The sequence below is a fragment of the Rhinolophus ferrumequinum genome, chromosome 2 (genome assembly GCF_004115265.2).
Source record: "Rhinolophus ferrumequinum isolate MPI-CBG mRhiFer1 chromosome 2, mRhiFer1_v1.p, whole genome shotgun sequence".
In the NCBI taxonomy this organism is placed as follows: Eukaryota; Metazoa; Chordata; class Mammalia; order Chiroptera; family Rhinolophidae; genus Rhinolophus; species Rhinolophus ferrumequinum.
The window spans coordinates 104,431,973-104,504,061 of record NC_046285.1 but is presented as its reverse complement, the minus strand read 5'-3'; the positions used below and the strand labels follow the sequence as shown (position 1 = coordinate 104,504,061).

Genomic DNA, 72,089 nt, shown 5'->3' with positions numbered 1-72,089 from the left:
AGAGGTCCACATGAATATGGAGGCAGAGATCGGAGTTATGTGTCTACAAGCCAAGGAAACTCAAGGATTGCCAGAAGCACAAAACACTAGGAGAGAGGCATGGAACAAATTCTCCCTCAGTATCTCTGGAAGAAACCAACCCTATTAACACCTTGATTTTGGATTTTGGCCTTCAGAATTGTGAGACAATAAATTTCTGTTGTTTTAAGCCACCTACTTTGTGATAATTTGTATGAAAGCCGTAAGAAACTCATACACCATCTAAACCCTCCAGCTCTTTCTCTCAAAAGCAAATGTCCTAAAGATAGCAGTCTCCCAAGAGATGGAGCCTGAATCCCTGAGTCACCCACTGGATGGAAAGCTGCCCAGGAGAGCTGCAAATACTCATCAGACTTTCTAGGAGTGAGAAATGCATTTTTTGTATAAGTCATTGAGAAGTGGAATTGTTTGCTACAGCTAGCATTAATTACCCTGAGTAATGTAACTATTATTATTAAGAGGTCTAAAGTCATAATCTAGATGAGACAGAAGGGAAGAGTCACCTGAATAGTAGGAAAGATGAAAAGAAGACGAGTCAAACAATTCTACCCCTTCATCCTCAATGTTATATTAAGTTCTGGATCTTTCTCATGGATAGGGTCCAGGATGGAATGACCTACACAAAGTCCTGCTATTCCCACATTATTCCTAAAACCTACTGTAGTTACTGTTGGCTCAGAGACTAAGTCAGACCACTTTTTACAAAACAGAGCTGTTTTGTAAAGTCCACAAACCTCATGGAGAGACACTGACCTAATTTCCTGGGGAGACCTCACATTGAGAATGAGTGTGGTCCCAGGTCAGAGGAAGCCAAGAGGCAAACCCCAGGACTGATTCCACACAGTTTAAAGCAAGTTGAAGATGATAAATCTTCTGGAAGATGATAGCTTGTCATATTGCCCATGAAGAAAACTGGGAAATCATAGCTTGGGGCTTAGATATTGGAGGAAAAGAGAAGAAATGAGACTCAGGAAACTGTGCAACTGGTCTCATCCCAAACTGAACTGATTTTAACTGGAATAGCTTTTCATAAATAGCACAGGTGCTGGGAAACAGGCTGGGCTCTGTGCAGGCCACAGGCTCAAGACTGCAGGCAGGACCGCTGAGGGCTTGTGTCCTCCAGAGAAGTATTGTCATGAGGTGTCTGGGAGGCCCCTGGGAAGCAATTACCCCTCAGGCTGAGAGCCTTGAAGTAACTAAGACTGGACCAAACACAAGGAGTTTTTCTCGGGGAGCAAGGGCCCTTTTGAGAATGGTCGGGAGGATAAGGGAGCCCAGGGAGCATCAACAAACAAGTGGACAAGCAGAAGAAGCAGAGAGAGTGAGCAGCAGGTAACATCAGGGGTGGGGAGGGATAGGCGTATTTATGTGTAGAGAACACCATCCCTGTTTAACTTGAGATACAGGAGCAGACCCAAGACGTCCTGCATATCCCAGAGACCTGAGCACCAGGTCATAACAAATCAATGAAGACAACTGTGTCTCTAAAGTGACCTGAAATTCATGTTCTGCTAACCTGAAACAGCAGAGGGCAGGTTTGTATGTGGTTCCCAAGGAGTCAAAAGGAAGGGCTTCATGGCTGAAGTTCCTTGGTCAAGCAGGTGAGGCTGATGCAGAAACGTGTGGTCCTTTTATGGACATTGTAATGTTCATTCTTGGAATATCCTTTCTCCTCCTTTCCACCTCGCCAGTCCTAGAAGCTTCTCACTTCCCAGTCTGACCATGGAGACCTCTCCATTTCTCCAGGACTCCCTTGTTTTTTCATGAACATCAGCTCCACACCCTGCACTGCTCTCTCACGCTCTTATTTGCCTTGTCATGTACTTGGGTATTACATCTCCCATTGGAATAAGCCTTCCAGGGGAACTAGAGGCCATGTCTCTCTCATTTTTGTGTCTACAGGACTTGGCCAGAGCCCGGCAAAGAGCAGATTGGTTACACTATCCTACTCCACCTTCCTTCAACCTACAGGCAAGATTTTCTTTCAAGAAAGGGCAGAAAACAACACTTGATGGATGAAAACTAAGTCAATTCTTGCCAAATTTAATCTTAAGAGGCTGATTTCTTAATAAAGGGAGGTTGTGAAAAATATGATGTAAACAAAACATATGGTCCATATGGTCCAGAATTCTTGGAACCTGGAGTTTAGCTAAAAACACCCACACATCTCCCTTGCCATATGTCTTGGGTTAGGTTCCCCCAAAGCAAACTTTGAGGCCAGGATTTGAATGTAAATGGTTTATGTGGGAGATCATTTAAGGAAGCAAGGGAAGGGGAGTGAGGACGTGCCATGGGAATGGAGCAAAGCTAAGAAAGAGTGCATCATCAAGCAGGTTACGGTGTGTACCCACAGGGCTGACCCCTGTAGGGAACTCTGGGAGGCAAGACAGAACCTAAGGAGGGCAGAACAACCGGGGAGAAGGGACACGTCCTGATACCAGGAGTTGCTGTCACGGCCCTGGAAGCGCTTCATCCAGACTCTCACACGTGACACAGGCCTCTTGTGAAAGCCACCATTATTTGGGGTGATGATTAAAGCAGCAGTTTAAATCCTTACTGCCACACCTCCTGCCCTCCCCTCTTTTGAAATTTGGACTAAAATGGTTGTGGAGTGACCCGTTATTTGTTTGCTCTGCTCTTCCTTCCACTTTCATGCCCAGGGCATTTTAGCAAAAGGTGGTGCCACCTGGCCCGGAAGAGGCCTCTCGAAGCCTGACTGGGGAAAGGCTCAGCCTCAGATCTCTGATGGAAATTGGGAAAGGGGCTGCATCAGCCCTGTTTGTGCGTTAAGCTTCCTTAAGAGACACATGGCCCTGAAGGACCCTGGGCTGGAGCCTGGCTGTGTGGCCATGGACAGGCCCTTCCATTTCTCTGAGCTTTGCTTTAGTTGTTGATAAAATGCAGGGGTGTATGAGATCCCTACAGCGGCTTGCCGCACTGAATGCTCTTTGATTTATCAACAAGAAGGCACGGGACAGAAAAGCCCGTGAGTGGAGCATCTCGCCTGAGGAGCAAGGAAGATGGGCTAGTTGCCTTCAAGCCCCATCAGCACTGAGCAGCAGTGAGCTGTCACTCCCAGTTGCCCTCCAAGCTGGCTGGGAGAAGCCCCTGGGGCCGCAGGTGGGGGGGTGAGAGTACCCAGGAACGGAGAGCTGGATTAAGAGCCCGGCAGCTGACAAGGGAGCAGATGAGAAAATGCCTGTGTTCTCTAAACAATAATACAAACGGAGCCTGTTTAAACTGGAGCCACAGCTGCCATCCCAGAGGAACCGCCCGCCGGGCTCCCTCCTCCAACCTCCCGAATGCTAAAACAGGGCAAAACAACCTTTGCCCTGGGCCTGAGCAACCTGTGTCCCTGGGGACCGTTTGCAAAGATAAGAAGAAAGCAGGTGTGATGACTGCTGGACTGATGACCACGGACTGGAAACGACAAACAGTGTTTAGAATGAGCATCACTGTGTGATGTCATCTGCACTATAGAACCGCCTTCCGTCTGGGGATGGAATCGTTCCCCTTCCCTCTCTCGCAGACAGACACCCCTCGCCTTTGTCTCCTCATCGGCACAGTATTTGGGTTTCTGCCTGAATTAATGGTTCCCAAATAGCTCTTCTTATTGATCTCAAATAAATGTGTGCTGCCTCTCACTTTGACAGGCTTCTTTGTTTTTAGGTCACAGTCCATTCAGACCCAGACCATCACAACAGCCACACCCACTCAGCCACCACAGCGCCCTGGAGGTCCCTCACCATTGCTTGCCCGCCTAAGAGGGTATCAAATTAATATCTCACTTCCTGCTGTGCCCCCCCCACCCTTCATCTCCACCAGGAGGGTGACAAAGATGCTCGTCTTCCTTCGCCCGGAGCTTAACTGCAGTGGTAGGACGGGGATGCCGCAGGAATGTTACACATGCTGCAGAGACGGACTCGCTCCCTCCCGCTCACGGCGCTGCAGTGACAAAGCCTTTCCCACCGCCGCTGTGTTATTGGCTTGGCTGCAGAGGCTGCTGGCTGGGTTGCAATCAAATCACACAAAAGAGCCTGTGCTCCACCTAAACCACTTGAAACGCTACAGTGACAGCGTTGCTGGCCCCAGGCCAGCCTCCAAGGCAGGACAGCTCATGGTGTGGGGCTTGCCCATGGTCGGGCAGTCACTGCAGCTGCAGAGGCCGTGAAGCTGCCAGCTGGCTTCAGCCTCAACACCTCCCTGTGGGAGGGGGTCCCCGTGAAACTGTGGGTGTGACGATGTTTTCATCTTCCATCCCTGCACACCTGACCTGGCGGCCCAGTCATCTGCCAGGCATGTCAATGGCTTCATCACTGGGCCACGATTTGGGACCCCAACCGATTTCTACTTGAGCCTTCTTATGTGTCTGCCCTGTCCTTATAGAGAGGGATAGTGTGCGCCACCCCCCACCTCCCCCCATTAAGGCCTCTCCATTAGCGAGGGTGCTAATAGTAACACATGCGTAACCGTGAAGTTTTAAGACCATACCAAGTGTGAAGGCACAAGAGACATGGCCCAGAAAATCCCACTTAGTTTCCTATGGCTGCTGTAACAAACTGCCACATAAGTAGCTTAAAATAAAACGAATGTACTGTTAGCGTTCTGAAGGTCTGAGTGCAAAATGAGTTTTAAGGAGTAAAACCAAGGTGTTGACAGGGCTGAGTTTTGTCATGCCATTTCTTCTGTATACAACATCTTTGGCTCCAGGGGAAAAGTGTTCCCTGCCTTTCCCAGCTTCTAGATGCCTCCTGTATTCTGTGGCTCACAGCCCCTTTCTCCAAGGACATCACTCTAACCTCTACTTTCGTGGTCATATCTTTTTCTGACACTGTCCTCCTGCCTTCCTCTTATAAGGACCCTGACATCACATTGGGCCCACCCCAGACAACCAACGTAATCGCCCCATTTCAAGGTCCTTAACTTTGTCCCCTCTGCAAAGTCCCCGGTGCCATGTAAGGAAACAGTCACAGGTTCAGGGGATTCGGAACGGGACACCTTCGGGGCCATTAGTCTATCTACCACCACCACTGTTGGAACTCAGAAGCAAGAGGACCCCATCAGGCCTTGAAGGGATGAGGGAGACCCTAGGGGGGTCACTGAAGACTGTAGAATGTTAACGGTGCTCTACGTGGATAAGAAATAGTGTCAGTTACAAGATACATTGGCATTCAATGCGTCATACTGGGTGACATAAGTGTCAAAAACTGTGGGCTCTCAAGTCAGACCCAGCTGAGAAATTAGACTTCATTCCTCACTAGCTGCATGAACTTGAGTTGTTCCTTATCCTCTCTGAGCCTTAGTTTCCTCATCTGGAAAATAGGAATAAAGTACCTACTTTATGGGGATAGTTAAGATTAAATGAAATAATAGACATAAAGTGCTCAGCCTGACACACAGAAAGGGCTCCATTCCCTCACTACCATTCAGGGGGACATATTATACCCACTCTACAGAGGGGGAGATTGAGGTCAGAGGAAGTTATGGTTCTCGCACAGAACACTGATTCTAATAACTTAGTCAGGGCCAAGCGACTCTGCTGCCCACAGGTCCAGGGTGGTCTGCTCCCCCAGGGAGGGTGTGGAGAGGAGGGGTGTTCCATACGGGAGACATGGCATGAAAAAACGGTGATGGTCAGGATCCTGGATTTGCAGTATTCGGTCACCTATTGTCCTCGAGGTCACCACAATCTTGGGGACTTTTAGGAGGGAGGTGGCCTAGAATTGTACCTGTGCCTTGGAACCCATCTGTCCTGGACTCCATCATATGTCTATCCATGAAAAAGGAGATGGCAGGAAAATCCACCACACAGCTGGCTTTCTAAGACCTTCTTTAGAAAAGAAAATGAAAAACTGAAGAGTCCAAGGCTGACTTTGAACTCTGACCAAATCAGGGCCTTTCTGGGCTGCTTACTGAATGAAAATATGGAATTTCTTTATGTCCCTGTGCCCTCAAATCTGTTGGGGGACGCACTTTCCGTAGAGTGCACGCAACAAACGTGGGCACGGATGTATTCGTTCATTCTCGCAGCAAGTGTGTACCGAGCAACTAAACTGCCCATTAAATGGATGTCCCAGACCTCGTGGAGCTGAGTGAAGGAGACAAGTATTAGTCAAAGAATCACATGAATGTGTGTGAAATTAAAGCTGTAACAAGTGCTATGGAGAATAGGACCTACTGTGTGTGGGGGTGGTGGTGGCAGAAACTGCGATGTGTTCACCAAAAGCTGTCTCGTCAGCATCCTGGGCACACAGGGAGTCTACATTGCCAGCTTCCCTTGACAATCGGTGTGGGCACATGCCTGCCTTCCAGCCAGTGGAACTGACCTCAGTCACTTCTGGGTCCAGCCCATCACAAACCTTTGATGTCATCCCACACGCGGACAATGGCCATGACTCAGAACACCAGTGTCAGGCCCCGCTGTGGGTCAGAAATACACTTGTGTTGGGTGCAGCCTCCAGGACGTGGGGGGTTCACATTTCACAGTAGTTAGCTTCATCTCAACTGCTCCGGGAAGTACCACGGCAGCTCAGAACTGGAGGATGATAGGAGTTAACCAGACGCCAAGGCAGAGGGGCAGACTCCAAAGAGCTGATGTGGCAGGGAGGCGAGCACATCCAAAGAGTGAAAAGATCCAGGGCGTGAGGAATGAGGCCACCAATCAGGGGTCACAGACCACAAGAGCACGGGGAAGTCATGGAAGGGTTCCCAGTTTGGGGCAGGAAGGCGTGGAAAAGATGACACGATCAGATTCACATTCTGAAAAGGTTACTCTGACTGCCACAGAGGAATGGACTAGAAAGAGGAAAGTGGTTGAAAGTGGAAACATCAGAGGGCTGACTGCGGGAATGATTCAGGAGTGGGATGGTCTGTCCTTATTTTTAGCTCCGTGGAGGCTTTTGGACCAGTCAATACTTAGAGAGTCGGCCACAAGCTCTCCTGTCTCAAGCTGGACACTCCAAGTGTGGCTTCCATATCATACTGATTGATTAGGGGACAGGGACACGGGTGGCCGTGGCTGCACCAGGGGGAAACATGCAGTCAGCGTGATATTTTCGAAGTTGATGAGGTTTACATGCGACACAGCAGGGAGACGAGGACATCTCCCATCTAATTGAATGCTGTGTGATTGCGCCTGCGTCAAGGTGTTTCTGTGCAGTAACGCACTCGACAGGTCCAACGCTCTGCCTGGGCGTAGACAAGACTATCATCTAACGGAAGTGCATTTCACAGATGGGCTAGGAAATGGTTCTTCCATTGTGGGGGCTTTAAGAAAGACCCCAACTGAAGCTCGGGAGCGCTAACAGAGAAACGCTTCTCCATCCTTCATGAGCAGTCATGACTCATGTGATGGCATCTTTTAAGACACTCAGGTGTCGGAGAGCTGGTAGCACGGATGCATAGAGATAATGAGAATGACTCGCCTTGGGGGGCCAAAATCTCCATGTTTAGATTGGCTTTGCAGGGCAAGGAGCAGAGAGAGAACAAGTCCAGCAGTTCCACTTTTGACATTTCCCTAGTCGTTTTATCCATAAAGCCTGATAGGACCCTGTCTTAACCCATCATGATTCCCGCTCTGTGGACCCTTACCTACCACCTAGGGAGGTCACATAAAACAGAGCAGGTTTTCACTCACTCTTCCGTTTTAGTCAATTAAGCATCTGTTAGCAACAGACCAAACTACATCCAAAAGGAGTCCACTGTCACAGCCACAAGGAAAACAGCCAGCATTAAAGCAGCAACAAAGAGCCAGGCAGTGGATGCAAATCCAAGCTGTGTAGCAAATCAGCTGGGCAGTGGATAGAGTCCAATGTGTTGTTTAGCCTGGTCACATTACCGTAAGTGACATTGGGAGAACTGGGAGCCCTGCTTCTGCAAAGGTGGATATTATGGGCTGAATGTCTGTGTCCCCCAAAATCCACATGGTGAAGCCCTGACCCCAGTGTGATGGTACAAGGATGTGAGGCCTTTGGGGGATACTTGGGTTTAGATGAGTCATGAAGGTGGACCCCTCATGATGGAATTGGGGCCCTTGAAAGAAGAGACACCAGAGCTCTTTCCACTTGTAAGGACACAGCAAGAAGGAGGCCATCTGTAAACCGAGAGGAGAGCCCTCATGGGGAACCAAATTTGCTGACACCTTGGTCTCACACTTCCATCCTGCAGAACTGTGAGAAATACATGTCTATTGTTTAAGCCACCCAGTCTATGGTGTTTTGTTAGAGCAGCCCAAGCTGACCAAGACACTGAGCAGTGCAGGCTGGCCAAGGGACCCCACCTCAATGATCTGTGCTTTGAATTAGAATCAAGTGAAATCTCCTACGCATGCCATTAAGATGAAGCTTTGTCTTAAACACAAATCCTAAATAAACTCTAGCCCTGAACTCTTTCTCTACAATCTTCTCTTACAATCATACTAATTCATCTAGGTTAATCTTCAGGATATATAAAATTTGTTCATTCAAAGGTACAAAAAAAGGACTGCAAGGCTTGAGAATAGATGACCCTTTGAAGTTAAAATCGGTCAACCCAAAATAGGTGACCTTTGAAAATGATGACCTCATGAGAAGGCCTGTCGCTGTCACTTGAGACTGAAACAATCCCTAAGCCTCCCTCAAAACACAAGGACGGACTATAAGGGAGACAAGACAAGAACGAACAAAGGAACTAAAAAGAGTGGAAGAGAAGAGAAAATTTGTGTTATTTGCAGATGATATTCCTGTCTATCTGGGAATCCTAAAGAATCCACCAAAAAATGATCAGATCATACATAGTTCAGTAAAATATTAGTTACAGAGTTAAATACACAGATATCAGTAGTTTTCCTAGATAATAGCAAAACCAACTAGAGAATGTTTTGGGGAAAGATTCTATTTAGAAGGACAAGAAAAACCATGAAATACCTAGAAATAGAACAAAAAGACCTATATGAAGAAAATTATACAACTTGACTGAAAGTCATAAAATGCTATAAAGACAAAAATATCAAGACATCAATTCTGTCCCCACTGTGCCCCAATTTATTGATAAATTGAATATAATTCTGCCTGCCCGTGGCATTCTGCTCCTTTCTGGGAGCCTTGGATATTCTATTCTTGGATGTCTGTGAGACCTGAATAATTCTCTCTTTTAGCTTGTGTGAGCCGGCTTCTGCTCCTTGCAACCATATGAATAAGTGAACCTCAGCTGTCTTCTCTCTCCTCTGGGCCCATATACCTTGACTCTCAAATCTTCTCATGCACCCTCCTTCATTTCTCTCCAAATTGGCTTTTGCAGCTTCCTACAAAAGAATAAAATAAAATTGGTTTGCTTTTTTTAAAAAATAGCTGGAATACAGCTTTAACCTGCCACAATACCAGCTTTGGCCCCAATTGAACAACTTCTTGCCATTTCCTGGCTCATTTCCCATGACCGTCAGTTCAGACTCACAAACAACGGACTCTAATTGGCTGAGTCCACCTCCCGGGACAGGCGCCCACCACTGACCCAGCTGGCTGGACCCCAGAGAAGCCAAGTCCCATGGAACTTCCGGTTGGATTGAGTCAGAAAGAAGGGTATTGGTGATAGAGGCAATGACTGGCTCTTTACCACATGGATCTGCCATTATTAATGGCTTCTAGTTATTAGACACCTGAGATAGGCACTCAGTTGTATTTAATCTAATTTTAAATTCCTAACATTTTTCTATCTACCTTGCCAAGTAGATTTCGTCATCTCCTTGATGGTAAGGAAACTGCCTGTTCTAGGTAGGTAAATTCTCTACAGTCACTTGGCCAACTGACCTGTAAGTCACAGGTGAATCCAGTACCAAGTCTCAAGTTGGGGTCCTGCTGCCCAAGTTGGGGTGGCACAGCCACGCCCCCCAGGCTGGGAGGTGGTAATAAATTGTGCCTCTGGTTCTGCAAATCTGAGCACCTCCTGCTCTTGGGCTTTGCCCACATACTCCTCTACCAACCAGCCACCCACCCTGCTTACCTGGTAACGCCCACCATCTCTCCATCAGTCACTCAGGTGGCTGTTCCTCAGGAATACCTGAGTGGTTCTCCAAGCCCGGATGAGCTGCCTTCCCTCTGTTCTGCCACAGCACCATTCTCTTCCCATTTTACCATCTGTTTGTATGAGCCTCTTCCCCACCAGCTTGCCACTACGTGAGGAGGGTCAGCCACAGCACCAAGTACATGTGCATAGTAGGATTACAGTAAATGTGTGTGAAAGAAAATTGAATTAGTGATGCTCCAACTTGCTGACACCCTGTGCAGCCCCACTCGGGCACACTCTGGGACATCCCCCGCCCCCCTGCCTTCTAGGATAAACACTGTAGCCCACGGGAATGCAAAGGCCCTCCAAAGCCTGGAGCCATGAAACACTTCTCCTTCCTCTGGCTCTACAAGGCTGCAGACAACGTTCCCAATGCCCATGCTGAGGGCACAGCTGGAGTCTTCCCCTTGCTGTGAGCGGGAGTTTGACACTCTCGGGAATCCACATGAGAAGCAAAACCTGAACTTCATCCTATGGCTCGGAGGAAGTCAGGTGTGCCCTTGTGCTGTGATTGGGATGAGAGACGTGCACCAGAACCCTTGAGGGGCTCCCCGAACTTCACAGGCCTCACCCCACTCTCCGCCTTCTGCACCAGTGGGCCATTGCCATGGAGGAAGGGCTTCCTGGCCCCTTGGAACATTGGAGAAGAACCATCCCCTAGGATTTCCTGCTTTGCATGGAGAGTCCCCCCTAGGGAGAACAATCTCACTGTAAAACCAGATCTGCTTCCAGGTGGGTCACAGCTAGGAGAGACCTGTATCAGCCATCAGAGCCCAGGAAGGGACACCTGCTTCCTTTATGAGAAACATTCGGAGGATGAGGGAACAGTGAGGGTGCTAGGAGGACAGAGGGATTTCATCTGAATTGTGCAAGCACTAGTTTTGTTCCCAACTTTCCTTCCATGAGTACTGAAGGGACTTCCCAAAAAAGACTACGTCACCATCCTTCGAATTTCTGTGGCATTTGTACCCACTCCCTATCTCAGGAGGCTTTCTATGGAGTGTCCCCTCAACCTGCTCTCCTCTTTTCAATGGGGACCTCAGGCCGACTGGAGCCCCGAGGAGCCCTGGCTGGTTCCTAATTCCAAAGCTATTCTAGTTAGTGCTTCTTTAATTAGAAACCAGTCAGAGGAAGCCCCGAGCTTCTCCCCCGCCCCTACCATCCCCTAACAGAGACTTGTCCAGGAGAAACCTCCTTACACAAAACAGTAAATACATCTTCAGGTGGATTTTTTGAAACAGTGAATCCTCCCAACCGTGCCAGTCCTGGTCCGTCTGTACCTCTGTGACCGCAGACGGGGCTCTGCCAGGGGAGAGGCATCACCCCCACCCCCTCTCATCAGCTTGCACGCTGGTTGCTTCCACCATACTTTACACCTGCACCCCCAGGCACACGTGTGTGAGCACACACACACACACACAGCACTGTCTCTCCTCTTTCCACCATCCTTCACACTCCTCCTGGATCCTTGGTTAAGGAGCTTGCAAAGGAAAGAAATCGTTTGCCCACAGTGGATCACTGTGCTGTCGTGAAGCACCTTGGGGGGCTGAGGTCGAAAGCAACTTCCACACAGATCCTCCCATGGCGAAGCTCAAACAGCAGTCAGACTTGGGGGCTAGGGACTCCTGCCACCTGGGGCCCAAAGGCAGGCACCTCCCTACACGACGGACCTCCCCTCACTGACTACGGAGCCCTTTGTGGTGAGCTGTGCAAAGCAATTTGCCTGTGAGGTATGCAGGGCAAGAGATAAGGTGAGAACGAAGCCAAACAGCTTCTCCAAACTGCAGGTCGAGGGACATAACCCTAACATGCAGCAAATCACAGTGGGCAGAGCTTGGCGAAGCAGAGGAGATGGGACAACCACCATCCCCTCGTGCCCGGCAGGTAAGTGGCCGAATGGCCGTCAATGGTGGCAGTGTCCCCTTCGAAGTTCTGAAAGTCACCTGCTGGGTTAACCCAGGTGACACATGCCAAACACAGATGTGTCACCCTCCCCACTGTGCTCCTGGGGAGTCAGAATTCCCCAGTGAAACTTCTGAATGTTTGGCATCCCAGGCCCCAGAGCTCTATTCCCATGACAGAAGAAAATGTATTGCGATCGCCGGTCAGTCGGCAGTTAGTGCTCTCCAAATGGGAATGGGTCTCTCATTCTCAGTAGAAAAACTCCTACCAGAGACGCCCTGTTTCAGCTCTAAACTTAAGGAAAGGAGAAAACAGCCATGGGCGTGAGATGTCTCCAACACTGGGGACTTTCCAGACCAATACAAAGGGAGAGACGAAGGCAGACACTTTAGTCACGCATCTCAACTCCATTTTATTACATCAAGGAGAGTAGCTGCAGGAGGAATGATACTGGGGATGAACACAGAGATTAAGCCACTCACAACTGCATTGTCTACACTTTCCTAAGAGGGTATAAATATCACGGGTCTCTGTACATGCATTGTGGGACTGCTGTGTGTGCAGAGTGTGCAGATGATTGCTCTCTACGGTGTTTTCTCTAATTTCTTGACAGATGGTGGTTGAACTTGGTGTCTTCTGGCAGACTAGGAAGGGGCTCTCCCGCTAGGACTGGGACCCCGCCTTCTTCTTCTGGAATTTTCTGAACTGAGACTGAATGGCCACCGCCGCACGTTCTGTCTCTGGTGCATCCATGTCAATGTCAAATTCTTCTTGAACTTTCTTCTGCCCATCTGTAGCAAGAAAAACACAGACATAAGGCCATCACTGAGCTGAAAGCAAGCAGGAAGGCAGACAGTGGCTCTGGCGCTGGAGGAGCAAAGCCTCCGGACCAGCATGTGGCGTGCACTCACCACCCACAGCACGACACCCAGTGTGCAAACTGAAGTCCAGCGGTGTGTGTCCTGACCCTCATCAGAACCACCCTCTTCTGGTCGCCTGCACCTTTCGCCTGCAGTTGTGACGAAACTCAAGGACATGGTCTCAACATCTCGGATAGTTTCTGTACTTGATTCTCTGTTTCTCATGGCCAAATTCTACACAGAGTGTTAAACATATTTGCTGCACTGTTACTTTGTCCTGGTTTCGCATGTAGATACAATTCAAATAGTGCCACAGGTGTGGACCCAGGGTAGCTGACACTTGCCACAGCTCTGAGTTAGTGACTGAGCTTCTGTGTATACTTCTACTGCCAGTGACAGTGGCTTATTGAACCAGGGCTCCTGTTTTTTATCATTGTCACAAACGAATGACACCGTTTGACCTTCACAGTGAGGCTGAACTTCCACCAGTCTTACATTTTGTGCCCACGAGGCAGGCTTAGGAATTCGTTGGCTCAGGCAGAAGGATTTAACTAATTCACACTGTAATGATGGTTGAAAACACGCTATAAGCCAAGTTGAAGTGAAAACACAAGCTGATTATCCCTTCGTGCCTTGCACCTTACTAAGCGCTGGCCAACTTTGAGCCAAAACTGAAAAACAAACAAATAAATAAAATCCTCTAGTTACAGAAGGGAGAATATTTAAAACTCCTCAGTCCAGTGAAAGCTAATCATAGGAACCAACAAAGACATCTTACAGAAAAAAAAACCGACTCAGGGACCCACGGCAGACTCAGGCTGCCCTGTTGAATAGCCACAGTGAGAAAGGTTCCGAGAGCAAGAGCGTGACGGTGACCTGCGTGCCTGGGCAGGGGCCAGACAGACTGCTTTTCTAAAAGGCTGTCTGGTGGTTCTAAGAGGCAGTCTGAGTTGAGATCCAGCTACTTTGTCTACAGATGAAGTGACAAATAGGCCCTCAAGTTAGCTCAAGGCAGAGCTGGAGACAAGACCCACCACTAGGTACCTGGGCCAAGAGACTCACTGCCACCTGGGTTTGCACCTGGAGCCCAGGAGTGTGAGGGACACATCCTGTGTGGGGACAGGGAAATTAGGAACATTACGGCAGGAGAGAAAGCCCCAGCCGGGGAAGAGGGACAGGGCTCTATTCCTGACTTTGTCACCAGGCAGTCTGAGTACATCACTAAGCTAAATGTGGTCCATTCATTCACTTCCTCTCTCAGTGACTTTGGACAGAAAAGTTCAGGCAGCATGAAGGGTGGAAAATACTGGGATGGTTGAGAAGTGAGGCAGGTGGTTCTCTCCTGCTTGCTCATTTTTTTTGTCTCTTAGGTAAGTAGTTAGATACATAGATGATAGATAGATAGATAGATAGATAGATAGATAGATAGATAGATAGATAGATAGATAGATGAGATAATAGACAGAGGGATGACAGGAATTCTTATCTATCTACTATATATATATGAATCAGCCCTCATTTCAGATCAATCTGGTTGCATGACTTTGCCTCTGCAGACCCTGGAGTAGCCTCCTCTCAATTTTCCTGGAGATTAAGCAGGTCCTCCTGAAGCCCTGAAATCTCACCTCTGTCTGGGAGGCGAGGACGCCAGCTTTGTGAGACTTGCTGGACTGATCGCTCCGTGACCTAAATCAGTAGAATTGTTTTCCTCTATCCCAGATGTGCTGCCAATGCCCGTAACAGCAGAGATTTTGAATGCATCCATGTCCAGGGCCTGTCTGGGGCCATCTATTGTAACCCGTGAGTGCCGCGGTGTTGAGAGACTAAGTGGGACGCCTCTTCACTGCATCAGGGCGCCATTCACACTTTAATCGACATCGCAGGCCAGGGGCCCTGTCTTCAGAGAATCTCCTAAGAGGTAGGACCATGGGGAGGGGTAGGAGGTTCCTGAAGTTCAAGCCAATACTTTAAAAATGTTTCGGGACCATTAGCACAGGAGCCTGACACTGGACAGCGAGTGTCTAGCGAACCTGAAATGTACATGGCTGCCACTCCTGTGCTCACAGCGATAAATCCCTTTGTACCAATAACATCTGCATAAGTGACGCCTCCAGAACTAAGAACTGTCATTTTTCATAGGATGACTTAGCGTCCCCAATCCTTTCCCTCCCAGAGGACTCCTTGCATCTACTGTATTGTGATCATAAAGGGGACAAATTAGTTCTGATTCAAAAAGAGATGAGAGATTTCTCTTCTAGTTTTAAATGCTGCTGCAACCTGAGATTTTTGAAGGGCCTGATTCATCTTTCCCCATTTAAAATAACAAGAAATAAAACAGCAATATTATTTTTTGACAAATGATAAATGAAAATGCAGAAAAATTCTGTATATTTAGGGGCTATGTAATGAGACAGCAAAGACAGGACATAAAAATAAATTTCATAATTATATCTTAAACTAATACCTTTAGTCAAAGATGATTTATAGATTCCTCCTCCCTTTGAAAAATATTACAGTGTTTAAAAGATAAGCCACTAATATTTCAGGAATTGTTACTTTGCGTTCGCTTTGTTGAGTCGAGCATTCCCTGGGGAAGGTCTGCCATTGTTACTCCTTCTGACCCGCCCAGGGATGTGCAAAGCAGAAGAGGGGGAGCCGGCTTGTGGTGGAGAAGGGACAACTAATTAGATTTGGTGGCACAGGGTTCAGTGCAAATGAGGTAAGGGCCTGGAGATGGCTCCCTGTGGTCCTGGGAGCTGGAAAAGCACAGCTCCGAGCACCCCAGACTCAGCAGAAGAGAAGGAACGAGCAAGAAGGGCATCCAGAGGGACCACAGCCAGGTACTGGCCCGCAGAGTCACTCTGCAGAGCCTCGGGCCCTGCAGAAATCCACGTCGCCGGCCAAGGCTTCCTGCTGTCACCTTGGTGACAGCAACAACAGTGGATGCAGGCTGGCCCCCTGACAGCCTCCCCTCCCATCACTCCAGGCCAGAGACAGGGTGCCCCTTGGAAGCACCAGTGATGCTTTCTGCTTCTGAGACCCGGAGAGGGGACCCCGGCCATGTCTTCTGGGAACAGGAAGGGTGCTGGGAGGGTGTTCTTTCTACAGGGCGTGCCCCCAGCCCTGCACCCCACATCTGGTTCTTCATGGGGCAGTCTACCTTCCTCTATTTCTTCCTCTCCTCCCTGGTCTATGGTCCATCGCCCCACTGAAGTGTGAGGTCCATGAGGGGAGGACATGATCTACCTGGTTCCAGCAGCTATGCAGAGCCTGGCACAGATAGGCATTCAATTAGTGACCATTGATTGCAAGTGAGTTCATTAATTCATGTGACAGGCAGCTGTCCAGTGCAGTCACCCTCCTTGGTAACCGCTTCACCTCCATGTGGGACAGGTTCCTCACCTCCACATCTACCACCTGGCCTCTGGACGGTGCCTTGGCAGAGCCTCCGTGGGGCCAGCTGAGGGGCACCGATCATGGACGACAAGGTGAAGAAGATGGTAGGTTCCTTCCCTACGTGGAAAATGTGGCCACATTGGAATGACATACGAAGGTATTGTTTAATGGGGGAGAGCGCAGGCAGTGGTCAGGGCCTGGGGGGCCAGCAGGCGGCATGGGTGTCAGGAGGTGGACACCTTCAGATACACAGCCTGAGAAACCCCCATAATGTGGGCGCTCAGGCCAGGGAGCTCTGGGTGGGCTTTCAACCCCTCCATACAAATCGGAGCCTGAAACCAGCACCGGGCAGGACACACACGAAAGGCAGGCCTGGAATCCGGCAGCCAGCGCCCCCCAGACGCCTCTGGGATGAGTCTGGCTCCCTCCCACACCTCTGATCCTCCCCCTCCTGATGAGGCAGGCGGCAGAAGCGGGGCTGTGGGTCCAGGTGAGCATGGATTTGGGGGTATCTCTGCCTGCTCTGTGACCCTCGGGATGGTGCATAGCTTCTCTAGGTCTCAGGTTGCTCATCTTGAAAATTAAGTGAAATCCTTTTTGAAAAACCTGCTCCACCCAGGCACAGGGTTATGTGCGGGTCAAGGCCATTTATAAATTAAACTACAGGCCCAGTGGTGTTGGGCAGGACATGTGGGAGCTGCAGAGCAGGTGAGGGGCACGTGGGCAGTCCCAGAGTGCCCCAGGCCTGGGGCCCACACCTGCTCAGTGCTGACACTCACGGAGGTTTGCCCCTAAGCCAGAGGGGAAGGGAGCACTGTCCAGCAGGGCCGGCCATGTGGCCATCAAACACAGCCATGGAAGGACACCGAGGGGTCAGGCCTCCCCAGCCTCGCCCTCACGGGAGGGCAGGGGTGTTTGCTGGGCTTGCAATAGGATGCCCTCCACTAAGGAGCACAAGGCATAATGACTCTACCTGCAGACCAGGGCAGCACACCACTTACAGGTCCTGTGAATATAAACCCGGGACATGCAAGAAGAGTGCCCCCCGTCTCCGTAGCTAGGAGGCGCTGAGAGCCAGCAGCCTCTGCCCAGCTTCTCCATAGGAGGGATGGTACACCTAAGCGAGCAGCGCTGGGAAACACGTACCACTGCCATTTCCGGACTGCTGTGCAGCCATTCTCCTCACCCTTCTCCTTGAGGCTTCATAAAGCTGTCTGCAGCTTGTATCTGCACTGGTGGGCTCTACCTAACATTTGTATTTAGGATTCCGCTGCCTGCAGTGGGCAGAACGCAAAGGCACTCTGTTCCCAACTGTGGCTTTTTGTCAGTCTGAGCAAACAAGCAGTATTTCAGGAGAACACTTTGTCAACGGTCCAGTAACACACAGTCGTTATTATTTGTATCCCTCTGGGGTTCTAGAATTTAATCATTTCTGTGTGTCCCTCTGTGAAGAAATTCTGAAGCTGAGCGGGAGAATGGTCAAGAGATGATTCATACCAATTAGCTGCTTTAATGTAAACAGGTAGCAACTGCCAGCTCCTCGGGAGAACGAGAGGAAACCCGACTTCCTGAGCACATGGCTCAGGAGCTGTGGGAAGGACCCCCTGAGTGCATTGTCCTGCATGCCTGGCTGGGCCAGGACCTGCCACCAGCCCTTCAGAGTCACTTAGACTCTGCCAGGTCCATTACCTGCGAGACCTTGTCTCAAAGACAGGAGGCAGTCTGAGGAACTGAGAATCAAAATCTATCAGGCTGACATTGTCCACCTCCCCCATTATCCATCTATCACATGTCCATCTACCTTCTCTCCCCACTTCTCTCTCGCAAAACAAAGAGCACAGCTGCAAAGCGGTTCCAAGCAATTAGACTTTTCTCCCTGGATAGAAACTTCATCAAACAACCAACACACAGCGCAGAGCTCTGCCGATGGCGCAGGCAGAATGAAGAAATGATGCTCCCGGAGGATCCAGTACTCCCACTGCCATGTCCTCCCACCAGGAAGGAACCCTGTCCCGTTCAGATTTACATTTTGCACTACTATAGATATTTCCTATGCTATTTTCCTGAATAACTGTCTTTTCCTCATAGAAACGGAGACAGGAAGTAGCCCTGCTGGTTTGTATTTTATTATGTCATAAGAGAAATGTTCAGGCAGTCCTTCTTAAAGATGTCATTGTAATAAGAGCCACCCTTTCTGAGCATTAAATAGATCCTCCTTCACAGACTTAAGTGGATTTTCTTTTACAGATCATTTGATGGCAAATGTAAAAGAAAGAATCATAAATATAAAAGGGAAGAACTACTACCAGCTGAAGACAATCCCAAATGAACATCACGAGTCTCTGACATGGTCATGAAAATCCATCAAATGGGAAAATGGTTTGACACACTGAAATCCCATTTGTGTGTATCTATTCCGACAAACACGGAATCTGGCACAAGAACAGTGATTACGAAATCAGTCCCACAGCCTATCATCCAGTTCTTACTGAGTAGCTGTGTTAGTCAGCAGGGCTGCCATTGCAAAGTACCTCAGGCTGGAGAACTTAAACAGCAGACACTTAGTCTCTGTCTGGCAGCTGGAAGTTCGAGACCGACATGTCAGTCGGTTTGGTTTCTCCTGAGGCCTCTCTCCTTGGTTTGCAGACGGCCGCCTTCTTGCTGTGTTCTCACATAGTCTGGTGTGTCCTCCTCTTCTCATAAGGACGCCAATCTTCATGACCTCGTTTTAACTGAATCACCTCTTTAAAGGTCCTGTGACCAAACACAGCCACATTCTGAGGGACTGGGGGGTTCAGGGTTTCAGCATATGAATTTGGGGTGACACAGTTCACCCCATAACAGCACCTAACCTAACTTGGGAACTCTGCAGATTTTAAAGTAGCTTTGTATCCTTTGTCTTGTCTGGCTGCTGCAACCGTTTATGAGAGCCGCAAGAAACGTCCATTGTCCCTGTTTTACAAAGGTGCAGAGATGACAACGTACATCACCCAAGATGTGCTGGTGAGGGCTGGCCAAGGGCTGATCCGGGATCCAGGACTTACTCCAAACCTTGTTTTTCGTCTGCAGTGCTGCATTTCTTTCAGCTCCTTAAACATAGGCCAAGATGATAACCTTCTGTGTGGACCAGTTCATGTGGTTCTGGGGGCAAAAAATCTCTTAAATGGTCCAAGTCTAAACACATCATACAGCCAAGCAGTTTGAAAAACTCTGCTTGTTTACAAGGTGGTCCCGGAGAACTGATACCGAGTGCCATCATTGGCGAATGGCCTGGAATGCCTCCTATGGGCCTCTCACTGTGCTAAGTGTTGGGGAGAGCAGAAAGCAAACCCAAGCCCCTGTCCTGCTGGGGAAAATGGAAAATAAAAAGGGACATGCAGAATAAGTGATGGAATTTCAGAAATTCCAAAAATAAAGCAAAGTGATGAGAAGCAGAGTGTGTGTGTGTGTGTTAAGGTAGTCAGGTAAGGCCTCAGGGAAGAAGACTGTGTGGGAAGAGAAGGCCTGTCCCCAAAGCCAGCCTGCGCCCTGCCTGCCCAGGGGAGGGGCTGCAGAAGCCCGACAATGAGAAACAACACTTTTTGAATAATTAGTCTTCACGTTTTGAAAAATTATTCTTGATTCATGCATTCACAATCTACGTGGCTGACGTCAAGTAATTAGCATAAATTCTTTAGAAATGAACAGGCATGCAGTCATCCGGAGCAAAACAGAGGTATTAATGGATCCTGAACATACGATGAAAAAAGTTTGAAACACGCATCATTCCAAAATATATCATATTAACCACCACGCTTGATCAAAGGAACTCAGATATATTTGTTTCTGAGTTTCCGATGATGTAAAATTATTGCCTAGAGGTACTGGCACTAAGTTATAAACATAGGGACTGGCATGCATGTGCACACGTACACACATAGCGGCTTTCGTTTACATATTCATAACTCTCCATATTTTAGGATTTATTTTATAGAAACAAATTACCTCCTGAGGCCTAATCCTGTAGATCAGAAATTTGCACATCAGCAGTAAATTGGGATATAATTGTCCTGAGTAGGAGTCTGCCTGATTAGGAGATGCAGCACAGAGCATACTATAAAAGGACCTACATTTTAGCTCTCCGTAAAGAAATAACAGTGATTTAACTTAAGTATGCCTTGCAAATGGGGTGCTCTAACGCCAAGGTTCTCGGAATGTCCTACTTTCTTTCAAAGTGTAATATTAACTTGAAAGAAATTAACATCTGTCAGTTGTATCGCCCTTGCCTTAAGCTAATTGACACAGCACTCGGGTTCCCCACCTCTTAGCTGGGGGGGTCCCCCTTGTCCTGCACCAGGGTCACCTATCAGCCAAGGAGAGCCCGTGTGGCTTCCTTCATAAGGACCCAAACCCAGGCCCATGAGGAAGGGAAAACAAAGAGACAAGTAAGGATTGGAATTTTTATCCCTTAAGCCTCAAATTGGATCAAAATATACTCAGAGAACAAGGCATTCAGTGTTAGAGAAAAGGTTAATCCTTCCCGAGAAAAGAAAATAATAAAACAAATTTATAGACCTAGTTTATAACAATGCTGGCATAGAGCATCCATTTTATGAAATGCCAATAAAAAAATAATAAAAAACAAAGACAACCTGTTCTTTTAAGAAGCTGGAAATTAAGCCTAAAGAGGACACAGTATCCTCAGCCAGTGGTTCCTGAGCTCAAATAGTCCCTCTGTCGCTGGGCAGAGGGTGGGTTCCAGCCAGCCAGCATGGGAGCTCCAGCTCCCAGAAATGTCTCCTTCCTGCCCACTGGTTGGGATTTATTGAACGGGGGCTGCTGGTGCAGAGAATTGCAATTTTCCAGGGCTTGGCTAAGCAGGGGAGATTAAAGAGCAGGGTCAGGCATTAGCAGCAGCAGGCAAGGGGGCTTTCTGCATCTAAACTGTTCTCACATCAAATAAAAACACAATTCCCACTTCTGCTACCTTTCCATTTACCAAGTTCACACCTTCTTTGGTACTTGCAGCTTTTCCTGAAAGAGTGAAATTCTCTTTTGTCCTAAAATAGAGGCACTCTGACCCCCCCAGACTCCCCCGCTCACACCAGGCTGTGGTTAATGCAAAGCCCGGTTTGCTGGGCTCAAGGCGATAGCTGACTGCCAGCTCCTCTGGGTCTGTGCTGCCCATACTGGGCTCCTCTGGTCCCTTACTCGATGCTCCTTGCTTTTATAACATGGCTCCCCCGCTGTGGCATTTACATTACAAGTGTGCGTGAATCTTTAGGAATCCATGGAAGAAATGAGCACGGATGAATCAGATTTTTTCCCCAAATACATTAAGAGAACAAAAAAAGACAATGGCTTTATTAATGACTTTCCATCCTTGGTGTAAGACTTCCAACCTATGATCCAATATGGTTGCTTGAGCACCAGCCCATGTTTTTTCTATTGAAAAGGCAAAATTGGTTCCTAGTTGTATTAGTCAGCTCAGGCCGCCATACCAAAGTCCCACGGGCTGGGTGACTTAAACAACAGAAATTTATTTCCACACAGTTCTGGGGGCTGGAAGCCCAAGATCAAGGTGTCAATAGGATTGGTTCCTTCTGAGACCTCTGTCCTCGACTTGTAGAGGGGTGTCTTCTTTCTGTGTCTTCACGTGGTCATCTGTGTGTGTGTGTCTATGTCCTAATCTCTTCTTCTAATAAAGACACCGGTCATATTAGCTCAGAGCCCAGCTTAAGGGCCTCATTTTAACTTAATCACCTCTTTAAAATCACCAAATAAAGACACATTCTGAAATATTGGGGGGAGGGGGATTAGGGCTTCAAGACATGTATTTTAGGGGGTGGACACGATTCAGTCTAGAACAATACACAAAAGGCCTACATTTTCTAGGGAAAAAAATAAAGACAGGCGATGAGGTATGAGGAGAAACAGCTTCACTTGGAAAGGCTCAAATTCAAGTTCCAACTGCTCAAGTTCGCTCAGAGATGCCTTTCCGAGGTTCAAACCTCCCCCTGGGTTTGCAGTGGGGATGATAATGAATCCAGGTTTGTTCCTCAAGGTGTTTACAGGGATGAGGAGAGAACGTGCACTTTCCTTTTCCCTCTCACTTTGAAAGGCCTTATTATTTTTAGGTTAACAACTACATGGTTTTTCTTCTGTCCAATTTCTGATATGATGCCATTTCTTTATAGCACTTACTACTTTAAAAATCTCAGTGTTTTACAGAAATATTTCCTGCATATTCGGAACCCTTGCCAACCATCACTCTCAGGCTTTCCTGCTGGGCCTTACCCATCCTCTCCTTGTAAGGTATCAGCGGCTCCTTCCACACGCTGACCCATCCAGCTTTTGAAAGTCTGAAACTTTCCGAGTGCTTGAAAACACAGGACACGAGTGTGAGCAAAGGGAGTCTCCCCGGAAGGCATTTCCCTCATCAAGTTGAAACCCACTCCCTTCACTCTGCTCCAGGCCCATTTCTTCCTTCCTGCCAAAGCTTCAGAATAGTTTTTCTTCTTTTTTAAATATATTCCCTGATTTTACCATTTCAGAGGATGGAACCTTCTCGGACTCATGATTCCCCTTGCTTCTAAACTTCAAAATACCAATTTTAAAGGATTAAACTCTGAAAATTTCACTGCCATAGAGAATTGCACAGAGTTCCCCAGTTTTCAACAGAAAGAAAAGTCAAGTGCCATCACAATTCACAATGCAATCACAGGACATCTTCAAGTCATCTCAAAGGAGCATTGGCTCATTTTATTAATATAAAAACCTGACTTGAGCACGTTGAGTTTCTAACTCACCTCAGTCCCTCATGCTGGAGGCTTTGGCTTTCAAGGGGAAAGGCAGGAGCTGGGGAAAATGGAAGGTACTCCAGGACTCGGTGAGGGAGGAGGAGAAAGACTGATAAGAGGAAAGGCCAGACAAGCCCGAGGGTTCTTGTGGGAGGATTAGTCAAGCTTCGTGAATGACAAGAAACACAAACAACAGTGTGGATTGAAAAAGTCATTGCGTGCACCCCAGAAAGGGAGAGCGAAGGAGCTGTTTTCAGACTTTGGGATTGCCCCTTTGCTCTCTGTGAGCTGCCAGATTGAAGATACCTTTCGTTTCTCCAGCAGAGCGCCTGCCCTCCCAGCCAGCGCTGGCAGGCGGCTCTGCATTCTTCCTGGACCCCAGCCGGCAGCTAAGCTGAGGGGCTGCACTGTCTCACCAGACACATTCCCATCTCTCAGAGCGATGCTTGAAAGGGGGTCTGAGAAACAAAACGAGAGCCGGGTCCGCACCAGGTCCAGCTGCAGCCAGGCTGATTCATGCTCGTTACTGTTCACAATCTCTAACTCCAGACTGCCACCCACCTTGGTTCCCCACCCGGTCACACATCTTGTGCTTCACTTCGCTCTCTACTCTTGCCATGTGTGACAAGAAAAAGAGGAGCAGAAATAGATGAGACTACATACATCCCCGACTTCCCATATGTTGAAATTCTCTTCATGCATTCTGAACGTGGTCAAGCGTTCCGTGTCAGAATGTCCTAGGGACACAGATGGGTCCTGCACAGAGGTGTGTGCCTCTGTTCGTAAACGTGTATTTGTGTGTAAACAAAGATTACACATTGGGTCTAGGACCTGCCGGCCTGTGGATTTAAACTCCACACACCCTGGTTTCCTGACACACAGCCTTGGTCTTGTACATCCCTTTCCGCATGTTTAAGGCAAAGACACATCACTTCTATTTGTGTGTCGTTTTGTTTTGCTTTGTTTGTTTTTTGTGTTTTTAATAACACCGCCTTAAGAGCTCATGACCAAGCACTTACTGATTTGTTGGGAACTGCTTTTTAGAGGTGAGTAATTTTAAGCTTTGAACTTTGCTATCCTCCTTGTCAGGAGGATGGGTTTACATATTTATGAAGAGAGAATAAGATCTAATGTGCAAGAAGGAATAAAGTTAGGTGGTTTCTGGACCAGGTCGCTGAACCATAGAGTGCTCCAGACTTAGCAGGGCTAGCTGACAGCAGAGTGTTGGTTTTAGTTTTTGCATTATTTAATACTGATGTTCTGACGGATTCCAAGAAGAAACGGAATAAGAATTGCTTTCCGAGGTAGTAGAAAAGTTGTGAAGCCCCAGAAGAACTCAGATGGGGGCTGTGCGTGGTCTGACGAGCCACTGTTTAACCAGTGTCTTTTATGTGACACGGTGACCGGAGAGCAAGGTGCCTGCCCTTTGTATAGGCCATCAAAGCCCCCCTATCCAGAAGTTCTTACAGACCGAAAATAAAGCAGAGTATTGTTATTTCAAGAATTCCAAAAACAGACATTTCCAGTGGCAGGCAACATGATCCCAAATTACTCAGTTGTGAAATCGTTTTTAAAAAATCATCATTTTTCAAAGGACCAACATTGAAATATCATCCCTTAAAGCATTCTATCAACAGAGGGAGTAGAAGCATTTCTGTCTAGATCAAAAATTTAAGAAATGACAAAGTATCCATTTTTGGTGGCAGTAGCTCAAGGGAGCATTAATAGAGGCTGATGTCAAGAAACTGATGGGGAAACCAATTTAGACAGAACATTAGAAAAATAAAATGTCTAACATCAGTCTATTAGAGAATGGAAGCGTTCCCCCAAAAGGTCGCATCTGACCTTTTGCTAAAGTCACGTTCAGTTGAGCTGAAGAAATATACACCAGGGATTATATTTTGCCAGGTTTGAATAGTCAGGATGACCTACTAGGCTACTTTCAGCCCAGATCTGTAATTGGCAAGATTTTATGGTTTAGTTCAGCTTTGAGATGTGTGAACAGAGTAAGACTGAACATTTGATATGAAGGTAGCTCCAAATGTCTTCTAAGTTCCAATTCTAGCCTTCTGCAAACTAATCAGGCTCATAATTTCAAAATTATCGTTCAACTCTTCTGTGCAGTGCCGTAATTTCAGGCGTCAACGGGCTGGGTTTAGAAAATTCAGGTGAGATATTTCAAGAAGCAGCTGTAACGCCACATTTAATTACCATGGGGCTGGAGAGGGTACATATCGGCACCTCATGCACAACTGCAATAAATGTGTGGCACCAGGTGGCATGGCCCAGGCCCACAAGTGAAATGGTTATAAAGTTTCAAAAGAGACTTGGAATACCTTTTGATTGCAACACTGGCATAACCATTTAATCTCATGGGTAAGCAGAGGATACAGGGTGCTGATAGCAGGCCCTTTATGGGTGCAGGTGTGTCTGTTTCAGCCCTGGGAGCAAACCCACCTTTTTTGTGTTCCTGCAGTGAGTTGACTGGTGCCTACGCCTGTCCTCACCTGGAGACCAGTACCTGGCCAGGCAGCCTCACTGCAAAACTGAATTTGCAGCACGGAAACGTCCAGGGAAATGAGCTCCCTTCTATGTTTGGAAGTCACTAGTCAGAAAAGCAGTTTGACCAGATAAAAGCCTCAATCTTCCCATTTTCACCCATGTTGTTGAAATGCTTATATGACCGTGTTTCCCCAAAAATAAGACCTAGCCGGACAATCAGCTATAATGCATCTTTTGGAGCAAAAATTAATATAAGACCTGGTCTTATTTTATTATAAGACAGGGTCATATAATATAATATAATGTAATATAATATAATATAATATAATATAATATAATATAATATAATATAATATAATATAAGTATAATACTGGGTCTTGTATTAATTTTTGCTCCAAAAGACGCATTACAGCTGATTGTCCAGCTAGGCCTTATTTTCGGGGAAACATGGTAGTTGTTATCACATGTTCACAGTCAGTGACAGTCCTATTCAGATTCTGTCCATTGTACCTTCTTTCCCCTCCACTAAGAAAGAGCACTGGATTTCTCCTTTGGACTCACAGGTCATATTCCCTCAATGCGGGCAGAAAATAAAATCAAAAGAAGTCAAACATCCTATAGGGTGTTGGGACAGATACAGCCACAGAATTATCCAGTGTCAAAATGACACGAAAGACAACATCATCCCAAATGAGGACAATTGGGACCTAAAGATATTAAAGGATTCACCGTGGGTTAACCGCAGGCCAATGGCCGAACCACAAGACAACAGGGACAAGAAACTCCGGGGACTCACCCTTCCCCCACCCTTCACAGCACACTGAGAATCAGACGTGGTTTCTGATCTGACCAGCCAAGCAGGCTCAGAGGCCCTGCAATCAGGGGGATGGCTAAAAGTAAAGATCCTAAAAGCCATCTACTAAAATACCGAAATGTGGCTGGAGAGGAGGTGGCATGGGGACAACTAACCCAGGGCTACACTCAGCAAAAATTTGGTGCTAACTATCTATTTTCTTCCAAAATGCCTAGGAAACGATTATTGAGTGTGACTACCTGGAGGAATATTTAGAGCACTTTTCGTGGCCAGAAAAGGCATTATAACCTACAACAGGCATCTCCCTGGGCCATTTACAAAGCACACTACAAAAACACCTTTTTTTATGGACTGTTGGGAAATTGAATTTTGGTTAAGTGCACATCAATTCAGACAGCCAACAGGACTATGTTTGCAGTGAAACTCGGAAACCCTAAAATCTAAGAAAGGTCGGCAGCAGGAAGACTCACTGTCTCATCGTAATTAGCGCAACTACTAGTGACTCGGGGGGAAGTGAGTTCTGCCGCGTGCAAAGGTTGGTCCTTCCTTTCGCACTGGGGTCCGTGAGCTAACTGTGAAGGTGGAGTGTGAAGGGGCGGTTATGCCTCTCACATCAGCCTCTGGCCGTGAAAGCATCTCTACCATCGGAGCAGACTGTGCTTTCTAAATGAATGCCGGAGCACCATTCAATTTTCAATTATCTTCAGGGTCTGAGACAGTGGAATGGTAGAGAGAGAAGAACATGCTTTAGACATATGGAAGAAGTCACTTGCCAAGCACACAAATAGCAGCAAGCTTTCATTTCACATAATTGTAAATCACCGGAAGGGGTGTTCTCCTAAACGTTGTGAAGGAGGCCATATCACCTTCTTCCCAGACCCCCTCCACTGCCTCCCACCTGGGTCTATGGAATCAATACATATTTCAGCTGGTCAAAGGTCAACTCAATTCCGGATCCCAACAGGAAAAAGGAAAGTGGCAGCTGGAACAGGACGACTGTGGCCAGTACCCAGAAGCCGCCCCCGCAGAAAGCTGGGAAGGAGCACCTACTGTTTAGTTAGGTTTTGGGGAGCGGGGGAGGGGTTCATCATCAAGGGAAATAATTCTTAAATGTCTTATCAATTCAAATCTAGTTATATGCACGTAATTAGCCTTCTCACTCATGACAAGCAGCAATTTCTGTAAAAAATAATAATAATAAGTACTCCACATTAATGCTGAAAAAAGCGAAATTTATAAATAATTACATTCTAAATTCAATGGTCCCAAATACTGGCTATGCTTCTTCCCTTTTGAACTTTCAATGTACGGCTTACGTTAGAGGGGCTCAAATCCTCATTTCTTTCTGGAGTATCCTCACTGAGGTGTTTGAGACAACAGTTCCCCTGGCTGTGTGATGAACGAAAGGAATGAAGATTTGGGTTCTGCTTCGCACTTAATTAAAAGAAGGAGATGATATTTCTCATAGTTTTTAAGCAGCTGATCTTGCAGTCACAAGTTTGAAGTTTAACTCAAAGCTCTAAATGAAAGCAAATCCACTCCCTGATGCCTCTCCTGGAGAGTGAAGGAAATTCTAGCGTCTTCTAGCTGAACCCCTGGCTGGGGACAGCTCGGAGCTACCTCCATCCCAGGTTAACGCCCAAGCCCCAGGCCAGGCAGCTGCTATTCCAGGTCTCTCAGGACACCTACAGTCTCTGGTGGGCCCCGTGGCCCCACCTTTCCTATGGCCACAGCAACTGCCTATGTGGCTTCCAGCCCCTAGTCACTGGAGGAGGCCTGCCCACATCTTACTCCTGTCGGTTCCTGGTGGGCCCAAACCCCAGGAGGCAGGAAGTTTGGGCCCCCTCCCTCCTGCTAATAACCTGACCTGCAGGGGGAAACGTGCCTGCTCCGCCCCCTGTTGACTTGGGCTCCACCAGACTTTCCCTTCAGTGCACAGCTCTGGATCCATTCTCACACACTCCCACCCGCCACCCCTGTCCTGGCTGCACTCGCATTAGGGACCCCGCTTCCATTTTTGGCCACCTCCCTTTTCTTCTGAGTAACACCTGGGGAGCTCGGGCTTAAACTGACGGCCTGGAACACACGTCAACCTTCACAGGGACAGCCTAATTGCTCTAAGAATGTCAAGTACATCATCTTTCAAAAATAGAGCTGACTGCTTCTCTTTCTTTAAAACTATTAGGCCAACCAATGACACTACACAGTTAAAGTAAAAGGATGACATGGATGGACTGCTTTTCTGACTTTCTTTTTCCTGAAACCAACCCAGAATTGGTATACAAAAATCATTCCCGCTGTGTCTTTGTAAAGCTGTGATCACTTATAGTATAATAGGCTGCATTTTTTCATCAGGGAAAACTGAGAAGGGCTGGGGGTGACCTGGTCCCAAGACCCTGCGAGGAAAGTGCATTGGCAAGACGCATGGCAATTTTTCAGCTCCTGCTGTCCTGACCCAATGTCCGCCCTCTTCCCGTTCTTCCCAGCCATTGTGCTGTAGTTTGGGTGGGTTGATCGAGTGCGTGGTCCGAGAGGCCATCAGAAGACAGAAAGAGAGAGATCTGGGTAGTTATGCCCTTGCCTCGTTCTCTGCTAGGGTTGCCAGATAAAATACACAGCGTTCAGTTAAATGTGAACTTCCGATAAACAACAAAAAAATGTTTAGTGTAAGTGTGCTCCAAATATTCCACGGGACATAGTTATACCATAATTTTTTTTTTTTTTGGCTTATCTGACGTGGAAATTTAACTGGATATCTCGTATTTTTATTTGCTAAATCTGGCAACCCTGAAAGTCTGCAAAATTGTCCAGAAGCTCAGGTATGTCCTTCGACAGAAGAACGCATCCCCGCCGGACGGTCCCCGCACACCGCACCCTCTCTGGATTCCAGTGCCTCCCTCCCGGCCCTGCCACTGCTGTTCTGAGGTCTACACCACTCTGTGTGTGTTTCCGTAAACCCTGGACACCTTTGCAAATGATCCCTTTGCAGGTAGGTCTCCTCAGGTTACTCAGGTGGCCTGTGCTCTCCATTTCCTCCCAGCACCATGACTGATCCATTCATCACGAAGCACTGCTGACTCCATTCTCCCAGCATCGCTCTTTTGAAATATTCCATCACCAGCTCTGATTACAATCTTAGGCACATATTTGGTGTCAACAAGTATTTCTGAATGAATGAATGAATGAATGAATGAATGAGCAAAACAAAGTTGGAGCCCATAGCGTTTTTACAGCATCGCTTTTCTGGTTATTAAAGACCTGAAAGTCTGCACTGTGAGGAGATTACATTCTAACCAACAAAGCACAGAAAGCTACCGAGGATGTACTGCCGGGAGGGGTGGAGTGAGAAGGGGAGGACCAACCGATGTGCTGGCAAGACGAGAGAGTTTTCAGTATATTCCAGGGAACCACTGCTGCAAAACGAATTACCCCAACACTTAGCAGCTTAAACACAAGAACTGAGTGTTGTCTCCCAAGGTCTATAGGTCGGTGGGCTCAGCTGGGCCCTTCTTACTGGAACCTTCCATGCAGTTGCAGCCAGATGGCCCGGGAAGCTGGGGTCACCTGGAGGATCTCTGCCTACCCGTGTGCCAGCCTGGCTGGGGTACCCGGCAGTCACTGGCAGGTTGGGCATCGATCCAGGGGCTGCTCCACGTGGCTAACTCAAGCTTCCTACGAGCATGATGGTTTCAAGGTAGTCGGACTTCTTAAGTGGCAACTGGCTTCTCCCACTGCAAACGCTCCCAGAGAGGAAAAGGAGAAGCCCCAGTTTCTTGAGGTCCAGGACCAGCAAGTCACATGCCTTCCTCTGCTGTGTGCTGTTGGTCTAAGGGGTCACAGCCTACTTGACGCAGGAGGGGGGACTCAGAACCCCCTCTCCATGGGCCAAAGACTTTGTAGTTATCTTTGATCCTCCATAAAGTAGGGTGCAAAACTAAAAATCATAGAAATTGACAACCAATATACAAAGTGGCCCAGAATATTCGCTAAGTCCATTAAAAAGTAAGGAAAAACGGAAAGAGCAGGGAAGTTTTATGCCCCTTGTTTGCGAAATTAGATTCAAATTAATTTTCACACCAAGGAGTTTCCAATTATCTATCTGCTTACACCAGGATAGCAGTTTAGAAAATGCTGGAAGAAAATGTATCATGAAATAAATAATGCATGTTTGTTTTTTTAAAAAAAGACGTTTGCATGTGGCACCCGTCACAAGCCAGCCTCACAGCAGGCAACGTGCACAGGGTCCCACACTCAGAAGGCCCAGGCTTGATTAATGCTCTCTGCCCAAGAAGTTTTTAACAAGGGCCATGTTTCCATTTTCCCACGGACCCTACAACTGATAGTTGGCCCTGTCCCTCAGAGAGGATAGAAAATGAGAGGAGGTGGCCATCAGAGAACAACTGGGAAGGAGATGGTTAGGCCTTGTCTTCCAGACCACATGACTGGGTGACACTGCTCCAATCTTGAGACAAAGTCCGTCTGATGTGTGGTGGCTCGAGGCATTTATCTGCTCTCCTGACTCCCCGGAAAAAGTGAGTGCGATGGCACCTGCCACTGTGGCAAAGCCAGTGATGCCACCAGTCTGCTAGACTAGGTCTCAGCTCAGGGCCAAAAAATCCACTGTCACATCTGGAATCCAGTGAAGAAGGTCATAATCACTTTGCAAAGGGAGAGATGGTTACTAGACTCACCGTGGTGATCACATAGTAAGATATATACAGGTCGAATCACTACGTTGTACCCCTGAAACTAATACAATATTGTATGCCAATTATACTTTAATAAGGAAATCTTTTAAGAAGATTCAGAGCCAGTCTATTCTCAGCTTGCCCACGTTAATGAAAAACAGTCAATTCCTAAACACAAGGAGCAGCCTGCTTAAGAGAGAATAAAAATTGTACCTGGAAAGAAATAGCACCAGTTCCTGAATGAATAGTCCAAATTGAGCTAAATCTTCACAATTAATTAGCATCGATCAGAAACTCCAGTGTTACTGATTGAGAATGCTGGAGGAAAGCAGTCAATAATGTTGAGTGGAATTCACATGAGCTCACGCCAGGTCCCTGGGCCCCCCCCAGGACCATATTCTAGAACCACTGGCAGAGAGCTTTCTTGTGAGATGCAGGGACACCCCTGCCCTTGGGTCTGAAGCAGGTTCAGTGGTGGTTCTAAGGGTGCCCCGGAGATGCTCACGGGGATACCAAGACTTCTTGTTCGCTGAGCAATAGTATAAAGCATTCATTATGAACACAAAAGGGACTCGAATCATTCTGATAGCTGTGTCAGTCACAAAGTGACCGTCATGCCAGAGCACCCCGTGAAAGGCGTACCCAATGAGCGCCTGATCAGGTAACTCTTGGCGCAGGGTGGAGTGTGACCATCTGACGGCTTTATGGGACTGCAGATGGGGACACCACACCCAGTCTTGAGCATAAGATCAGAGCTCACTGATGCTTCAACTGATGAGCTGACAGCCGCACCTGCACTCGTCCCAGACGGAGCCCTTGAAACCTCCCCTCCTGACCGTCTCACAAGCCTGACCCGATACCCGACGAAACACACACCAGCGCCTCGGGACTCTCTCTGGACACCGGACTCTCTCTCATCCTTTCCTAAGACTCTGTTCGCCTGGCCCAACCCTATTGCCTGCACACCTGTGTGACCCTCCTGTGTGAAACCGCTCCCTCCACTATTGGAGACTATGCTCTGGCCGGAGCCTTGGTTAATGCGCGTAGGAAACCGAGTAGTAGGACTAGATCCATGGCTTTATTCTCATAAAGTCTGACGTTGTGGAAAGACACACACGTGTGTGAGACTGCTACTTTGACAGTCGTGTCCTGCTCACGACAGCAATGCATGTAGGAGAGCAGGTCCAGCCTAAAAGAGAAATCCAGTTTCTGAAGACAATTCGTACTGTTTTATCAACTGAGAACATCCTTTCCCAAGGAGGCACACTGACATTTCTACAGGCTTTGTAATCACAGGTGAACCCCACTAATAGGAAACCTACAAACCTCAACCATCTTATCACGTAGCCCAGGCTGAAATGCAGGTTGGTCCTCTCTTCTGAAAAGCTGTTTGCTGTGCAAATTAATTCTATAAATAAAATTATGAATGTATCACCTACTTAAAAGTCAAGAATGTTTTCAAGCACTTGAGAAATATTATGTCCATATGGATAACTGATAAGCAGAATATGAAACTTTCTGTCTCCTGCTTGGGGCAGGACTCTAAAGGACAAAAGGATCATTATTTTCCTGGTACAACTTAGTTCACAGGCTTAAAAAGATCTTAAATGACAATTTTTTAGCATAATTTATATCTCAGTTTTTCACTAAAGCATATGGGCCTTCTCCATATGATGTGGAACAAAATTCTATCTTCAGTTAGTCTAAAGTTATCCAATGTTTAATCTGAAGATAGAATTTTGTTCCACATCATATGGAGAAGAAGAAGAAGAAGAAGAAGAAGAAGAAGAAGAAGAAGAAGAGGAAGAAGAAGAAGAAGAAGAAGAAGAAGAAGAAGAAGAAGAAGAAAGGAAAGAAGACAGAGAGGGAAGAAGGGAGGGAGGGAAGAAAAAGTATGGACACGCCCACAAATTATATATTGCTTCAATGTTTTAGTTTAAAAATTAACATGGCTGTCCCTGTAATTAGTTTGACATCACCTGTATTTGCGAGAGGCTAGTTAACTAAATTGATGAGATAACTACGCTGTTGAAACTCTGGTTCTCAGCATGGGCCAGCCGGAAGCCTGTTAACCTTATTCTGGTCCTTAGTCTGTTCCATGGACTCACACCACAGCCCACTCTAGCTGCCAGTTTACGACCTTAACCCCCGTCAAGAGGGAACTCAGGAGAGAGTATAAGTGGAGACAACCTGGTGTGTTTGGTCTGCTGGCCAGATAACCAAAGCTCTCCATCTCTGACTGATATGTCCGTGGGCAAATCACCTGACCTTCTGAGCAGCTTTGCCTGGCATGGCCTCCCTACCCACCCTCCAAGTCGGCAATGGAATCAAACAGGAGATTATGCGTGAGATTGACGGTTCTGCGTTCCTTGTCAGCACTAATTCCTAAAGCAATCTCCAGTCAACTCACTTGTTGGACAATATTACCCATTGACCAGGTTTGTGTGGAGACCCTGATGGTTTAAAGGTCTGGCTTAACAAGCAACTGCAATTTCATTCTTTCCCCGTCTGGATCACTGTCAGAAGCAACCTTGTGTACCCATTTGTCCATATCCTCCTCCTGGAACATGGATTCTTTACAGTGTGCCGAGCCAACAACACAAAGGACATCCCGCTCGTAGTATTTGAAAGCCGTATTAGTATTTCACCCACTGTTGTTTTGAATTTGTTTTTCTATTTGCTTCAAGTGTAGAAAAAGAAGGCGCGAAAAGCCAAGTGACCCCCGATGGAGAGCAGACCATTTGACTTTTCGCCATGAAAGCTTCATGTGTCTGTGGTATTCACGGCAGCTCTCGACACATCAACACGGTGAGTCCTGGGCTTCGTGGGGCCCAAGGTTTCGGTGAACTAGCAGGAAAGATTTCCAGCTTTCTGGCCTGGGAATCGGGGCACACCTTAGAGACCAGTCGCTTTAGGGAAGTGTTTTTCCCACAGCCAGGGGCAGCCCGTGAATATTTGAAACAGCACGTTTCTGATACATGTTGCCACTCAACACTCTTTGTCTTTGTGGCTTTTCGAAGAGGCTTAGCATAGGACCGTCAGTGCCCACTAGACTCCTACTGGAATCTAGGCTCGATTGGAAGGGAGCTTCACAAGGCCCTGGCCCCCGACGCCCGCACACACAGCCTATGGAAAAGCCACAAACAACTCTGTATTGCAGCTGCAGGCTCCTCTCGGTCGGCCCTCAGACTGCCATCTACCGCATCCCATGTCTGAAATAGAACGCAGTGATGTCAGCTGCTGTAGGCAGATACGTGGCACCATCCCCCTAGCCGTCCTAGAAACTGCATTTCTTCCTCTTGCCTTTCATCCCACGTTTCCCGTGCACAAGAGCATGAAGACCCAGGCAAAGCCTCCTGCCAGATGTGACCTTCTCTCTCGGTGTGATGGAGCGCTGTCAGCTTTTGTTCCTGGATCTACCCTCGGCTCCTTCTTACTCCAAGCTGATCTACTCTCCCACATGAGACCTCACTCCACACCCTTCCAAGGAGCAGTGATAGATGAAATATATCCTGGACAAAACCTGCCCAAGTCCATTCGTACTTATTGAAAGATCATCATGCACAAGAACAAACACAAAAGGAAAACGTTTGGTATCTGTTGGATGATCTGCAGTCAAAGGGGGCGGAAGGTGTGCGAAGTGTTTGGGGAATAAATAATGAATTGCATTCCTTATTTGAAAAATCACGCTCAGATTCACAGCAGTGTAGCTATCTGTCTATGAAAACAGGTCCTTCTCAGTTCATTTCTTTCTCCACCTATTTGATAGCAGAAAAATAAAATCACAATGTGTGTGTGTGTATGTGTCTCAAATCCAAAGGCGAGACAAACATCTATGGTTTTGGTTTTATTCAAAACAAGGAGAGGAGAAGAGTACCCAGCACAACAACGTTTATTCATTGTTAGCAATGACTAATCGGATCAAAGCAAATGAAATCGTATGTGTTTCTAGCATCTCCCCACACCTACTAGAAATTTCCCAAGCCACACTGTTTCCCAAAAAAGGGGTACACCTATTCAAGTATGGTGCTTGAGTGTTTGCTCAGCTTCTCATGCTTCAAAGAAATACAACTGCAGTCAGCCTCTTCGTAGGCTCAGAATAATACCTGCCTTCCGGGAATTTACCTATAGCCTGATCTGGAGCGGATTCTTTTACTAAAATCAGGTGTGCCTATGCCCTCCACCCCCAAAGACAGATCTTTTTGGAAATAAATGTATCACAGCTCACTAAGTCAAGAGAAATGCATTCCAGTTTTAGAAATTCAATTTAGCTTGGGTAAGCCTCCAAGCTCTGAAAGGAAGCTCCGTCAGAGGTTTATTATTCATAAATCTTTCCTTCGGATTGGAAATCTCCCAGCAGTCACTCTCCTTTCAGTATTTTTTTGACTTTTATATGTCAATAAAAATTTTTAACTCTTGGAGCATGAGGACACAGATGAAGATATCCAGCAAAATTACTGTCTTGCAAAAAAGTCGTTCAGTTGTCTCCAAACTGGTAATTGATGGTGAATAGTCTAGATTCAAATGGTTGTGTCTGTATCTATAAACGTGTTTGAATTTAATTCAGCAGATGAGTTGTAACTGGAGCTGCGAACTATTGTTTCACTCAACTAGGGCATTATATCAAGAAACAAATGAAGTTCTTGGCCTGAACTAATCAAATAATGAAGTACTTTGTTCACATGGGAATGAAAATCTCAGAACCACCAAGATCCTAATGACTTTATTTTTAATTAAAAAAATAATAACCCTAATATTTCTAAAAAACCTATCTCCATACTGCAGATGAGATGAGAAACATCTGGATTTGATGGGTTGTGTATTCAAAGGTTGGTTCCTGGAAAGTGAAGAGGCATGCTGGATGTATGTCTGACAATTAAGTTCTGACAATTAAGTTCGCAGACACATTCTAGAAAAAATCGTCCATACCTCATTGCTGAATATCACTACGGTCACTTTCAAAATATTCCCCTTGGGAAGCTATTCACCAACACCAACACCTAGTCCACCCTTGAAAGCAATTTTGGAACTCTTGTTTTGGAATGGCCATCAGAGCTATTACCCTTGATTTCCTGAATGTCATCAAAATGTCTTCCTTTCAATATTTCCTTTACCTTCGGGTAAAGAAAGAAGTCATTGGGTGCCAGACCAGGTGAATAGGGAAGCGTGTTCCAATAGTTTTTTATTTAATGGCTAAAAACTCCCTCACAGACAGTGCCATGTGAGCTGGTGCACTGTCACGCTGCAAGCGCCATGAATTGTTGGCAAAAAGTTCAGGTCCTCTAACTTTTTCATGCAGCCTTTTCAGCACTTCCAGATAGTAAACTTGGTTAACTATTTGTCCGGTTGGTACAAATGCATAATGAATAATCCCTCTGCCATCAAGAAAGGGTTAGCAACATCATTGCAACAAGTTTGCGAACTTAATTATCAGACCTTCTTAGAGTGATAAGTGTCATATTTCATGGGCATTCTGGATATGGAGTGAAAAAATATCATATTTCACATCAGTAAATACCATGGCAACAACAATAAATCTTGGAATTACAAGAATCTGGATTCCCAGCCAATAGCCCTCTTGAGAAAATATTTACTATAACAAAATTCCAACAGAGCCCAGGAATTTGGATCCCTCTGGAGTTTTAATGTATATGACTTGTGTCTTCTGTGATTTAAATTGCAATTTCAAGGATCTCATAATTCACTCCCATAGTCTTCATGCTTTAAGTGTTAAATGGAGACCTACACTACATTTATAACATTTTAAATGAAAACACTTTGACTTGTAGATAATTAATGAAATTTGGGATTAACTGACTACTTACAATTAACTGACTACTGTCCAAATCTCATACCATTTTGATGTTCTATGCTTCATATTTCTATTCTCACAGGACCCTGCTCCTTGAACACATGTAGGCAGTTTCATTTGTGTTAGTAGGAAATATACATTAAGATAAAAGATCTCTCTAGATACCTGTGATGACAGAGTAAAATAATTTGAATTTCAATGGAATATAATATTGGTTAAAACAAATATTCTTCTCATAGTATGAATTTAAGAATGAAAAATTAAGCAACTTCGATTTTTAGGAAAATGTGTTTTAGACCACTTCTAGAAGTCTTTACCCCAACTTTTGTTAGGTTGTTACTAATTTTGTCTGTTTATTTTTAGAGGCAAAAACACAAACTTAATATTATTATAAAAGTTCGTGTACATCATACATGAGCAGTTATGTTAATATGCATAATAATTCGAATTTATATAGCACCATTATTCTATAACTATCAAATAAAATCTCATTCTAAATACCCCTTTTTCTTCTCAGAAGTGAATATCCTCTGATATCTAGAATTATATAAAGAAGGGCTTTCCTCATAGCATCTTGAATTTTTCCTTTCAATTAATTTTTATACCTCCAGAAAAGACACACTCGGTTTTCACTAGAATGGCCCGATTTGGTGCTGAAAGAAATTCCATGCTTTGGAATGTCAGAAAGTAATAACTCCCGTTGGTGTAAAGCTCGGAGCATATAGCTGTGCTTCAAAGGGCGACAGGGTAAAGCTGAGTGGCAGAGGCATTGAACGCAGGGACCTAACTCTGTCAGGCACAGGACCCCCTGGACCTGATCTTCAGACTGCAGGCCGCCCACACATGATATGGGAGTGACGCTAGAGCAGCAGTTCTTACAGTGTGAACAAGGAACCCCAGGACGCCTCCCTCCTTTGAGGAAGCATTCAAAATCAAAATTACTTTTATAGCACTAAAATTTTTTTGTTGTTGTTGTTTTTATTTCATTTTTTGCTTTTTAAAATCTCATTCTCTCCTTAATGCACAGTGGAATTTTCCAGAGGCTACGTGGCCTGTGACATTACAACAGGTTGAAAGCAGCGGCAGTAGTCTTCTATTAAGCCAGATATTAAAGAGATTGGCAAAAATGTAAAACGTTGCTATTCTTTCACTAAATATTATTTTCTGTTTTGGAAAATATAGTTGCTTTTCGTATTTAAATGTTACTTACGCTAACATAGCATAGGTTTATCACTGTATTTTTAATGAGTGCACAAGTAAATCTTTCTAGAATTTCTCTGCTTCAATTTCTAATACGGGAAACATCAATAGATATAAACAACATAAACAAAAGTTTCTGGGGGTCTTCAAGAATTTTTAAGAATGGAAAGGAGGTGTGAGAGCAAAAGGAAGTTGGAGAACTGAGGCAGTAGCGTATCTTCAAGAAGGCTTTTGACTATACAACCCCATGATTCTAAGGTTGTGAGGTTCAACGGAAATGAACTCAATGAAGAGATGGATATGGGTCTATGCCGCAGGAAAATTGGGAAGCTCCTATGGCGCGGTCCCTCCTTCTCCAGCTCACACAGAGGAGACAAGAAGAGCCCTGGGCTTCATGAAAAGCTTGCAAAAGAACTTATTTCCTTCCCGTCCTCCCTGCCAGCTCTGATCAGGATATTCTTGAGCACCAAACCGTCTACTTACTGATATGATGACCTTTCAACCCAGAGGTCACCATGCTGACCCTACCTAATAGGATGGCCTGAAACAGGTGGGTAAGTCAGCAGGGTGCAGATGAGTGCAGTACAGAGGAACATTCTAGTACTTGGGTCTTGCTCAGGTCCTAGCTCAAACTCATGACGGAGCATCCAAAGTGGCTCTGAAGCCCCCAAGGCATTTTTGCTGCTCGTGTGTGAGACTGACATCATCTACAATTGGATGGACAGGCACCAGCCTATATCCCGTCCAGCTGCAGGCAGGACTAGTTTTACACAAAAGGTCCATTCACTTTATAATTCACTTTATAACAAAAAGTAAGAGCGCCCGGAATCTCACCTCCCCAGAACCCTAACTGCAATCCTGGGCACTTAGCGGGATTTTTCATTATTATAAGTCATCCTCCATCACAACCACTAAAATTGGGGAGCTGGGCTGACACCCGGCTCTGTCTCCTTCTAAGACCATATTCCTCCCGTTCCTGGCCACATCCCAGCTCCCCCACTCCCAGCCTCAGTTTCCCCATCCATAAAATATGATCATTCCTATAACTTAAGGCCAAGGTGGAGGCTGCAGTCACAGGCCACAATTTCTCCAGTCTCCACTACTACTGTTATTTGCTGGTCAGTCATTGATCCTGCACCTGCCCTGGGACCAGCACTATGTTCTGTGTACAGGGATGGCTGAAGCAGATTTTAAAACCTCCTTTAAGGAGCCAAGCACTTCACAGCTTTCAAAGCACTCATCTCATTTGATCTTATTTTATCCTCACAAAAACTCCAATGCTTGTCACCAACCCTAATGAAGAAAGCAGAGAACTATATTTGCATTGTCATTACCATGTTGCCCAAAATGGGAGTCTTGCTTTGGAGAGGAAACAGTTCTTATCACACTGCATTTAGCTAGCTCGGTTTTCTTTGTAAAACCAGACCACAGCACTCACTGAGAATTGCTGAACTCCACTGGAAGCCACAGTGCAGACATATGGAGCAAGCTGACTTCAGTGGAAGGTATGCTCCACACCTGCGATGTGCCCAAGGGGGTAGGTGCCAAAAAAGCAAGTCATTGGACTACTCGTGTCATCTTACCATTTTCGCCGGATGTCTTGTCTTTTCCATTGGTTGCCCCAGCACCTTGTCGCTAAAAACATAAAAAAAAGAAAGTTGTTACCAGATGTATTCAGAATTATTTTTGTCTCTTTTATTGTTTCCAATATCTCTTATATAATATCAAGTTCTATGTTACTTTAACTCAGATGGTTAAAACAAGGTACTCATGAGACGACGAAATGATCAACTCAAGAAAGGATCTACTAAAGTTGCACAGACTGCCTCCCTCATCCATAAAACGGACACCCAATAGGAGACTATTGTTGATGGAACATAATCTCATTGAAAACATGAGGGGAACAGCCAGAAGCTTGCGCCAACTATGAGAAGATCTCAACTGTCACCTTTGTCAACGGTGGCCATTACACTGCTATATTCTCATTCCAATCACCATGTCCAATGTCTTATTTTTAAATACATTTTAATCAACTGAAAAGATATTATGTTGCTACTCAGAGTTTCTCCTATCATGAGATATTTTTCTATCATCACTTATGCCTATCCTGTGCATTTTCATTGTACCAGGTTAACTACAAGTATGAATATTTTATGGTTAGGCTTAAATCTTTGAGTAAGATTCTTTGGGTGTGAGGTCGGGGGAGCTGTGTCAAATGCATTACATGTTTACACATATGACCGTGTTTCCTCAAAGCTTATCCTGCTACTGTCTTTAAATTATAATATGATGTTCTAGTCCACGGAGAGAGAAATATTTTTGTCAATCTAATTTTCTAGTAATTATTAGAAAATATGCTTTAAGTTGAGAAGGATTGAAGAGACTGCAAAGTCTCTAACTTTCAGGTGAAGAAAATTAAGCCAGGTAGGGAGCCTGATTTGTTCAAAGTCATGCAGCTAATTGGTGACACAGTCAAGACTGGAGACTGGACTTCCTTGTCCATAGGCTAGCGTCTTGCAGGAATTGTCATTGTTACATAACTATCTGAATGGGACTCTGGAAAGAGAGGCAGAGCACTGAGCAAGGAGAAAATCACAGTAGGTGACTCCCTCTGAGGGATAAAGCTGCCCTTAAAATTTCATTTGGGTCCAGAACTTCAACCTAAAGACAATATTAAAGAAATAATAATCAGTTCCCATTAGAGTTCAATGTCATTGTGAGAAATTCCCAGGTCCTTGGTCAATCCTTGATTAGGAAAATCTTGCTTTCAGGTTCTGATTAGTATAAATAAATAGGGGGAATGATAAAGACGTCAACAAAGTTAACCATCCCTGTGTATGCTTATTGCCTTGTGCAGATAGATGAGAACCCAAGAGAGACGAAGTCAAGTCTCCCATTTGCTACCAACCCTACCACACACACACACACACACACACACACACACACACACACACGTGCATACACTAAATCCCAGTCAATGTGAAATGCAAATACCCACCCGGGGTCAGGGAGATGCTCTGCCCCGATCTAAAAGGGGAAAACCACCGTTCTCTAGCAGGAAGTGACAGGAAAGTAGACAAGTTGGAAAGTTTACACAAATATGGGTCCCTTCTTCATATTAAGTTGGAACATCTTAAATGCTCAGAATGGTAGACCTTGCCCATGTTCCCATGGAGGGAGAAGTCTACAGTTCTTAGCCAAACATCAGCTGTTCTTCAACAAACTCCCTTTCGGTCCCCACATTATCGCAGCATTACTTAAAGCACTTACTTTGTAATATACGCCATCTTGATTTAAACCAAATTACTCAATTCTTAAAGATAATAGATTCGCAAGTTGAAATGCCTCTTTCTTCTTGCCTGTGCTTATTTTGATGTCTCTTCTTTTCAAACACAAAGCTGGTACATTCCCTGCACTCAGGGGAAATTGGACCACCGTCATAGAGGATCAAGCAGGTGGTGCAGCAGCTGCCAGCAGCTGAAATACTCCAGGGTTTAAATCCTCCACCCTTCTCTGCATAAATGCATAGATGGCTCATTGAAAACATCAAATTCCACAAAAAGATGAAGGGGAATGTTCTAGTTTAATAAAGTCAAATTAAATGGAATACAAGTACAAAATAGATGTACACTCAATTCCACTGTCTTTAAATATCTCAGACACTGACACTTTTCAAACGTCTTGAATACTTCATTTCATTTTTAAAAAAATCACTTTTTAGAAACCTCAGAAAAACCAAAATGAAATGTGCATGGGGGAGAGAAAGGGGTCATTTTTTCAGGATTTCTAAGACAGGGTTTTGTGTCAGGTCTCAACTGATGGAGGCAAAATGAAGCTGATAGATGTTACAAGGAGATGGTGTCTCAGATCAGAAAATGATCCTGACAAAAACAGAACTAGTCATTGAAAGCATCTCTTTTCAGAGGACTTTGAGACCTTGTGACATTTTTAAGGCAAGGCTGAGAGCAGCGGGAGAATCATCAAAGAGTTTTCCTGTTCCCTGGGTCTACAGTGCTCAACACATATGATTGTTTCATCAACAGGTGAGGTGGTTGACATTTCCCTGAATTGGTAAATGAAGAGTCTAGGTCAGGCTGGGTTTTGGGGGTGATCAAAGCCCACACATGCCAGGGCCCGACATGCCCCAAGTAGGCCAATTCTGACAACATCCCTGATGAGGTAGATACCATCCCTGTCCTCATCAGATCGTAGGCGAAGGCACAGACAAGAACGTGGTCAAGGTCATGCAGCTGGAAAGTGGCAGAGACATAACTCCAACCGAGAGATGCTGGCTCCGGAGTCCCGCCTTTGAACTACTGAGCCTGAGCGTCTCCCAATAACGCTAAGGTGAGGAGCAATGAGGCAGGGAGATTCCTGTGTGAAAGTCAGTGTGGCTTCATTAGCACATACAGGCTGAGAGTTCTGAGGACATGATTTATAGAAAGAAGCAGAATCAAACCAAAAGTCCAGGGATCAATTGTAGAATTGTTGTGAGATGTTTTGTTTGTTTGTTGTTTTGTTTTGTTTTGTTCTAAGTTTAAATAACACAAGAATTCATAGCTAGACTATGCTAAAATGGATGGATGGATGGATGGATGGATGGATGGATGGATGGATATCATTCTCCAAAGTTCAGTAGGAAAAAGTGCTACATTTTCCCACCACTTTTTCATAGAAGTTAGCACCCTGAGGAGAAGGATGCCTTTTCTCCCCACCCACTCTCATCCCCAAGTGAGAAAAGACCCAGCTTCCGCCAGCCATTAGCCCCAACCATGAGTTCAGCATCCTGAGAACCTGTGTTGCCTGCTGAACAGAAGTAGCCATACATCAAAAATATCATCGACTCTAACTGAACTAGTAAATAAGATGAAGTGTTACAGGGAAAAGGCATGGTGCACTGTCTTCATGGAAAGGCCCAGTATGAGATTCTAGAGGTCCAAGTTCTTTTCTAGAAATGTCAGCAATGGTCCAATGATACCGTGACTACCACCATTGCATCATTCACTTTACATACCCATCCACCTTCCTATAGTAGGATCTGCAGAGAGCAGGACAAATCCTGTCTGACCAAATACGCACAGCAACAATTACCAGGTTAAAGTAGATGTGTAGAATATACTGTCCACATTATAGAGAAAAACAAGCACAATTGAATTGACAGCATCCTGTACGTGGCAATCAATACCTTCCTATCAGCAGAAATTTGCTTCATTGTTTTCAGATTGATCTGGAGAGTCAGTTGTCATGGCCACTAAGGACATCCCTGGTTAATATACATGGACTTTTGCTTATTTTTTTCTTTGGAGCGGGAGCAAGTAGAGGCAAAAAAAAAAACAAAACACAAAACAAAAACAAAAACAGCATTGATTTGAACACCAACAAAACCAGAACTACGAGCTCTCATAATTCTGCTTTCAAGAGAATCTCACTGTGTTTCCTGCTATCTGCCCCTTGTCATGGCACTTGGCACAGATGTTCTCATTCAGGTCCTCTCCCGGTCACGTCCACCCTACTGACTTCACATGCATAAAACACCCCTGTTTGGGAGGCTCTGCAGCACCGGTCCCAGCCCAGACGCAGCACCTTCCTCCATATTCTCCTAAATGTCTGGAGGTTAACAGTCCCTTCGTTCTGCGGCCGTCTGAAATCAGAGACCCTGCTGCTCGAGCCAGCTCCGTGCCCATCCTCCTCGGGCACATGGGCATTCCCTCTCCAAACATATCCAGACAGCCTCCCTGTCATCATTTAAGGGACAGAGGGTCCTGCATGAGGGAGTTCTTCCATTCAATTTACCCTCATGATCACAAATAAGAAAACTCCTCGGCTCGCCGGAACACATACCTTTTCCTCAAAACTACCTCTTTCTATATTGTCCCCATTTTACAGTCAGGAAATGCTCAATACTCGTCTAAGGACTCAAGGCAAGAAGTCGAAATTACAGCATTAAAGTGACTTTCTTCTCCAGCACAGGCTGGGGCTTGCCCGTGTGCTGTGGAATGTGTTGAGTGGCTGTCAAGAAACCTGGGGAATGAGACAGAACCACTGCCAAAAGGGGACACCCAGGGGTCCTCAACCCTTAGACACGCACCAAGCAGCTCACATCTCAAGTCCTTCCTTGTGGTGTTAACGAACAAGACAGCATTTCAGAATTTAATAAACCTGCAATTAAAAGAAGGCTAAAAAAGAAGGTGCGTGATAGTTCCTTCTGATACTCTTGTATGCACTGATTATCTATACACAGGCAGGAGTAATATTAAAAGGCATAATTTTTGAAATAGTATTTCCTGACTGTCTTGTTGCAGCAAGGGCTACAGGAAAATAACAAAGAATATGTCTTAGTCTGCTTTCCCAGAAAGCAGAGCCTGAGACAAATGCTATTTGTGATACAAATGAACTGGGGGAGGGTGGGGGCTAGGAGGAGGAAGGAAGGATGAGAAGAGGGGAGACAGAGCTGATGCAAGAATGCATCCTCCAGCTGGCATTGCCAGCTGTAGCCAGATGCTGGTCTTGTGCCCTCTGAGGCTGTGCCATCTGCGTCTGAGGACAGAGCCCTGTGGGGAGAAGGCAAACAAGTTACCCACCAGCTCCTGCCTCTTTCTGGTCCAAGCCATGTGTCACAGAGCATTACTTCCTAATGCTTCTAGGCTGGGCTCTGTCTTGCACCTGACATCTGCCTGGGGACATGGAGGAAGTCCCAGCACAGGAGGTGGAGAGGTGGAGACAGTCGGCGTGGGCAGGAGGTGACATGCTGTTACTTTACACTTGCCTGAAATCTGCGGAGCCCACGCCAAGCTGGCCACCCACAAAGGTCCTTACTGATAGGTCTGGAGTTACACACGAGAGGTGTCTGACTCAGCACATAAATTTGGTTGGCTCACTCTTTTCAACCATGTTGCAAAATCATGGACAATCCTTTCACAGGAGATACTCTACTAGTGGAACAGGCCACATCAACTTTCTGGTAAGGTACCGGCTTTGGGTCCATTTCTGCCTGTACTTTGAGCTGAGAGTGGGTATTAAGGCTCGTCTGACTGCTTCCGTGCTACATCTAGGGGCTGTATGCACATCAGTAATCCTTAGGTCTCAGCAGTGTCGGCGTGAATAAAAAGTGAGCTGCCATGCTGCCCTTCACCAACAGACGCAAAAACAGCCCGCCAGTGTGTTCGTCGCAAAGTCTAGGCTGCCTGTCAAAATGACTGCCTCGATTACTTCTTAGCCGCCTCCCTCTTCTTCCTGGTGGGACGTATTACAAAAGCTGCTTGGAGTAGTCACCATTGGGTGAGGCATAACAGGGTAAGAACTCATGAATCGAGACAAGTACTGCATGGGATCACTCACATGTAGAATCTGTTTAAACAGAATAGAACGGAGGTCAGGGATGAGGGATGGGGGCGTGGGGAGAGGATGAGAAAAGGGCACAAGCTTTCAATTAGAAGATGAATAAGGTCAGAGCATCTAATGTAGAACTATAGCTGATAGCGTGTGTTGTAGAATTGATATTTGCTAAGAGAGCGGAACTTGAATCTTTCACAATGTACGTCTATCAAATCATCATGGTGTGTACTTCAAGTATGTTACAATTTGATTTTTCAATAAAGCTGAAAAATGATACTATTTTAATGCAATATTTTAGAAAATAAGGAGTACTGCAAAACGTCACAAGCAACAAATATCCACATTGGCCATCAGTATTAGTGGTATTTCCTTTTGCCTCAGGCTCCTGTGTGGCTCCACCAGGCACTGGACACATGTAGGTAAAAGAGCCAAGTAGAATAAGTAAAAGATTCAAGAAGCCAAGTGATTTCAAGGCTTCCAAAAATTATTCTAATACAGTCTTCGAAACCTTTTCGTTTGCAGCTCTCTCATGGGCCATGACTGTAGGCTATGAATTTGTACTGTCACTTTGAGAGTTTTTATTACACGATTTCTAGAATACAGTAATGAAGGGTCCCATCTTTCATACTTTGCCATTGCTACCCATAACATTGAGCGTGCCAGTCATATGTCATCGTGAAACTGAATTACCAAAACCTGCTTCTCATTAATGCATACTCAGATTATGTCTACTTGGAAAATCAGCCAGTAGGTATTATTTCATCTTTAGGGTGAAATACAAGTTCCCATTAAAGGATATTTATTTTTTGATTCCAGAAGTTTGAAGAGAATGAAATGTGAAATGAATTCCAGCATGTTAAATTTGGGGTACAGATGATATTCCAAGATTATTTTCTGAATCTACACCAATAGCACTTAAGTGGATAAATATATTCATGCTGAGAACTTCACTTGATATTTAATTTGATGAGCTGTGACTTGACTCGAAAGTACCCCTTCAAAAGCCCCTTAGGGTTGGGGAATAAAGAGCCTTCTGAAGAAGTAAGGGCCCCAAGTCACTCCCAGGGTCCCACCTACTCTCCACCCTTTCTCCTCCCATCTCCCCAAGAGACTCACTCATTTTGCCAGCAAGTATTGGAAGAAGTTCTATGCACCCACTTGCTTTGGCAACACTGGAGAAAAGATGGCAACCGTCCTGAAGCCAGACCCACAAAAAGACAAAGGACAAAGGGACCCCACAGACGCCGTTGGCTCACAGAGGCATTTCTTTTCAGCCCATTATCCAGCCATCAGGGAAAGAAGTGGAATGGGCTCCGCATAGTTCTAGGGTCCGCTTGTCAGTGCTACAGGACAAGGCAAACTGCTCAGTTAGAGGACTTTGGTCTCTCCCAGCCTAAGAAATAAAAGATTCTTTTGAAAAGCAGATTGTCAAAATTAAGGACAATCACCAATGTGCAAAACCATTGGCAGTGAAGTTCACGGATTCAGTGTCAAAGGCCCTGACTCAAAGCAGGGGTGTGTGTGGTGGGGGCGTTTCTCATGCCTGGACTAACTGTTTACTTTTCCATGAGCCAGGCACTGGGATGGGCTCCGAGGGTCCCCAGGAGAAGGGCATGTTCTCTGACTGGCTCACAACCTGGAGGGACAGACAGAGACTAAACCAACCATGTCAATACTATGGGGAAGAGCCTGACCCAAGATGGCTAACGTCAGGGCCATGCGCGAGGGGCCCCTAACTCACACTGGTGTGGGTGAGGGTCAAGGGGTCTGCCTCACCCTGAGAAAGGAGTGGGGATGGCATCGCCCCCTCCAGCTGTGATCGCTAGGGAAATCCCCATCGGAGTCTGTTCCCTCCCTCTGTGAAGAACAGATCATAACCTCTGGTTCCTACTGGCCACATGTAGGGACCTAGCACCTAGTAGGTGCGTTCTCCCACCTATCCATTCGTCACAGTGTTTTCCAGAAAAGGCATTATTGGGTGGCATTGAGTGAATGGCATCTCTGTGCCAAGAGAAGGGGAAGGACTTGTTTTAAGGAAGGACTTGTTTCAAGGTGCTTTCTAGCATTTTCCCTTCTGTTCCCAAACTCTGATCTCTGTGGATTGCAGAGATTTCGCAAAGAGAGAAAAATCCATCTCATGCCCACGGTGGCTTAGAAGCTCTTGTTAGCAAGTGCTACTTAATGCCACCTATCCCCGGTGATGCATTTTTTCTTAAGTAATTTTCCTCCATGGTGCTGTCTTCCTGTCGTGCTGCTGCATCCTGACATTCACATTTTTGATGGTTTCAGTGTTTATAGCATCCCTGAAATGGAAGCTTCGTGCCAAACAGTGCCTCCAATGGCTCACAAATAAGAGGAAAAACACAAAACTGTGTGTCTTTGGTGTAGACTGGTTCAGATGTTGCAAATTCTTTGAAAAATTAATACCTTGCACAGGAGAGGCAACAAGACGGAGACCTGTCTCCAAAGATCTCTTTCCATCCTTCCAAGCTTTAGTTCTGTGCTTTCTTTGGATCACCGTGTTTATAAAGAAACAAGAATGTGTGTTTCTATGGTTTTATATTTAATGTTTTATTGACGAAAGATCACGAGTCTCTTAGATGAAATATCAGCCTTTAAATAAACAGAAGAGTGAAACCACGTGACTGCACAGTGAAAAGGGATAAACAGCTGGGTCAGCCAGCGGGTCGCTGATGATTGCTTGGGCCCTTGTGACCACGCTGGTGGCTTCTCGGGAACATCAAAGCATGGCGATAAAGGCCTCTTCCAAATCAGAGTCCCCGAATTTTTCTGTAGATGAGACATTTATGCCAACATTTTCGTGATAAGGACAGAATAGATTTAATTTCTTGCCTCTCTTATTTTTAAATCATCTATAATTCTCCTGGTAACGTTCCGAAAATTGAGCATTAAAAACTCCACTAATTTAATCCCTAAGGTGTAGAAACTGATGTCAAAAGAGAGCTTCAGCAGTAAGGGTTTTCGTTTTTTAAAAAGTTGGTTTAAAAAAAAATGATGGCTTCAATGACAAGCCTTAACCTTCCTAACTCTTCCTCCCGCTGGCTCTCATCATCGAAAGTCCCAAAGGCTGGAATTCTGCCTCAGATGCCATATTCTGCTCCCAGCATTTTTATCCTGACCTTTATGGTTGTAGAAATCATTAGCACCGTTGCAGTATTGGGAGACCATTTATGAAAGGACCCACCTTTTTAGGGATTCATGTTTTGTCCTCTTGAGATTCAATTTATACTTTCTCCTACAGCCATATTTTTTAAATTAGTATTTTCTACTCTTCAAAAAGAATCTTCTTGGTGCCAATTTTCTTTTTAAATAACACTGTTTTCTACTTACAAACGGAGAATATGGTCATTATGAAAATTGGGGGAAATAAATGCACTGGGGGGAAGCACAAAACCGCGTGTCATCCAACCAGTCGGAGATAATCCTTGTTAACAGTCCATGTGGGGCAAAGCGAAGCATAGCAGAAAGGACCTTGCTGGCCCCGGGGCTCGTTCCTGGCTCGTGTGGCTCCTGGAGCCTCGGAGCCTTGCCATAACCCTCTCTCCCAGACACGGGTGAGCTGGTGGCAAAATGGAGTGTCAGTTTACAGAGCAGGACAGAAACCCATTTGAAGACTGGCGCCAAGGCTACTGTGCAGAAAAGAACGATCCCTACTCTCGAAATGCCCCTCTGCTATTTGAGACCTTAGAGTGATCTACGAGGACCAGTGGCTGGAACTGCCATCACGCTCTTGGTCATTTTCTTACACTGCTAATACTTCAGCTATTAGCACGTTTCGGGAATTGTCGCCATTTACGATTCAATTTATTTGAAAGCCTGTGTGATCGTGCTATTGTCAAGAGAGTGTAAATACTTCACATAACGATGGGGCTTAATTTTTATTTAGTGTGTGGTGGCAAAGGATGTAGGTTCTGTCACTCTGGGTGGAGAGAAGGGGACTGACTCTAAAGAGACAGAAAACAACTTACGGGGCTGATAGAACAGTCCAGAGCTCAACTGTGAGACCTCAAATGCGTCTCCACTCATCGACTATAAAACTGAAAAAGGTAACTGTCACTATGTATAAATTACACCTGAATTAAACTGATCCAGAAAAGAAAAGAAAGTGAAGAGTGTCCCAGAATCAGACTGTCCAGGTTCACCCAGCCCTGTCCCTTGGCAGCTGTGTGACCTGTGCAGGCCACTTAACGTCTCTGAGCCTCAGTTTCTGCTTCTGTAAAATGAGGATAACAATACACCTACCTCATCAGGTTGTGAGAATTGAATGAGATTAAAAACAGTCATGTTGCATGAATCAGGTCCCTACAAGGAAACTGACTGCGAAGTAATGACAAAAGAGATTTTAAAAGAGTTCTGCCCCTTTCTTTTTCATGGTCTTGACTTGCTAGTGAAAGGCCATCAGGCTCAGCCGTGTGAAGACCAGGAGAAGACTGGCTGTCAACATGGGGCCGAATGACACTGAACATGTGACGGGACTCCTCGCATGGTGGCCGCTTCATCTGCTCAGTTTCTTCTTCATGTAGGATTCACTTAAATTTAGTTAAACATGTATCTCACATGGCTGCTATGAGAATCCAAAGAGAAGAGCACTAGTATTTGCCATATTTTTTTTTCATAAAGTAAGCAACCTCTGTTAGTTACCAATTTCAGTCAAAGTTTCCTGGGCCTCTGATCCTGGCGTGGATATATTTTTTGTGTTTGGTGCAAATCACAGCTTGTGTTTTTTTCTAGAAAGAGAAGGTGCCAGAGGAGGGTGAATGATGACCGAAGGAGCGATGTGGAAGGGAGCTGGGAGAATTTCACGGCCCTGGTACAATGTGTGCACGTCTAACCCCCTCTACAGACTCTCACAAGTCTGAGGGTGAACAGAAGGCTGATGCACCAATACACGGCCGCCTCCATTCATCCCAGTTATAGCTGAACACACCTGCCTTCAGCTGCCTTTGGAAGCCCCGAGCGTCTGTAAGGTGCTAGAATGACCCATGAATGTAGCTGTCGTCACTCACTTTCCACATCTGAACTTCACGCAAAGAAGTGCTTCTCCGTCCACCTCACTTTCTTTTTTGTCCTTCCTTCGATTAGCCTCAGAATAAAGGTTGTTGGGTGGAAAGTCCAGATGCATTCTAGAACTGCTGCTGTGATTAAACAAAAGACAATCATAGGCTCTCAGACAAAGACACAGACAGCCAACGTTTATTATTTCTTACAGTGTACACGAAAGGTACCAGATTCAAGCAGGTCAAAAAAGGACAGAAGAAATTAGCTTTCTCTCTCCGTCCCCTAGATATGGCTGACCAGCCAAATGCCAAGAGAAAGGAAGGAGGTGAAAACTGTCAACAAAAAAATCCGTGTAAAGGCAGAAACTGAGATGTGCCTAAGAACTAACTCATTGAAGGATAAATCTGCCTTACATAGATGGTAAATGGAAAAACCAAAGATATGGCCAGTTTTCCAGAATTAAATGAAACCTATACTGCGTCACTGTGAAAACACCCAGCGTGCCTGTCCTCTCTAAAATCATGTGGTTTGGGGGGAACTTTTATATTTCAAAGGCCAAAGAAACCGACACGAGGTCAGAAAATCCATGCGTGGTTTCCCCAGATGACAGAAACCGTCCACAGAGAAAAACACACCTTTGCTTTGCTTTCAGCAGTAACACCAGCATTCCATTCCCCCATCCCTTCCCCAAAACGGCTCCTAAAATTCAGTGCTGGGTGTAATCAAACAAAAGCCAAATGAGGGCCAAGGACCACAGAATGAAGCTGTCCTCATGGCCGGGAGAATCTTACCCTGCCAGCCATCCATCCTGGACTCGGGATGGTCACTCACCACAGCCATGTGGCTGCACATGGTTGAGCCCGTCAGAATCTATGCCTCAGCTTCCTGACCAAGGGGACAAAACGGGGTGCAGGAGAAGAAAAAACACAAACAAAGCCACGGTGAGCTGAGCCAAGTCCACATTTAGTGCTGCGTGAATGATGATGATTCCAGGTTTGGCAAAAGTGTGTTCCTGTCTTTGCACCTGGACACCAGACTGTCTCTGCAAATGCAGACAGCTATGTTCTCTCAATAGCAAGAACCTAAACCCTTCTAGAGCAACAAGCCTATGAGGTGGATACAACAACTATTCCAACTGGATAAACACCACACTTGAGACAGGGAGGTTTAGTAGCAAGTCTAAGGACACAGAGCTGCTGAGGGGAGGGGGCGGAGATTGAACCTGGGCAGACTGGCTTGGGAGTCCACTCACTTCCTGGCCACAGCGAAAAACACTGGCTTGGAAGATGGATAGACTTGTCTTTGATGACCCCCTCTGCCACCAATAGCACAGACACTTTATGCCTCAGGCCCTCTGGTGGCAGAGTGGACGACATGCTTCTTGAGCCTCTTCATTGTGGAAACCCATGACATCATTCAAGATTCTGTGTGTGGAAATGCATGGACCATTTCAGACGAAAAGCTGGGGTGAACACACTTCACCCCACTCTGCCACCAAATCTGCAGATGTGTTTCCTGCACCTGTGAGAACAAGGCTCCAGGGCATGGCAGACAGCTCTCGCTTGGTAATCCCCTCTGCCCCGGGGTCCTGATTTATTTTTCGCACATTTAACTAGCTTTGTGGACTCCTGTCCTTACACTCCTCCTATGACAGCTAAAGCTCGTCCTCACACAGTGACTTCTTGTGATAAAGCGCAGATGTTGACTTGGCCCCGGTACTTCTCCAAGAGGGCGTATGCCGAGGCTTCAGAAGCTAGAGACTTTCTTTTTTGGTAATAAAGAAGCAGCCAGGTTTTTTTCCCCCACTCAACTCAAACAAAAATAGCTTCAGGACCTGGGAGAACTCTGAGGTTGTATACTTTTGGAAGAAAGGGGAATGCATTGTCCTAAATCAGCTGTCACAGCTCAAGAAGCGAATTAAGACACAGATTAGAAGACGGATAAAGGCTGTATGGACCATCTGATCAGCTGCTCCCTGGGCAGGTGAAAATTCTAGCAATCTCCCCTTTAAAACAAAATGCACACATCCCACCACCTCCACCAGCACCACCTACCAACTCGGTCTCACAGCTGTGCCTCCTTCATGATGGATATTTGCTCCATATTTTATGTTCAAATCCCTCCTAAATCCAGAACAACATAATTTGCTAGAAAACAACTCCTGCCATAATTTAGTGACAGGATGCTTTCTGGGGACGGGGCTGTTGCAAATGGCCGAAGCTCAACCCAAGCGCTTCCGTTCTGCACATGTTGCCACTTTCTACAATAAGAACTCTTTGCTTCCCAAGCACACAAGTTTCTTTAATAGAACAAGCCTGACACATCTGCCCTCAGTGTCCCCCGACATTGCACACTCAAAGGTGGCGACAGAAGACTTCCCTGTGGGAAAGCTCTCAGTACAAAACAGGCCACGGAAATGTTCATCTGCATTAAACAACCAACACTCAGTAAAGACGTTTGGGACCAGAATTGGGGGATTGTTTTCATATGGGGCTCATGGTTTAGCATTTATGTGGTCTTTAAAAGAGATATACTTTCCAAGTGTTTTTGAATCAATTGTATTACTCCATCTTCACAGAGGGTTACCTGGCATCACCAGCTTCTTGTTCAAGCATGCAGCTCAGTGGGCTTCTGCAGAGCCAGCCTGAAAGCTCCATCTGACTGGGGGGGAAAGACCCTCACACTGCCTGCCTCCATGTTCAGGCATGGGCCATTCCAAAAGCCTCCTCTTGGGGAGGGAAAAGAATACATCAAAAGCTCCAGACATTGCAAAGGTATAATGGAATTATGTTGCATCCGCTCTCTCTATAGATATAATACATATATCTTTTTTTTTCTTTCACTAAAAAGCAATCAGACAACTTCTGCCTTTCCCCAGGTATTCCAAAGGAAGATCAGCCTCAAGGCCACGTAACTCCTGCGGTCACACGGGGTCTCTGGCTTAGAAAGGCCCCGGGCTTGGTGTAATGCTCTGTCATCACTGTCTTGAAATTCTTAATGTTTACCACGGACCCCAGCACTTCTGTGTTTCACTGGGCCTCACAACTTGTTGCACTGGTCCTGTTCCCACTGCCCAATCGCAGGCTCACTGAGACTTCCCAGGCCTGTCTGAGCCACCGTCGCCTCAGAAGAGGTTTGTTGCAGGGTGGATGGAGTGAAGGATTACAGAACAGTTGCTTGCTTTTAAATTGCCTCATTTCTGAGATCTGCTTGACGCTTCAGTTTATGTCCTGCTTCCTTGTCACAATACTAAAGGGACAGAGAAGTGAGAGCAGGGTCCCCTGAGGGCACTGCTTGTAGCTCTAAAGTTACATTACTCTGCATTTATATTTTTGTCATGCATGAATTCAAAATCCTCATCCAAAATTCAACTGTGGGGGAGCTTTCACCTGAATTTCAGCCAAATCTGGTTCTCCGTAAGAACTCAGCAAAAAAATGATGACGGGGAAATTCACAAAATAGTGCCCCAAAAATGAAACAAATCTGCTTTGAAGATGGGAAAGATTAAATCTAGATGAAAAAAATAACAGTGAATTTGCAGGAGGTATTTGGTGGAAGTACTTGACAAATTGCTACATCTATTTTAAGACGTTATCTTCAAGTAGAGGTAAAATAGCCCACATTTCTAAGGTATAGAACATTGCCAGAAATAATATTTGCGACGTGGCACTGTATTATCTCGATATTTTGACAGGACTTATGCATATGTGAGAACAGAACTATAAATATAGGATGAGCCCATGCTTTGAACAAGCTCCAAAGAGAAAGAAATAATAATAATGGTTAAGAAGCCACCAGGGTCTCTGAGCTACAAAGCGTACAACGATATCCCGCCATAGACAAACACTAATACTCACACAGAAGGCATATCTAAATTCACTTAGGCATTTCTCACAATTAAAACATGGAATTTCCAAGATACAACAATACGCACAATTCCAAAAATCTTATTGACTGTCCTCATGCAATCTACTTCCAATGTACTGAATAGATTCTTTTTCATTTAACACTTTTAAATAAAGAAGTCGGTAGAACCCAAATATCCATTGAGGAGCATGGGAAATGTCTTACATGTTTAAAGCAATTTAGATCACTAGGCAGGAGTTAGAAATCAACTGTGGTGTCATAATAGACACACATCCATTCATCGACTTAAGGATTGCTAAATACTCATGGTGCTCTAAAAGTTATGGCTTTTAAGACTAACCATTATCTATGGTCGTTATTCTTCAATCAATATGTACTGAGCCCCTTATTTTGTAAGCATGGACTCCACTGGGAAGGTTTCCCTAAATACTTCCTTCTTCCCTTTCCCAGGCCTGCTGAATGACATTGACATTGGTTGACACCATGACTGGAGCTGCCCTCTGTGTGGACCCGGTAGCCCAGTTAGTTTTACGTGATTCTGTGTTTCCTGCTACCCTATAAGGTCTTTGAGGGGTAATGTCTTATTCATTCACCCAGAACAATATCCAACACATAATAGTTTCTCTGTCAATGTGAGTTCAACGGTATGTGCTGGGGACATAAAAAGGTGTAGAAGACTTAGTCCCTGTCTTTTAAAGTTTCATAATCTAGAAGGCGGAAAGAAACATGACTGACAAAATAAGTGATTACCAATTATACCCATAATGGTTTTGACGATAGAAAGGGCCATCATCCCCTGGGCAATTGTTTTCTAAGAGTTTTATTTGGGGGGTTCAGAATGCTCTTTCTTATTCAAACTGAGTCACGGAAGAGAAGACAAGGAATGAAGATGAAGGTGACCGGTGTAAACCCAAAGTCAAGGAAACTCTGCCAAGCAAGGCGGAAGAGAACTTTGTCAACAGGGACCTTCATGAGCACGTTCCCAGCAGCCATTCTACTGACATTCACCATTGTCCCCATGTGGGATTGGGAGGGGAGCGTGAGGGGCTCAGAGTAGAAACCGGAATCTCTAGAAATAAACTAGAAGACCTGGTAAAGGAAAGAATGACTTTGACAAGTTTTCTGTCGTTCTTTTTTTACTGAAAACTAATAAAAAAAATCAGGACAGTATTATTTTTAATATATTTCATGACCAAGTCTTAAATGGAATTGAGACGAGTGAAAAAAAAAAATGGGTTGCATACAGGATATGACAGAAAATGAGAAATTTAATAGGATAGGAAATGTGTAAGTGAGACCTAGAATGGCTTTTCCTCAAGAAGCTCTGTGATTTTGAACAAGATTAGCCTTTGGGCACTTGGTTTCCTATTTTAAAATGATAACTTTGAATGAAATGACAACTATGACCTCCTTTAATTCTCCGCATTCTGAGTAGGGCCCTAGAAACGACAGTCTTTCTCTAGATCAGCGGTCTTCAGGCCGCTGACTGCACCCCAGGGAGTGGCAGGGCTACCATGTTCAAATGCACAAGTATGCACAGCACCACCTTAGGGGGTGCCATTGACACAGGCAACAGTGTGAACAGCACCTCTGGGGTTGTAAGCTGCTTAGTTCTCACAACTGTGCATGGTAAAGAGAGCTTTAGAATTTCTGTTTATATCTGCTTAGGATCTGAGATCAATAAGAAAGAAATTGGGTTTTACCAACAGCTAATTGGGTTGATACTGACATCGTCACTTGGTGGGTAGGAAAAAGTGAGTCTCATGACCGAGGATCATCCAGGATGCCCTCACTCTTGCCTTGCTCTCAGAAGATCGCCAAATGCTGCATTGCAGTTCCTTGTGCTCCCTTAAGAGGATTTACAGATTGGGCAGTCCACCTTTAGCTAAACGAATCTCCCACATGGTCACACGCTACAGCTACAGTGTGGATGAACCTTGAGGACATTATGCGAAGTGAAATAAGCCAATCGCAGAAAGACAAATATTGTATAATTCCACTTAAATGAGGTAACTAGAGTGATCAAATTCATAAAAATACCAAGTAGCATGGTGGTTACCAGGGGACAGAAGGAGAGACAGAAGAAAGCTGTTGTTCAGTGGGTACAGAGTTTCACTTTTACAACATGAAAAAGTTCTGGAGATCTGGTTCACAATAATGTAAATACACTTAACACTACTGAATCTTACGTTTGAAAATGAGTAAGTGGTAAATTTTATGGTATGTGTTTTTTATCACGACAAAAAAATTAAAAAATAAATAAAATTTTTAAAAGCCCTGCATAAAATTTTCACAGACTGAAAACGATACTGCCAGCAAAAGAAATGACGGAATTGCTACCTCACCCTTCAACTGTTAGAAGGTCTTCCTGAGAACCACTAGGAGCTTAAAAACCAGTCACCAACGTAGGCTCAGAAGAAACGTAGTCACCAAGACTGTTTGAATTCTAGATTTGCATGCTTTTCCCTTAACAACTAACTTCCACACGGATGTATTGGGCCTTGAAATTTTGGCAAGGCTTATTCAAGCCATCATTATTAATAAGATATCTAAAATTACGGTTTATCTCATCATTCTCTTTTTAATATTTTTTGTATGTTCCAGAGCTATGCTTAATATATTAGCACATTAGCTCTTATACATAATTTAAAAATAATTTTTAAAAAAACGGATTGTGCATACATGCTCAAACGTTTCTTTCTTAAATATTTCTTTTTGTATGTTTTATAACTATACTTAACATATTAGCACACTAACACTAACACATTATTTTAAAATAAATTTTAAAAAGTTTGTTGTGCAGAAATGCTCAAAAGTATTTCCTGAAAGGGGACACTACCAAATACTTTGGAGAGCGCTATCTAGAGGATTGCTACACAAGGCCATTGTGGACACCTTTTCATTGCTCTGTCATGGATCTGCGAGACGGTGGATGAGATAGCTCCCCAAAAGTTAAGCTCTGAATGTCACTTTTTAAATACTCATGGATAAGTATTGTTAGAACAATGACAGCTAACTGTGGGAAAGTCAAAGAAGGAGACAGGGTAGTGATGGGCTCACTAGGGAGAGGACAGAATCATGTCACATCACCTTGAACTGTGTAGGGAGAAGATGTTCCTATAACAGAATGGTTTGAACTTTTGCTTGTTGCTAGCTCCATCTACAATCCTTTGAAATGGATGAAGAGAGACGATTTTGAAAAGGAGGCCCAACACCCTCGCCCATTTTGGATGTGAGCAGGTTTGTGTCACACTAGTGTCTACAGATGACTTCTCACCCCTCAGAGATAAAGGGACTGCTTACCCAGCATGTTCCAGCACGGTTACTCTCAGGCTCACAATTGGATCAATTCATGGTGTCAGGGATTTCTCTGCACATTAAACAAGTGTGGGGAAATGTGAAAAAGAAAAGCCTAGGCACAATTAGCCATTTGCTAGGCTCAAGAAAAAAAGCAATATTTTTCTAACAACCCCTCATGAAACAGTGGCTATTACTTAGTAAGGAAATTATGTGTGTAAGAATCTGAAATTTTAAAACACATATAATTTCTTCATTCATTTTTAAATATTGGAACTTAGTCATGTGATGGACAGAAAAGTGTATTGACTAAAACGAAAACCTTGGAAGGAAAGGGAGAACATTTTTTCTTATTTTATTTGTACGGTCTTATTTGGTGAAGACAAATAATAGTGAAAATGGTCAAGGGGTCCTGCTTTTAGGCTTTGTACAAAAAGAAAATAGTCACTTGGTTAGAATGTTGGCCCCGGCACAGGTGTGGTGTCACGGGGACAGATGACCATTCTTTTGTCGTACCACTCCACAATAGCTTGGGATTGTAACACCAGGAAAAGCATAATCTCAAGCCAACCCAGGTACAAATGTATCTAGCAAACTGTCATAAACGAGGATTTTAAAACTAACATTCAAAAGACACTCCACACCACTGGGTGAAATATTTCAGTGCTGGCAAAGTCCACAACTGCCCTCACACTGGGGGCAGAAACCTTCCAGAGAAAGGAACTCCCCTACCCTCCAACCTAGTTCCACTGTGGGATGAAAATGTCTCACTTGAATAGTTCCAACAGTTTACACTTTTTGGCTTCTTTCCCCTTAGATGTTCTGCAGGGGAGTTTTCCATTTGTGGATGATTACCTGCCTGCTTTATGATACTAATTTGTCTACCTTTTATTTATAAGGTGGCAGTTTAAGAGTAAAATAATAAAATAATGGCATTTAGTGGGTGATTGATTTTTCCTCTCGCAAGGTTATAAATATGGCCATGCATTTCCCTTTCAGAAATGAAATGAGAAGTAATTCAGTGAGATTCTGAATCATAAATTTAGGACTATTTGCAAGGTGCAAACAATATTCATGCAGATTGGTGCCTGGAATGTGTAATTTATGCTGAATTTCATGTAAAGCAGCCCAAAAATGAATGCTGGATTTATAGGCTTGGGCCATTGATGAGTGTGGCAAACTTGCTTGGCTTATGGCACAAGACAGTGATCTATAACACATTCTCTTATCCATACGCAAATGACATCTGTACCAAATCGAATGGAAAATACTTCTCTATTCATATGTATTCCTCACTTCATTCTGGTGACTGGGAGAAGAATGGTAAATAGCTTATGCCTGGGGATAGTAGAAAAGTAGAGACAGACCCAGTTAGCCTGCATGGGGGGTATGGACACACAGTTCAGTGTTGAACTTCCCAGGAGAACAAATGCAAATCAATCTCTCCTTTTTTTTTTTTTTTTAGCTATGAATTTTCACCTATTCCCGTTTTTAATATAAATTAATTTAAAATATTTAAATATGCAACTCTCATTAAAATATTTGTTCAAACTAACACGAGGATTCGTTTGTAACTAGGAATCCTAATGTTAAATACACCATTTGCTTTCTGAGGCTAGAGGCCAGACTCTGCAGTGTGGCTGACGGCAGCCGCACAGGCGCTCTCTTCCTAAGACCTGCTTCTACTCTTCCCGATCCCCTCTCGATGCACAAACCGGTGTTCTATTTCAACACAGCAAACTGTTTTCCAAGGTATTCATGGGCTCCGCCTGTCTCGTTCCAGTCCCTTCTGTTTGAATTTCATAGAACTTATCTGAAGTGGAAGGGTCTCAATGGAGACGAGCCTGAACTACAGGATTTTAGAATTCTCCCTCCCGCCTTCCCTCCACTCCCCTGTTTTCCTTGACATTTCCCCAAATGTCAAGAGCTCTTTCTGTTGAGATCCTTCCCAGTTTTTCTCATTTTTTTTGCCTGCCGTTTAAGCATTCATTTTGCATATACAACAAAGCACCCATTTCCAGCGTAAAAGGATTTCAATGGCAAACACAGGTTGCAAACGTGGAATGAAGAACAAAAGACAGAACTTTTCCTCTGAAAATATATTACAGCCACAAATCTCAACGTTTAGAAAATAGAGTGTCTGGTCCATTGGTCACATTCAGTGATAAATCCACCCCCTGAGGTCCATGTTTTCATCCGTTAACTGAGCATTACCAAGAGCCAAACCAGGCGCCAGGCCTCGTGGATGACATGAAGCTGGCCCCGTCTCGGAGAGTTCAGTCTAAGTAGGATAAGTCTAATAAACAAAATGCAACCCATAATACTTGCTATGGACTGGATGTTTGGGTTTTTCCCAAATTCATGTGCTGAAATCCAAATGCCCAAAGGTGATGGCATTAGGAGGTGGGGCCTTTGGGAGTTGAGTAGGTGGTGGGGGTGGAACCCCCCTAAGTGGGATCAGTGCCCTTACAAAGGAGACCCCACAGGGCTCCCTGGCCCCTTCCCCACGTGAGGTCACAGCGAGAGGTCTGTGACCCAGAAGAGAGCCCTCACCTGACCATGCTGCACCCTGGTCTTGGACTTCCAGGCTCCACAGCTGTGAGCAATAATGTCTGTTGTTTCGATACCACCCAGCTGTGGTATTTTGTTAGCACAGCCTGAACAGACTACGGCAATACTTTAACGGCATGATCTGTAATGCTGTGTTTTATAAAAATGTCAGGCAAATACAACATAAACCTATACCTGTGCATCTCCTAAAAACCTTCTTTCCCCCAGTAGGAAGCCCTTTCCATAAAGTCATTCTAAATTAATGAAAAGCCACACCCCGGGCTTGGGCTTATAATATTATTCATGTGTTCACATAGTTCAACGTGCTCTGTGGACGAAGAACACAGGACCAGAGACGAATTGTGAATGCCTTCCACCTAGGACGGCACCTCGAATAAAGCATGAGAGCAGAAATTAGAATTTTAAAAAATAATGCAGAGACTGTATTCATCATAAATTCAAGGCACTTTCCATTACCAAAAAAACCATGTTTCCTCGTCACCTTGGTCACACTAGTCCACTAGAGCTTTAATAAAATCAATTGTGACTCATTTATTCAATTTTTCTTTCTGAAGAAAGTAATACATCTTGCATTCTGTCATTCTTAAAATTCAAAAGAGAAAAACAGCACGAGTCCTTAGTGCCAGAGCATTTGTTAATGAAATGCAAGATGCGGAAACAAATTGTATGGCAATTCATTAAATTGTCAGTGCAGCAAACACGTTTTCACGCTGCATTGTGGCCTCTTCCCAGTTAAGAAAAGTCAAACTTCGAACCCAAGTTGTAACTAGTGTCGTTCTGGACCTAATATCTCCAGTTAGAAGACATAAAGTGTCTACCGTTGCGTGATCCAGAAAAACCATATGGATCTTGCTGGATCTTTCCATGTCTTTGCTGCAGAACACCCACAAATGAGGTTAAAATTACATAAGAAATTGAATTATCATTTCCCCTTCTGTCGCTAGGCCCTCAGGGCCAATTGCAAAATCCATACTTTGTTCAGTTACCCTCAGAATCTGCGCTTAACTGGTCTAAAATATACAGTTCCTTGCAAACCCAACCTATTAGCATGTGTGTCCATTCACTATTATATCATAAGGGGCACACACCTAGAATAATTCTCATTTTAGGTCTGTTTCATCTCACTACATGTCTCACCGACAGCTTACCTTGATGGCTAATTAGGTGCACCCCAAACCAGTGTCACATGGTATTTTGTAACAAAGGGCTACTTTTGACAAAAGAAAAACTGTGTCTTTTCTATTTCCCCACCCCAAGATTTAAGAGGGACGAGCCTCTCCTGGCAACCTCTGTCCAGGAAAATGCCATTCACTGCTTTCTTGTCTCTTTAGAGACTCAATGGATAAAGGCTGTAGCTTCTGTGTCTGTGCTAAGGGCAGACATGTGGGTCTAAAAATGTGCCCTCTAATGTCCTCGATGTGTCCAAACCATGCCTCTGACAGGCTGGGCCCTTTCCTTGTGACCAATGTCTGGAGAGAAAAAAGGCCCATAACCTTGGCACCGAGTTGCAACAACCCATCGAAGCCAATGAAAGAAAAACGCCCGTGACAGCGAAACCAAAGACTTTGGAAGCTGCTTTCACCAGGGTCTCAAGTCTAATTAATAGCTGTCAGCTGATGCATTATGCAACTGGGAATGCCCCCACCCCCTCACAAACAGGGCCATGGGGTGTCATTTGTAAATCAACTCCCCAAATGTTTGCCTTTATGCATTAAAATTTTGCTCCTGGCTCTTCTAAATAAGTTCTTTTGAAAAACAGCAACAGACACCTGAATGAGAAAATGGGACTAAGGGTCATTGTTCGGGGGCGGTGGGAGGGGGGACTCTTTTTTTCAAACCATATTGGGTGGCTAAACAAAGGAAACCTATTCTTCCCTCTTGTGCCTGGGAGTCCAGTGGGGAGGGAAGAGAAGCCATTTTGTAAAACTTCAACCTTGGTGGCCAGGATTTCTGACCCGGCTAGTACACCTGCCTTTTGATCCCTGCGAAATGATCTTCCCACTCATCTCACAGACTGCTCCAGGCACAGCTGACATACGTTAATACTGAAATGTAGACACCCCCACAAGCCACCTCCACTCTCTCACGGTGCCCTAAATTTGGACTTTACTTTCCTTGCTATCCTGGTGTTCTTTTAAATCACATGTCATTCCCCCAAAAAAGCGTTGTCACAGGCGATAAAGAAGATATTGCCTTGTAAAGTCACCCAGTTTAAATCCAGCTCCAGGTTTTCCCCCCATCCCCACCCACCCACCTTCCCCTTAAAGACTGGAAGAGCAGAGCCCACTGCAGGGAGCACGTGGCCCTTTGAGGGTCTCTCTGCCCCACCCTGCTCTGCTGGGGCATTGGCCCAAGGGGGCAGCTGTGAGCTCGGGAATTCTGCAGTGGGCACTGAACCTCAACAGCTAGAGCAGGAACTATTTGCCCACCAGACTCAAATAAATCCTGAAGTCAGAGTGAAGTCGGACAAAATCCTTTGCTGTGGCCCTGGCAGTAAGTTAGTTACACAAGTAAGTAAAGGATCATCTGAAATCCATCCCTGCCTGACAGTTATTAAAACTAAAAGCCACGTGTAATTCATCCAACTAAAGAGAAGCTTGGGGAGAAAGGCGCGGGGGATCCAGTTCTCTCCCCAGAAAGGAGCTTCTGTTCAACTTTATTAAATGTCTTAAGCAGATTTAAGTTTTAGGCAAAGGATAAGTTCCCATTCTCTAAGGAACACCCCAGAAATGTGGCGATCGGCCAGAGGGCTGGTCACCCAGCTGGTGGCAGCCGCAGGTGACCTGAAGGGGGTGAGGAGGTGGAGGAGGCAGGTGTAGGAGCTGGGGGTTTGGTGGCAGCGAAGGAAGGCAAAGGAGCCAGATGTGCATATTGTGGGGTGTTATCAGCATCAAAGGGACTAAGGCAGAGAGTTCCTGCAGTCGCCCATCAACTTGCCTACCGGAGTGCTGGGAGTGAGGCTGCAGAACTGCCCTAATTAAGTGTTCAGCAGAAACGAGGTTGTGACTCTAATCCTGGGGTGAGGGTGGGGACATGTGCTCTCTCCAGGGGGACCCACAATTAAGTGAGCAGCACTGAGCTGGGGCATTCTGGAAAGCGCTGGCCAGGAAGCCACCCAGGAGAAGACAAGGTGGCTAAGCCAGCGAGGAGAGCCTGCAGCAGGACCACCACTCCAGAAGAATCCCTGGTAGCTCACCTGATCCAAGAAAGGGGGCCCCAGGGCGATGTAGGTTTCTAAGAATGCTTCTATATTAAACTATTGTTTGTAAAAAGCTAACTGCACACAGCCATCCCTTTCTATTACAAGAGAGGTGAGCTGACAAAAATACAGAAGCTTCTGGGATTTCCATTGAGTCCAGCAGAAAGCCCCCCACCCAAGCGTGTAGGAAATGGCGGCCTGGTCCTCACTGCCCTCTCTCTCCTTTAGAGACCCCACCTCCTTTTCCTCACCTCCCATGCTCCTCCTCCTCTTTCTCCTCTGTTCAGAGTATCCCGCATGCATTTGGACATCCACCTGGTGGCCGGCCACCCCGCATTACAGCCCAAGTCCTGGCTTTGCCTTTCACCACCTGGAGGCCTTGAACCAGTTGACCTTGAATTTCTCTGTGCCTCAGTTTCCTCATCTGTCAAGTGGGAATAATACTGGCACCTACTCACAGAGTTGTTGGGAGGCTCAAATAAGGTAACACGAGTGGAGCGCTAGAAGCCCAGCTGGGTCAGTGGGAGCTGCTGGGGTGGTTATACCCTTGTTGGGAGGGTTTCAGTGTCCTCCCCACACTTGCCCTCTTCCTTGCTCAAGCCATTGGCTCCATCCCAAACCCCATTCCTAAATTTTATCAGACTTTGCCCACTCTTTCTTCCTGTCATGTTTATATCAAAAGTCACCCATCAGAGAGATAAAAGCAGTCAAGAGGTATTTTTATTTCCGAAGTTGTTCATTTTACTCTAGACTTCCAAAAAAAGGATCACCCATCTGCCAAGGAAAAAAAAAAAAAAACAGAGAAGATAAAAGATCTTAAAAAGTAATTATTTAAGTGCCGACCAAAAGGAAATGAAAACAGACTGTCTGGCTATGGAATCAAATTAGAGGGCGGTGCTGCACAACCCAAATCTGCCTCCGATGAAAGAAAGAGAATATGACCTTTTAAAAATAAAATGAGCTATCGGGTTGCCCCAACAAAATATATTCTGCATAAACATATTCAGAGAAGTGACTTTCAATGAAAAATTGTCGTTCGTCTTCTGTCAAAGTCTCTCCCATCTTTGAGCCACACACGGAGACACACAGTTTTTTTCATGGTTCGTGTGATTCGCATTTCCCTCACTGGTGCTCTGATTAAGTGCAGCCGTAGTTTGTACAGGCAGTGCTTCCCCGGGCCTGGGTGGGCAGTGACAGCCTTTCCCCACCGCCTTCCGCCCTTCAGAAGCTGGCTTTCCCCAGAGGGCCTGCCTGCTAGCTTTCTGAAAGGTGTTCAGTAAAGCAAACACACGCAGGAGCTAGCACACCTCTTTGTGAGAGACTCGAACAATCGGCTTTCTCGTCGAGGGCTAAAACCCAAAGCACTTTCCGAAGTCACAATTAAATCAGAGGCAAACAGTGCATCCCTTTCTCTTTCTAAGGCGCATTTTTACAAAGTTGCAAACTTAACCAGTTTCTGCACTTGCCATGCAAACTAAGCTATTACCACTCGGGCCTCAAAACAAACAGTTACAGGGCTGGCGTGCTCTTCAGCACACCGGGAAAGCCTTGGCGTTTTCTGAGGCTGGCTGTGCAGCCAGGTCCCTCCTCGCCCCGTTGCCTAGCAGCACCACTCACCTCGCTCATGATGCTTTAACAGCGCTGCTCCGTCCGGTCCAGCTGCTCAGCTCACACAGCACTGCCCAGGGCTCGCTACTCCACCGGTTCTGGATTTTCTCTTAAAAAGGGCTGCCCGGTGGCATCATGCCTCCCGCAAGCCAATGGGATTCATTCACCTGGCTGAAAGCCTGGCAGATATCTGAGAGCACAAAGGGCCACCTAGTGGAACAAAGAAGGAAGGCGTGCTAGGTCACTGCTCCAGATTCTGTCAGGGACAGAAGGGAAGGATCGCTTAAAAAAACAGCCAAAGTCAGGTACAAAGATCATCACAGGTTTGCACCGTTTGTTAGTTCAAGGGATTTAAACACCTGGAAACCACATTCTCAATGTCAGTGGAAAGAAGGTTTGTTTTCAAAGGAAGGGCAGTTCTGAAAGCACCAGTGTGCATTGCCTCCATCCCTCCACGTCTTCTGGGGACATGCAGCTCCCCTGCCCTGCCTTTTGTAGCACAAATCTCAGCTGTTACAGTTGAGTATTTTCACTCCTTCTCCACGACCCCAAATCCTTCAGCCTGCTCATAATGCAGGCACTTCATCCCTGGTTGAAGGACGTGAGCAGGACTGAGGAATGAACTCCGAGACTCATGCTATGATGACTCCCGGATCTTTGCGGGAGAGAGGAGAGGAGCTCCCGCAGCTTTGTCTCTGTTTGTCGTAACTTCGCCACCATTGGGAGATGCTGCTTTGAGCCTGGAATCTGCTAAAGGTCTGATCACCTCACCCTGTGCAGCCTCTCCATGAAGAGGTCCAACCCTCTTGCCCCATCCTGGACAAGTGAGACCCTGAAGTCTTCACGGCATCCGAGTGGACCCTTGACTTTCACAGGGGAGACTCCACAGACTGAGGAACGTGGCCAATGCACAGAAGTGAGATACATGTGGCTGCCTGTCTTCTTGGCCCATCGCTGGTCAGGATGACCTGTGCAACTTACCAGCTTCAACTGGTCCCATATTGGAGCGTAGCCTCAGCACGATAACAACAAGCCATGGTGGGTAGTAACTCCTCTGATGACCTCCTGCAGATACAGACACCTCCGAGGGATGGCTACCCAGCATCTCCTGTAGGTAAATCGATGAGAAATTGGGGAGTGGTTACAGTCCTCAGAGGCCTCACAGGGCTTCGCCCATCCCCTAACAGAGAGGCTCAGACCACAGCTCCCTGTGGAAACCAGTGCTAAGCACGGCCCCACCTCTGATTGTCCCCCACTGGCTTCTATATGGCCATCACATGGCGGCCTCGCCTTCAATTCCCGCCTCCACAGGCTCCTCCCTCTCTCACCCCACAGTATTTCCATCCCACCTCCATGCCTTCCTGCTCCAGGCTTTCTGTTCCCAGTGGCCACCCCACCTCTCCACCCCAACCGTCGCGGCAATTCTACTTCTCTCCCTGTTCTTTCCTCACTGTCCTCACTCACTGCCGGGGAGTGACCCGCCTGGACGGCTCCAGGCAGAGTCCCAGGATCTCTGCCTTGCTGCCACCCTGAGATAGAAATGTCCTGGTGGGACCTGTGAATATGTGAGTCACCTACTGTTTAAACCGACCAGTTGGACCCACAGCAGCTACTTCCTTGAGCTTGGAGCAGGAAGTAGGAAGTGGTGAGTGGAGAGCAGGTGCAAACATAAAGTTTGCCCAAAAGCTAATGCTGCTGCTCGAACTCAAGAGTCGGCAGCTCCATGAACTGTGTTCCCTGGGTGCCAGCACTGGGCCACCCTGGGCCTGGCCCTGCTGGCAGCTCTTTAGTTCCCAGAAGAGAGTGGATGAGCTCCGTGCCAAAGAACGAAAGCACAGCGAAAGGAGAGAACAGGAGTCTTTCTAGAGCAACATCAAAGAAGAAGCTGTCAATGTGGTTCTTCACTGAGTGTTCTAGCCAGAATGCATGTTTCAAGATGGAGCAAGGATGGAGAAAACCAACCTACAGTGTGAGCACTTGATTTGAAAGTTCAAACCTACCCCAGTGTGGGTTACAGCTGGGGATCCTGCTTTGTTCCTGGGACATTGAGAAATAACAGATTTTACTTCAGGACTAAGCACTTGGGGAAGGTGGAAGTTTTGGGGGCAGGGGGAAACTCAAGGAACACTGGTGTCCTATTCCCTGGCCAGTCTTGGGTGGGAGTTAATGGGTCTGGCAAGAAGATCCAAGTGTCCACTGGGGCCTTCTCCCCACACTACCCCACCTCCCCTCTGCAGAGAAGGGCCACCGCACCCCAACTCGAGTCAATCCTCTCCTCGCCCTAACTCAGCACTCCTCACTGTGACCTCCTCTCTTGGACTTCCAGTATTCCAGCCCCAGTCTCCACCCGTACAACCAAACTCCTCAGGGCCACCTCAGTGCGTGATGAAAAGGCCACACGTCCCCAGACGGCATGGTGAGCACAGGCTGCCCACAGAAGGCAGGCCAGTGGCCCTCGTCTCTGCCACGTGAACATGAGTGAACTGGATCACAAAGCGGCAAGAGGCACAAGACTCTATGGCTTATGGGAGCCAATCTTCTTCATTTATAGCCGCTTTACGTAGGAATTTGCTGATAGAAAGTCGGGAAGATTGGTACATTCGTTATAATAACTCATATTTCACAGCGCAACAGAATGAACTATATATATATTTAAATAGAGATATAGCGAGAGAGAGCTATATTTGGATATCCCGAACACAAGAATCATTTGCAAACTAACAAAGGATCTGCCTGCCAGGGCATCCTGCCAGCATCTTCCTTATCCTTTCATTTCCTCTTCCCTTCCCTGCCCCCAATTGCATGCATGGGGGACCCAGGCAGGATGCTTTCACGATTCCCCAGGGGGGTAGAAGTGGGAGAAGAGGAAAGGGAACAGGGTTCGTTTCACACAGGAGAAGTAGAACCACACTATCCTCGGGGACGCCTGTCTACTTGGGGACTTTGAGGACCCAGTGCTTGCAGATAGAGGATGAGATCTCCCAGTGGCAATGCTAACAGGGTCCCATGTGTGGTTTTGCAGGCTGTGCTCAGGCAGAGGGGACAAGTGGAGGGACACACAGAACCAGCCTATGCTCTGTTGGTCTGTTGGTCCGGCTCCAGTGCAGACATGAATTTTGTCATAATACAGATGCACATATAGATTTGCAACAGCTTGGGGTTTGGGGAACAGTGAACAGTTGCTGGAGTTTCCAAGGGGCAGGGCAGGATTGGTAGTGCCCAAGCTGGGCTGTGACACTGTGGAGTAGAGTGTGCAATTGTTTGGGACAAATCAGGGGGTTATAAAGGCTGTGGAGGAGAGGATGGGTGATGTTACAGGCTGAATGGTGTCCCCACCCCAATTCACATACAAGCACACCTCGTTTTATTACGTGTCACTTTGTTGTGCTTTGCAGACACTACGTTCTCTTCAACATTGAGGCAAAACCCTCCCTCAGCAAAAAGATTATGACTCACTGAAGACTCAGATGATGGTGAGCATTGTTTCGCTATGAAGTATTTTTAATTAAAGTGTGTACATTGTTTTTGTAGACGTGATGCTATTGCACACTCAATAGCCTACAAGAGAGCATAAATATAACTTTTACATGTACTGGGAAACCCCAAAATTCATGAGACTTGCTTTCTTGAGATATTTGCTTTATCGTGGTGGCCTGGAACCGAACGCACAGTATCTCTGAGGTCTGTCTGTATTGAAGTACTAAACCCAAGTACCTCACAATGTGACTGTATTTGGAAATAGGTTCTTAAAGGAGCTAACTAAGGTAAAATGAGGTTGTGTGGTGGGACCCTCATCCAGTGGGCCTGGTGTCCTTATAAAAAGAGGAACTCTAGACACAGACTCATTGTAGAAGGAAGACACTGTGAAGACTTAGGGAAAAGATGGCCATCTATACGCCAAGGACCGGAGCCTCAGGAGAAACCAACCCTGGTCTCAGACTTCCCGCTTCCAGACTCTAGAACTGTGAGAAAACACATTTCTGTTGTCTAAGCCACCCAGCCTGTGGGCCTCAGTTATCGCAGCTCGAGCAAACGCATACAGGTGACGGAGCAAGCACTGGAGAAGACTTTCGGGGAAAGCCTAGAGGGATCTTCAGGGGAATGTGATTGTGTTTGCCTTGTGGCCTTCAATTCAACCCAGGACGTCTTCAGTAAACCAGTTCTGTCCTGTGCGTGAGCTGTGGAGTGCTGTTGGTAGTGGGGACACAGCATCAGAGCCTGGCCGCAGAGGGGAAACCCCACTGCCGTGGTTACACACAGTGCCCACAGGTTACACACGACGCATGTGAGTGCACGCTCCACACGGTTCCATGGTTGCCTCTGGCACCGAATGCTCCTTCCATCATGTCCCAGCTGCAGGTGGGCCCTGGGCCCCCAACTCCCAGCCCCTTCCGTTCTCTTGGGGCAGTGGTGCCCCAACATGACCGGCGTCAGACCAAGATGTAAAGATGCCCTGGACCCCCGTCTTGGAATCCCAAAAGACAAGGATGGTAACTAGATGGTCTTTAAACCTTTCCATGTGGTTCTAATAAGCAGTCAGGCTTGACAGTCACGCTTGAAGCAATAAGACGCACACACACACATACCACTCACTCCTTCCACACTTTCCAGGCTCCCTCCTGCTTCCTGCCTAACCCCCTCTCCCGACCTCCTCTTTGGATCTGTGTGGCCATTGTCCCTTACACGTATGAATCTTATTTAAACAGCTTCAGCATGTCCCTCTCATACGACTTTCTTCATATCAAGCAAACACCATATTACATGGTAGATGGAGTCACCAATCAGAGCTTAGAACCTTAATCATTGATAAGAGCAATTGTTTTCCATATGACCTTGGCACAGTCTCTCCGCTCCTCAATGTCTCATTTCCCCCACTGGTAATATAGAAATATTAAATCCTCGCATCTGCCAACCTAAGCAAAAATATATACACTAAATATATTGAGCTAGGAAATAAATTTTGAAGGAACTTCCAGAGAATTAGATCTACAGCTTCATATATTAGATCTTAGGGAATGCTTCAACCTTGCTGAATTAAAATACAGGCATGTGGTTCTATAATTTATGAAAAAATATATACAATGTGGATAAATTATTTTCATCTTCTTGGAAGTGTGATCCTGCCTGAAGGTACAGAGTTGGACCAGGCCATCTTTCAAAATCCTCCCTTGGGGTTACTTATAGGGGCTTTTCGTCACACTAACAATAAATGTATCGTGTGTGTACAATTCCAGGGGATGCGGGGGCCATAACAAAAACCACCTCCTGCTTCGTTTCCCCACCTTTGCTTCTCTACTTCTTCATGTGCTGCCATGTGCACATGGAGCCCTCTCCTAATCTCTGAGCAGGGAAGGCTTCCGGATGGAGAAAGAACAGTCAGCCTCCTCGAACGGAGGCTTCCTGGCCCAATGTCAGTGGCCAGGCTCCCCCATCCCTTCTGCCTTCACTGCCCCCCACCCAGAAGCCAACTATAGCCCCTGGGTGTCTGTGCAGCCCTCACCCCTCACTCTCAGCATTCCCCACCCAAATGGGTGGGCCCAGGGATCTCCTATCTTTGCTTCTCCACCTTGTTTCCTGCTGTCTTGAATCTTAATCCTTCCTTCTAGCCCTCTGCCAACCTCTGGGTGTCATGTGGCCGGAGGCAGAAGCCACCCCATTTATATCTACAGATGTGGAACGTTCTGACAGCAATATTTATTGTAACAACTCATTCCAGTGTGTGTCCTTGTTTACACAAATCTTGTGTCTCAGCTCTTTGACTGTAAGCTTCATGACAGGGGTAAGGCCACCCCACTGTTCCCTCCACCATTGCCCGTGCCTGGCCCGGCACCCAGCACAGAGCCAGCTCCCCAAATGGCTTTCCAATAAGTAGTCTATCAGTCACTGACTGTGAAAGTTGCTATTTAAAGAAAACTCTTGTTTCTATAAAATTAGATTCACTTTCCAAACCCAACAGGTAAGAATCTTCTCCTTTGAAAACAAGAAAAAAATGATATTTCAAAAATCTCTGTGCCGTCAGAATTTAAGCAAACTTTTTAAAGTGTTAAAAAAAATATCTGGCAAAACAGACCTGTATGACTGTATGTTATTGTCTTTTTAAAGGAAAAATAGATTGATAGAAATAGTAGACTGTGGCCTTCCAAAGTTTTGTCACATAATGACACACTGCTGCCATTCTGCCCATTTTTTTGTCCCCACCCAACATATGTGTTGTCCCCATCGCCTCTGTACTTTAGGGGTCACACTTAACTGGCCACCCTGGGGAACAGATGTGTGCATTCCATTATTTCTTGAAGGTGTTGAAAATGTGTTATCTGTGAGCACTGATTCTCTCTTCCCATCCCCCTCTTTCTCTCTTTCCCTAAAATAACTTGTGTTTACATGTGCAACCTTCCATCCCACCTTGACACTCTTTTAAAATGCACCAGCCAGTAAGAGAGAAAGCGGGATGACAGAATAGGTAGGTCAAGTCTGTCTGTCACAGTTCTGTGGCTCTCTGCCTTGTCTCACCTTCCAATTTCAAGTGCTGCAGTCCTACCTGAGGCTGCTACTATTCTCAAGTTCTAAATTACTCTCTGTTTGTGGATGGAAAGGTCATCTTATGACCTGCAGTCCCTTTTAGCCCAATTAAGGATCCAAGTCTGTCCTCGGGATAAGGACTGCCTGGATTGCTCACAGAGCCTGCGTCACCCTTTGCCGCTCTCTCTCTTTGAGGAAAAGGTCAGTGGGCATTTGTATTCAAAGGGTCACATCTTCGCTGCTTCCATCCTGGGCCCATGCGGGGGCCTGCCAATGGGGCTCCGATCTCAGCTGCTATGACAGCTTTCAGCATTGTGCTTTGTTGAGTTCTGAATTACTTTCCCTTTGCCCACTTCCTACACAGGTGAGCTCCTCTAATTCACTGTCCAGCAACTGTTCCCCAAATTTCAGATAGATTGATTCTGCACAGCCAGCCCACTTGTCTGGTACTAGAGGCTGAATTGTGTCTCCCCCAAAATCATACATCGAAGACGCCCTAATCCCCAATGTGACTGTATCTAGAGAAAGGGCCTTTAAGGTGGTCATTAAGGTTAGATGAGGCCATCAGCGTGGGGCCCTAACCCAATAGGACCCATGTCCTTATAAGAAGAGATAGTGTGTACATAAAGCATCGCCTCTCGGT

At 45.8% G+C, this 72,089-nt stretch overlaps 1 protein-coding gene across 1 annotated transcript; it reads right to left on the bottom strand.

The window, feature by feature from the left end:
* Positions 1–12,371: 12,371 nt before the first annotated feature.
* Positions 12,372–65,077, bottom strand: PCP4 (Purkinje cell protein 4). The gene is made up of 3 exons (XM_033122988.1): positions 64,937–65,077; positions 39,615–39,666; positions 12,372–12,770 (listed from the first exon to the last, which is right to left on the bottom strand). The coding sequence occupies exons 1-3, from the start codon at positions 64,943–64,945 to the stop codon at positions 12,643–12,645; spliced, it is 189 nt and encodes a 62-aa protein (XP_032978879.1). The 5' UTR covers positions 64,946–65,077; the 3' UTR covers positions 12,372–12,642.
* Positions 65,078–72,089: the final 7,012 nt, after the last annotated feature.

Excerpts from the sequence above, each read along its gene's own strand:
- PCP4 (XM_033122988.1), bottom strand. Across the intron at positions 12,771-39,614 it reads CAAGACATCCGGCGAAAATG|ATGGGCAGAAGAAAGTTCAA; the intron begins GTAAGATGACAC and ends TTCTTGCTACAG.